This window comes from Gossypium arboreum, chromosome 1, assembly GCF_025698485.1.
Source record: "Gossypium arboreum isolate Shixiya-1 chromosome 1, ASM2569848v2, whole genome shotgun sequence".
NCBI classification, from domain to species: Eukaryota; Viridiplantae; Streptophyta; class Magnoliopsida; order Malvales; family Malvaceae; genus Gossypium; species Gossypium arboreum.
In genome coordinates, this window is record NC_069070.1 from 57,780,369 (window position 1) to 57,852,457 (window position 72,089).

Here is a 72,089-nt window from a genome sequence, read left to right on the forward strand (position 1 = left end):
AAAATCACAGAAACACAGAAAACCCAAAAATTGGGGCGTTACACATCAATCGGCTTCCTTAGAGTAATTCCTTACACCCTATTCTTTGTGCCCCCTTTTCTCCTCTTCTAGGGTGTATTTATATACTTTGGAATGCCTATGAGCCCTCAAAGTGGCCTTTTCCAAATTGGACTTAACTTGGGCTCAGTAGGGACAAGCCCGTGTACGATTACTTCAGGCCGTGTTCGAGCCTGTTAGAATGCAACAGGCGTGTACTATACCCGTGTGAGTCGTGCTTTGATTCTGCCAGATTGATACGGCCGTGTGGTCTGCCCGTGTGAGGAAGTCTAGGCCGTGTTAAGTCCGTACTTTCGCCCATTTTCTTTGTTTTTGGCCCGTTTCTCGTTCCTTTGGCTCTCCTATGCTCTCCTAAATATAAAATATGAAATTAAAACATTAGGAGCATCGAATTCACCAATTCTAATGAGAAATCATCCATAAAATGTATTAAACATGGGGTAAAAATATGTATAATTTACGGTTTATCAAATACCCCCACACTTAAGCATTTTCTTGTCCTCAAGCAAAATCCTCAACTCGTAATCAAAATAAATTCTCCTCAACTTATAATTCTTATCGATAATATCTCAAAATAATCCATAGGTAATCATACATTGAGAATTCAACTAAAAGGACATAAAAGTTTCCAACATTCCAAGTTGAGTATTTAATCATGCAAACATAGGTGTCTCTCCGCATCTAAGTAATTACCTTTGATTCAGAATATCACAGAGTTGCACATCCTCACTAAAGATTCACTCAAATCACTCGAGGTGTTTAAGGATAATAAATGAAGCACTCAATAGTCAATAATGAAAAGTCATTACCATAGGCTTACATGAAAATCAAATCTCCACCATTATAATTTAAGATGATACATCAATCAAAAGGTCTTTAGAGGGTTGTAGTGCGGCTTGGTTAGGGGGTGTGGTCACAAGCTGAAAGAAAAGGTTAGAATCGAGATTGAATTGAAAAATTGCCTAACTAGAAAAAGAGTTAATCTTCACTTGCATACAACAGAGCTTCTCTCAGAATATGAAATTACAGATATGTATACATAGTTTTTTTTTTAAGAACAACTTAAATATTCATAGACTAACTTATTACAAACAAGACATAGCTAAGCAATTTCCTCAACTCAAATCTCGACAAAAATAGGGATTAAATTAGGAGATTTCAACAATAATGGGTTAAAGGTTAATATTAAGGGTAATACAAGAAATAGCTTGTTAGGCTCAAGAAGGTTTACTAGGAGTTAATCGTGGAGGTAGGCTTTTCATGGCATGAGTGGGTTAATCCTAAGTGCCTTAATCATTTTGATATATCAAATCAAATGGTGTGGTCTCGTCATTCATAATCAAGCAAGTTCTAGAATAACAGTTCAATACTTACACACACAAAGCAATAATAAAAGTGAGCATGAAAGGATTAATAGATAATCAAAAGGCTCAAAAATCTCACAAAAATTATGGCTTTTTGATGTTTAGACTCGTGAATTCCAATTCAAAGTAATACCTAGACTTGGGGAAACAACTTATAATTTTAAATTCTTAAAAATCAACTTATCATGCTTGATTCTCTAATGTCTTAAAGTTTAAATAATCAATGCATAAATCCCTATGTTTTAATTCAAGATATATCAATCAAAATCATAAATTTATTAAAATTTATCCTAATTATGATTTGAGAGCTTTTCAAGAGAACAAGATGATTATTCAGGGATTTTTCTGATAACGAAATAAATACCCCCCACACTTTAGATGTACATTGCCCTCAATGTACAAAGATAGGTATTATAAAATAAAAAATAAGATAGGGAGAGAAGTGGAAACTTCCTGTATGATGAATTCCTCGAACTAGACTTTTGGAGAGTAATCGGTTCGAGAGTGGAGGAGGATACTTCTGCGGTCATAGAGGTTCATTAGCCCATAAGTCCTGCGCCAATAGAATATTATATCTAGTGGTAGCTATGGTCGTGGTCGAGCAGGACATGGCAGTCATGGAGAACCTTTCCCGGTGGAGTTTTAGTTCCTATGTGATGATGAGCTTAAGAGCTCTATATAACTGTGATAAAATCAAGAACTTTCTTAGGGGATATTAGGAAGAATAATTACTCGAAAAGAAATAACCAAATTTAAAAACTAAAAATAAATATTTCTAAAATCTAATAAAATAAAAAGTAGTTTCAATAAAAATTAAAAACATGAAATAAATAAATATTTCTAAACATCTTCATCGCTGGATGGTTCACGAGGTAGGACTGGTGATGAGATGTGGAGGTGATGACAAATCTGTTGTAAAGTAGCATCAATGTTGTCAAATCGGTGATACACTATTGCTCAAATCGGGTGAGGCACTCAGAGATGTCAGCATATGAAGTTGCCACATGAACTGGAAGAGAGGGTGGTGGTGGCTGAGTCAGTGGATCTTCATGTTGTAGGGGGACATCATCAGGAATGACCTCGTAGGCCTCCTCTTCTGTAGATTGGGAGAGACAGTGCTGGGGAGGGTAGGTTCCTCGGTAACTCTCGATCATCCTCATGCTAAGCATGCTCGACATGCCTTGTGGAGACATATGGCCGATGAGGGTGAGGAATGATTCTTGAGCTGCGGTGTCGAGGAGCCCAATGTGTCGTGCCAGCCTAGTCACGTAGGGTCCAATGGAGATGACCCCCTTCAGATGCCACTCCGTCTTATGCTGAATCGCAAGGGTGATGAAAGAGGCAAGGTCGATGACGTGCCTTTGCGACATGCACCATAAGAAGTAGACGTCGTGGGTGTTGACGATGCCAGTGCTCTCTCACCTCCCTGTAATCGTGTGATCTAAAATTGCATGTACGTACCTCAAGGATGGTGGGAGAACTGATGCCTTGAAGCGGCTGGGATTGTACGAGGTCATGCTAGGGGCCAAAGTGTGCCAACACTTCGAGAGAGAGAAATGTATGTGGCGACTGAGAGCTTGTAGTTCATTCTCCTCCTTGAACTCCTCCGTATATAAGCCTAATGCCGTACCAAACTCTGGGACGCTTAGCTAGTGGATTAATTCGCCTAGGTGAAATTGAACCGTGCTAGGATCATCGTACCTTGTCATTATGGTCTGAAGATGGAACGTTTAGTAGAGTTCCAGTGTGAGCTCGAGGTATGTCGACTGGATAATCCCGAAGAATAGCTCCCAAGGGTCGGTGGTTAGGAGAGCCCGAATTGCATCAACCATCTGAACTTGTTCTATGGTAGCCCAGTCGATGTAGTGGCCCACAATTAAGGGTCGGGCCCGAAGTATTTAGAATAGTTCTTTCTGGGGCCCTTCGCGGAACTGCAGGAGAGGGTGACGAATTTCTGCGGTTGGACCCGAGGAAGATGATGCTCCCTTCCTCTTCTTCGAGGCTGGTACGACAGTTTTCTTTCCTCTTGAAGATGATATGGTACCTATGATTAGAATCATCAAGTCATCTTGATGAGTGGTCAAAGTAGAAGGAATACAATTTTCAATTAAAAAGCCAAATTTCAGCCACAACCATACATAACTAATATAATAATTCCGTGACTTTATCATTGTATGTAGTAATGGCATGTGTAAGACAAAAGAATGAAGCTTTCCTAACAACATGAAATGTATGATAAATAATTGAAAAATGCAAATTACATGAGAGACATTGGCATGGAAATGTCATGAGGATGGGCATGGTAAAGTCATGGGTATGAAGTTTCCCTAATCACTTGGTTTTAATATGCATTGTATAATAACTAACCTAAGAATGCAAACTAAAGGATAACATAATGAGCAAAATGAAAAATAGTTCAAAAGCAATGAAGAACTAACCTAAGAATGCAAACTAAAGGATAAAATAATGAGCAAAATGAAAAATAGTTCAAAAGCAATGAAGATTATGCTAATAATAAGCATTAGTAATGAGTAAAATAGAAGTGAATGGAGTAAACAAACACTAAGGGGGAGAGATTGAGCGTAAAAAATGAAGTTGAAGGCGACGCACGGGTGTGGCAGGGGGGCCGTGTGGAGTTGCAGCGGCTAGGGTTAGGGTTTTTGAATGGAGAAGAAAGTGAATAGTGCAGGGTATTTATAGATTTTGGGGCACACAGCCATGTCACACGCTCGTGTCCCCCAACTTTAGCCCGTGTGTTTCGCCAATTTCAAATTTGGGCGCGTCTGACATTTAGTACATGCCCGTGTTCCTTGGGCGTGTGGGTTCACACGACCGTGTCTAGCTTCGTTCATTTCTCCCACTCCCGTGTGTGCAATCCCCATGCCCATGTCAATTTAATAGGTTTGACCACAGGTATTAGACACGAGCGTGTCGCACGCCCGTGCTAGTTTCTCTGTTTCAACCACTGGTCTTCCACACGAGCGTGTTGTATACCTGTATTATTTTGGCAAGCTTGACCACGGCCATATCGCACGGCCGTGGCGTTTAATCGTAGTCCGTGTTGGGGAAATCTTTTGCCCTGTTTTCACACGGCCTTACGCACGCCCGTGTACTTGGCCGTGTCTCTGTGAAAACAGCCGTATTCAAGATTTATATTAGTAAGTTAGGAGTTAAATACCAAAATTTAAAGAAATTAATATTGTTAGTGCTTGGGTTCCCTCCCGAGAAGCGCTTATTTGTAGTCTAAGCTTAACTTACCTCTTCAGTGAATGGTCATGGTGGTTTGAGGAGTTTATACTCCTCATTCCTGCTATCAATCTCATCAAAATAAGGTTTTAAGCGGGTGTCGTTTACCTTAAAAGTGCCGAACTTGGGATGACTCACCTCCACCGTAAAGAATGGAAAAATACTGAGTACCATAAAAGGGATTTCCTCATTTGGTGTGGTAGTGACAATGTGGGTATCTGCGGCTGTAATATCCTGATTTTAGGCCTAATCGAAATAGTGTTTCGTGACCACAAAATTCGAGATAGAAATAATTATTTTATGATTATTTTAAGGTCTATGATATGATTGCATGATTGTGTGAAAATTTCGTGAAGAAATTTTATGCATAAAGTGCTTAAATTGAAATTAGGGACTAAATCGAATAATTTGCAAAACTTGCATTCTAGAAGTTTCTAGTATGAAATTGTTTTGAAATATTAATTAGGAGGTCTTAAATAGAAATTTTACCAATTTATAAGTCTATGGACAAAAATTGGACATGGATGGAATTTTGGAAAGTTTAGTAGTAAGGGCATTTTGGTCATTTAGGGTAAAATGAATTAAAATACAAAATTAAAGCCAATTTTGCTCATCTTCAACCCCATGGCCGAATATAGCAAGGAGAAACTATGGATAGGGTTTTCAAGCTTCCAAGCTCGATTGTAAGTCCGTTCTAGCCTCGTTTTTAATGATTTTTACGTTTTTGGAGTCCCGATAGCTCGATTTAGCTTATGCTAGCAATAATTTAACCTAGGGTTTATATTTGGAAAAATACCCATAGGTGAAATTTGTGTATTTTGGTATTTTATGATAGAATATGAGGTTTTGAATTATGTTAGACAACTTGTGCTACCCGGTTTTAAGTGAAAACGAGCAAAAGGGCTTAATCGGTAAAAATACCTAATAGTCATAAGTACATGTTAGAGTGAGAATTTGATGTTGCCATAGAAGGGAAAAATGATCAGCATGTCATAAAACATAAGAAAATAGGCTGAAGTTTAATTTACGAGCTTTGGGGCAAAAGTGTAAATATGCAAAAGTTTAGGGGCAAAATTGTAATTTTTCCAAAATATGATTTTGGGTCAATTTGAATAATGTGAGTCCTAACTAGACTATATTTTAAATGATAGAGCAAGGAAAACTAAAATTCGGGCTAAAATGGGGAAAATACCAAGTTGTGGACGAAATGGTAAAAGTAGCCATTTTCGCATACGAGGTAAGTTCATATGTAAATGTTGGTAACATAGTTATTGTTTTAAATGTTTTAATGTTATTTAAATGATATGATAATTATTATGAAATATCATACTTGTGACAATTGTTTGATAATATGTCAAATTATGTGATATACTTGGAAAATGTGAAATACTACCGAGTATCGGTATCGACATTCCATAGAAGATGGTTGTGACATATGATTGGGAAAAATGTCCCGTTGAACCTTAGGAATGGATTAGGATACAAGTGACATGTCACTGGGATATTTGGGCATCCGAACTCGTTGAGTTGAGTCCGAGTTCACTTATGGATGCGAATGTCCGAACTCGTTGAGTTGAGTCCGAGTTTGTGAAATGTAACTAGGCATCCGAACTCGTTGAGTTGAGTCCGAGTTCACCTATGGATGCGAACGCCTGAGCTGGTTGAGTTGAGTCCGAGTTCGCTTATGGGCGGGTTACATGGTAGCTTGGCTACATATGTGGCACTTATGTGCAAACTTTCCATGTATCCGAATTATATTCCGATGTGTTCAACGGGTAAAGTTCTACTGAAATGGAGGAATAATCAAGATGAAAGGGACGTATTGGTAAGTGTTGTGAAATGGGTACTTTGAACAGGTATGTACTTAACCCTCGGGTTGAAAAATCGATATAACAACAATATGGTAAGATGATAAATGAAAATGTGATATGAATGTCTTGGTGATGATTATGCAAATGATGTTTTATGTTTGCTTATATGGTTATGTTACTTGCTATTTGCATGTGAACTTATTAAGCATTTATGCTTACTCCTCCTTTTCATTCCTTGTAGTTTTGACAAGCCACTTCGAAAATCGGGAACGGTCGGAGGCTCGCTCACACTATCCAGTATACCATCTTGGCATAATGGCTTGTATATTTTGAGTATGGCATGTATAGCATTATAATCATTTTGTATATATGGTCTTATAATATGGTTATTGAGTGGTATGAAAATGCTTGGTAATGAGTAGCCATTGGAATGGCTAATCATGATCATATTTGGTGTTATGTATGTCAAATTACTAGCTAATCCATGGAAACCATGAAATAGGTAAAATTTACCATAAGATAGATTCAGATAGCAGTAGTGACGTGAATTTATAAAATCACTAAAAATATTATAAATGGAATTAAATAATGAATAAGTTATGGAATCGAAGCTTGATGAGTCTATTTTCATATGGAAGAAGCGAAACAGGTATATGAGCTATATTTTATGAGATGTTTAATTTTTGTGAAACAGGGCCAGAGCGATTTCTAGATCCCCTGTTCTGAATTTGGAAATTCACCATAAATTTTACAAAGATAATTAGAAGTCATAATTTATATGTACAGATTCATTATTGAGTCTAGTTTTATTAGAGACAAATGACATAGTCATTGAAGATCTGTACAAGGAGATATCTGATTCGAAATACACAGAGGTCAGAGTAGTCGAACCCTGAAACAGGGGAGTCTTTAACTAATAAACTGTAATAATTGGCCTGACCAAAAATTCTAGGAAAAAAGTAGTAGATGGATATATGAGTCTAGTTTCAGGAAACATTTACAGAATTGGATTTCGAGTTTCGGAACTCGAGATATGATTTTTAAATGGATTATGATGCAATTAGCCAGCTTGTCTGGAAATATTAAAATGAATTGTATGAGCTGTTTAAGTAATGAATTAAGTCCGTTAACACCTCGTGTTCGACCCCGGCAACGGTCTCGGGTATGGGGCGTTACATTTAGTTGTATCAGAGCAGGTTTAGTCGGTTCTCGGACTAACTTAGCATGTATAAAAGTTTAGCTATACATGCCACTGATCTGTGATAGTGTGATGTCTTCCGACGCGTATGAGTACCGTCTTATTTAGACAGGGTACTCTCCAACCGAGCTGCGCCGACCATGTTCAATGTTATGTGAAGGTATTTGAGTAAAATTATGATTATGATAAGTCTCGATTTAGAAAAGTATGAATAAAAGTTTATGATACATATGTGATAAATATCCATACTTGCTTAATGCTCATATGATGTAGTGTATATGGCTTACTTGATAAGATGAACGGAATAAATAGAAAGTAGTAGAGGTATGAATAAAAGTCATAATATTATGATACGAGTGAAAATGTCCTTGTCTTGATTTGAACGTCGAATGTTGATAAATGTTAATGATATATAATTTTTATGAGATAAAGGATTATAATGAAATGAACTTATCTATGTTAAATTGTTGGACTGAATTATATGATTGTAATGATATGTACATGATGATGCACGAAATGAAAGTTGTGATTGTGATGCAAATATCTATGTTTGTTTGGTCTTATATGATGTCATGAGCATGAATTAATTTAATTAAATGAATGGATAAGTAAAGCTGTCTAGAAAACATAGAATGTATGCATAAGTATATTGTCTAAATGGGACAATAGGAAAATTGGTGTAAGCCAACATGAATGAATAACATGATTTTGATGGTGTTACTATGATGATGGAAGTTGTGTCATATGTGTATGTATAAGAAAGTCGAGTCAGAGGTCCTACAACCCCTCCCCCTTACCAAAGTGGTACTTATAATGGAATTTCATGAGATTTGTATTGAATAAGTTTCCGGTTGAGAACCCAAAGAGTACAGTGATAGAATAATTATAAGTATGATTAGAGATTGAAAATGAGCTGATAAGTAAAGTCAGAGCCAGTAAAGTATCGGATTGACATAAAAATTATTGGAGTTATGCACTGTCCTAGTTAGAAAAGGAATTCTCCTTGGTAAACCGAATTACTCAGGTGCAAGGTCGAGAAAAGTGTAAATCGAAATTTATTCAGAACTGGCCTTCTTTAGTGAATGGTTTAATATGAAATTTGTGATGGCAGAACTAGTTGGGGAAATGATAATTGAAATGTGAACTATCTGAGTGTGACAGTTATGACTGGACAGATTTAGCAGTCTCTTTTGAGATGTTCTATGTGTTTACCCGTTCTCAGAAATATTTCTATGGCTATTGATCTTCTGAAGAAATTCTTGTTATATGGGAATATCTTCTAATTCTAGTGTTGGATGAAAGCATTGGTAGTCTAACTGGTTTATAATTTATATTGCTCTATTTCATTGGGTATTCTATTTCATTTTGTCTAATAAGAATTGATGAAAGAATACGTATGATATTATGATTCTGTTTTTTTTCTACTTGATGCTTCATCTGATATATATGTATGGGAAGATATATTGATCTTGTTATATTTGATTTCAGTGGGATTAAATGATGTTTTCTTCTGGACTTTCTTTCTTTGAAGAATTATCGGGGTATTCCATATTTTCTCTATGAGTTTGGTTTTCGATTCACCGGCATAGTATCGTATCTTGGGTTTCTTTATCCTGGATCTCTTTATTCTGGATTTCTTTATTCCGGGTTTCTCTATCATGGATTTCTTTATTCGGTTTTCTTGTTATCTTTGTTCCATAATTTGTCAATTATGACTCATGTTCAAGTGGGTTCTTCACTCATGATAATCATGTCAAAATGACTATACTTCTAATTTGATCATGGTAATGTGGTGATTTTAGTATTGGGATTTTTCTAATTTCTATGTAAGGATTTGACATCAAGAAAGGCATAGGTGATAAAAGCGAGTTTCAATCGGTATGGTAAATTATTTATTTGAAAGATTTCATGTGACAATTATGTCGGATTATTTTCCCAAGTCGATAATAGAATTTCATTTTGTACGGATAAAAGAGTAAATAGTTTGAACGAGAAGTGTATATTTATTAGAAAGAGTTGGATATTAGTTTAAGTCACTACGAATGATAAGGTTTCCATCTTGTGAAAGCTAAAAGTTTATTACATGTTGACAGAGTTCGGATAGATGAGAATATTGGTAACCGAAGCGTCTGAACTAGACTAGTCTACATTGAGCAAAGACTTCCTGACTTTCAATAATGTATTGTTGTATGAATTGTGACGTGTTTCAAGACAAAGTGAGGTAATGTGATAGTTTAGAGCATCCGATGTTACATAAAATCGAGTTGTTAAAGGGGTTAAAGCTGAGCATTGGGATCTATCAAAATTATCCTTGTCAGTGTTAATATTGGGATGGAAATGAGAAGGATTATTCTTGAGGCCATATCAAAATTATTTCTATGGCGGAAAGAGGAAAATGTGATGTATCCTATTGTTAAATGTTTGGCGAGATCTATAAATCATATCTCAGATTGAATGAATTCCTACTCATCGATTCATGAAATTTCGTGTCTCTTTGATTGTTGGATTTCTTGGAATTCCAATCTCCATTAAATCAAGTTGAGATCCGGGTTTTATGTCATGATATCATGGGAAACTGAGAAGGGTTGAAAATTTAAGAACAGTTGAGAGTTGAGACTGTAAGCTTTTAGATCATATGAGAAATTGAAGAGATGTATTGGAGGTACAGTCTAAGTGCAAGTTCTTCAGCACCGAATATGATATTAAAAGTGAAGACCACTTTTCTGGTAAGATTTTCGGGGACGAAAATCCCTGAAGGGGGGAGAGTTGTAATATCCTGATTTTGGGCCTAATCAGAATAGTGGTTTTGTGACCGCAAAATCTGAGATAGAAATAATTATTTTATGATTATTTTAAGGTCTATGATATGATTGCATGATTGTGTGAAAATTTCGTGAAGAAATTTTATGCATGAAGTGCTTAAATTGAAATTAGGGACTAAATCAAATAATTTGCAAAACTTGCATTCTAGAAGTTTCTAGTATGAAATTGTTTTGAAATATTAATTAGGAGGTCTTAAATAGCAATTTTACCAATTTATAAGTCTATGGACAAAAATTGGACATGGATGGAATTTTGGAAAGTTTAGTAGTAAGGGCATTTTGGTCATTTAGGGTAAAATGAATTAAAATACAAAATTAAAAGCCAATTTTGCTCATCTTCAACCCCATGGCCGAATATAGCAAGGAGAAACCATGGCTAGGGTTTTCAAGCTTCCAAGCTCAATTGTAAGTCCGTTCTAGCCTCGCTTTTAATGATTTTTACGTTTTTGGAGTCCCTAGAGCTCGATTTAGCTTATGCTAGCAATAATTTAACCTAGGGTTTATATTTGGAAAAATACCCATAGGTGAAATTTGTGTATTTTGGTATTTTATGATAGAATATGAGGTTTTGAATTATGTTAGACAACTTGTGCTACTTGGTTTTAAGTGAAAACGAGCAAAAGGGCTTAATCGGTAAAAATACCTAATAGTCATAAGTACATGTTAGAGTGAGAATTTGATGTTGCCATAGAAGGGAAAAATGATCAGCATGTCATAAAACATAAGAAAATAGGCTGAAGTTTAATTTACGAGCTTTGGGGCAAAAGTGTAAATATGCAAAAGTTTAGGGGCAAAATTGTAATTTTTCCAAAATATGATTTTGGGTCAATTTGAATAATGTGAGTCCTAAATAGACTATATTTTAAATGATAGAGCAAGGAAAACTAAAATTCGGGCTAAAATGGGGAAAATACCAAGTTGTGGACGAAATGGTAAAAGTAGCCATTTTCGCATACGAGGTAAGTTCATATGTAAATTTGGTAATATAGTTATTGTTTTAAATGTTTTAATGTTATTTAAATGATATGATAATTATTATGAAATATCATACTTGTGACAATTGTTTGATAATATGTCAAATTATGTGATATACTTGGAAAATGTGAAATACTACCGAGTATCGGATCGACATTCCATAGAAGATGGTTGTGACATATGATTGGGAAAAATGTCCCGTTGAACCTTAGGAATGGATTAGGATACAAGTGACATGTCACTGGAATATTTGGGCATCCGAACTCGTTGAGTTGAGTCCGAGTTCACTTATGGATGCGAATGTCCGAACTCGTTGAGTTGAGTCCGAGTTTGTGAAATGTAACTAGGCATCCGAACTTGTTGAGTTGAGTCCGAGTTCACCTATGGATCCGAATGCTCTGGTTGAGTTGAGTCTTGGCTACGGGTTACATGGTAGCTTGGCTACATATGTGGCACTTATGTGCAAACTTTCCATGTATCCGAATTATATTCGATGTGTTCAACGGGTAAAGTTCTATTGAAATGGAGGAATAATCAAGATGAAAGGGACGTATTGGTAAGTGTTGTGAAATGGGTACTTTGAACAGTATGTACTTAACCCTCGGGTTGAAAAATCGATATAACAACAATATGGTAAGATGATAAATGAAAATGTGATATGAATGTCTTGGTGATGATTATGCAAATGATGTTTTATGTTTGCTTATATGGTTATGTTACTTGCTATTTGCATGTGAACTTATTAAGCATTTATGCTTACTCCCTCCTTTTCATTCCTTGTAGTTTTGACAAGCCAGCTCGAAAATCGGGAACGGTCGGAGGCTCGCTCACACTATCCGTATACCATCTTGGCATAATGGCTTGTATATTTTGAGTATGGCATGTATAGCATTATAATCATTTTGTATATATGGTCTTATAATATGGTTATTGAGTGGTATGAAAATGCTTGGTAATGAGTAGCCATTGGAATGGCTAATCATGATCATATTTGGTGTTATGTATGTCAAATTACTAGCTAATCCATGGAAACCATGAAATAGGTAAAATTTACCATAAAATAGATTCAGATAGCAGTAGTGACGTGAATTTATAAAATCACTAAAAATATTATAAATGGAATTAAATAATGAATAAGTTATGGAATTGAAGCTTGATGAGTCTCTTTTCATATGGAAGAAGCGAAACAGGTATATGAGCTATATTTTATGAGATGTTTAATTTTTGTGAAACAGGGCCAGAGCGATTTCTGGATCCCCTGTTCTGACTTTGGAAATTCACCATAAATTTTACAAAGATAATTAGAAGTCATACATTATATGTACAGATTCATTATTGAGTCTAGTTTTATTAGAGACAAATGGCATAGTCATTGAAGATCTGTACAAGGAGATATCTGATTCGAAATACACAGAGGTCAGAGTAGTTGAACCCTGAAACAGGGGAGTCTTTAACTAATAAACTGTACTAATTTGCCCTACGAAAAATTCTAGAAAAAAATTAGTAGATGGATATATGAGTCTAGTTTCAGGAAAAATTTACGGAATTCGATTTCGAGTTTCGGAACTCGAGATATGATTTTTAAATGGACTATGATGCAATTAGCCAGCTTGGCTGGAAATTTTAAAATGAATTGTATGAGCTGTTTAAGTAATGAATTAAGCCCGTTAACACCTCGTGTTCGACTACGGCAACGGTCTCGGGTACGGGGCATTACAGCGGCATCTAATACGACCTTACACAAACCTTAAGTTGATTTGGAGAGGTATCGGGCTTGTTTTGGCGTAGTTTCAGTTTGTCGGGTGTTATTGGTTTGTGCGTCTGCCATTCATCGATTTCCTCGATTTGTAGTCTTCGATCTTCATGAACAGGTCCTCTACTATTGCTTGAGACTGACTCGTGTGCTTGCTTCAGACTCATTTTCTGCAAAGTGGGTTGCGCCATATTGTTATGTTTAGTAGAATGGTTTAAATGATCACCTTCAATTCCTGATGTGTTGCCAGAATTGCGAGCTTGAAGGGTGATTGTTTCGTCTCCCGCTCGGAGTGTAACGCCCCGTGCTCGAGACCGTTGCCGGAGTCGAACACGAGGTGTTAACAGACTTATTTCATTGTAAAACACAGTTCATTTAAAATTTCCAGACAAGCTGGCTAACTGCATCACTGTCACCTTAAAAATCATAACCCGAGTTCCAAAACTCGAAAACTAGTTCCGTAAATTTTTTCTGAAACTAGACCCATAAGTCCATCTATAATTTGTTTTCTAGAATTTTTGATTGGGCCAATTAGTACAGTTTATTAGTTAAAGTCTCCCCTATTTCAGGGTTCAACTACTCTGACCTTCATGTATTACGACTTATATATCTCCCTGTACAGGGCTTCAATACTTATGCTGTTTGTTTATAAAAAAACTAGACTCAAAAAGGAATCTATACATATATGGCATGACTTCTAATTATCTCTGATTAATTTATAGTGAATTTCCAAAGCCAGATCAGGGGATCCAGAAATCACTCTGACCCTGTTCCATGAAAACTTAAATATCTCTTAAAATACGACTCATATGATTGTTTCGTTTCTTCCATATGAAAGTAGATTCATCAATGTTCGATTACATAATTTATTCACTATTTAATTCCATTCCTACTATTTTTAGTGATTTTTCAAATTTACATCACTGCTGCTGTCAGCATCTGCCATTAAGGTAGACTTTACCTATTTCATAGTTTCCATGATTCAACTAGCCCTTTAGCATATATAGCACAAAATATGATCATGATTAACCATTCCAATGGCCAATCATTTCCAAGCATATCCACACCTCTCAATAACCATATACATACAAAATGATTATAACACTATGCTCAAAATATATAAGCCATTTTCGCATGGCTATCCAAATATATACAACACCAAAGTACTTGACTAATAACACAAGGGCAGTCCTATAAATGCCATTAGCAGAGTTCAACTAAAAGAGTACCACAAGGGCTTTGATAGTGTGGATGACTTCGACTTGGACACTCCCAAGTCCGATAGCTGACGAACCAAAATCTATAAAACAAAGAATCAAAGAAACGGAATAAGCATTTAATGTTTAGTAAGTTTTGAGTAAGGAAATCATGCACAACTAAAATATAGCATTCATATGACTAAACGAATAATTTCATATACACATATTCTCACAATCATACCTACTTCACATTTCCAACCCTTATATTCGTACATAAGGAATCAACTTGACTAAAAGCCGGAAGCTTGTTAATCGATTGAGCGAACACTATTTAGAAGGAATCAATTATTCCAATGCATATACGAAACTTACCTCATCGTTGGGATTTTACGAGCGTATTAATTGAAATTATTACAGCAAGATCGCTCATTCCCAAACCCAAGTATCTTCGGGATTTAGCTGGATATAACCACTCGCACAAGGCCTTCGGGTCTTAGCCCGGATATGGTCACTAGCATAAATGCCTTCGGGACTTAGCTCGGATATAGTCGCTAGCACAAATGCCTTCGGGTCTTAGCCCGGATATAGCAACTCGCACAAATGCCTTCGGATCTTAGTCCGGATATAGTCACTAGCATAAAAGCCTTCGGGACTTAGCCCGGATATCATTCGAATAACCATGCACATATATCAATAAATCATGACACATCCATATTTCATTTTCATTACCAAAGCTCAAACACAAGACGCTTATCACACTTACTAATTTCGGCTCAATAGCCACATACAAAGAGCACGATTTTGATTGGCTTTATAACATGATCTCTATACACATTCGGCTACCCGTCATAGGTATAAACTAATCACCTCAATATATAATTCAAGTAGAATCATTATATCACCGTTTATTTGTCATACTTATATGTCATGACCTAATCGAATCATAATCTAAGTTCCATTACTCGAAAACTTACCTCGAATGTTGTCGAACGATTTCAACGTCTATTCGATCACCTTTTCCTTTCCTTTTTCGAATTTAGTTCCCCTTTGCTCTTGAGCTTAATTTAACAAATAAATTGATTTAATCATTTTGAACATCAAGGAGAAGTTCAAGGTACTTAGCCCATGTATATTAGGCATTAGAGTCATATATGTATGAAATCATGAATCAAATTCAACCTACTAGCCAATATTCTCCTTTAGCCGATTTTCTAAGTCAAGATAAAGCCATCAATATGCTTACCTATAGCCGAACATACAACATCAATCTATGTATTCATTCATGTGGCCGAATATGCATGTCTATGGTGAGGCCGATTGTACACTTAATACATTCTACAAATATGGTCACTTGTATTGACTAATTACCATTTTGTTTCAAGTTCAAAGTTTGGCTAAAACACATATATACACTAGTAATCAAATACTAACATTTGCACTTCACCTTAATAGCTAACTTAGCAACCCTTAATTTAACATATAATTATTCATAACAAAAATTAAAGCATCCTCTCCATTCCATCAATTCAAAACACATACATTACTCAATAGTATTCAAAGTCACATTCGGCCTTAGCACACAACTTCTCTACTTCATCTAACATGAACAACAACTATATTTCTCTTCTACTTCCTACCATGGCCGAATGCTTCATGAAGTTGCTAAGACCTACCTTTTTCAAATTCTCACACACACTCTATCATCTTCATACCTCATCAACACAACATCAAACACCAACCAAAAAGACAACACCCATGGTCGAGTATCATCTCCCTCACATAGCAAAGATTTAAACCATGGGCTAGGTAGAACTCAAGCTAACAACTAAAAATATACATGAATCTCATGGAGCAACATCAAACATACCTTAGCCTAGTTACATGCATGGCCGAACCTCTTCAACCTTTCTTCTTCCTTTCTCCTTAGAATTTTCGGCCAAAGATGTTAAAGGATGAACATTTTTTTTTCTTTTCTTTGTTTTCATCACCCTTCATCCCCTTATTTTATTACTAACTCTTTTATTTTATTCTTTCCACCATGAAACATTAACACACCATGCTTAAAATATGCTATGACCCATAGCATGGCCGGCCACTAGCTCAAATTTTGGGCAATTTGACATGCAAACCCATCATTTCTATAGCATGCATTAATAGGCCACTTTACATTTGCCTAGCACATTTCTAAATTTTCTCACATAAGTCCTATTTACTAAAATTCACCTACAATTAACAAAATTCAAATATGAAATTTTCACACATGCATATATACATATAATAAGCATCAAATATGACAGTTAATTATTTTTATGACTCGGTTTTGTGGTCCCGAAACCACTTCTCGACTAGGGTCACATTAGGGCTGTCACACGGAGTGTGAGTTCACCTGTGCCAACATCAATGATTGTGACAGCCCTAAATTGACCCTAGTCAGAAAGTGGTTTTGGGACCATAAAATCGAGTCACAAAAATAATTAACCGTCATATTTGATGCTTATTATGTGTATATATGCATGTGTGAAAATTTCATGTTTGAATTTAGTCAATTGCATGTGAATTTAGTTAATAGGACTTATGTGTGACACTTTTGAAATGTGATAGGTTAATCTATAAGGATCTATTAGTGCATGTTATGAAAATAATGGGTTTGCATGTCAAATTTCCACCTATGACAAGTAGTGGCCGGCCATGATGGGTTATATACATGCAATATGTATTAATTATTAGTTAGTAGCTTTATATTATATAACATAAATAAATAAATAAAAAGGAAAAAGTAATTGAAATAAGGAAATGAAAGGTGATGAAAACAAAGCTTGAGTTTCTTTCTTCTTGGTCGAATGTAAAGAGAAAGATGGGAGAAAGGCATTCGGTCATCTTAAGTGAGCATTAAGGTAAGAAGTTATGTTAATTCTTGAAATTTTGGTTAATCTTGAATGAGGTATCAAGTTATTTTAGTAACCCATGTTGAATTTTTGATTGTGGGAATGAGTAGGCCTTTCGGCTATGGTAATTAATAAGGGTGATGGTTGTTGTTTCATGATAAATTTAGATGAACAATGGTAGATGAGTGTTTGAACTATACAAACGAGCATATGTGAGCATTGGGTGCTAAGGGAAAATAATCGGCTACCTTATTATGTACCAAGACCGAATGTGAATTTGATTATGTTTGAGTAATTTATGTACTTAAAATTGATGTAGTATAAGTTACCATGTTCTTGCCGAATATGTAATTGATGAAGGAGGAGTTTGTTATTGAACATTAGGCTAAGTCCCTAGTGGATGGATGAATTGATAATAATTGTGTATAAAGATTTGCTTTACTATGTTTTTGTTAACAAGATGAGAAATGAGTTAAGATGGTCTTGTGATATGGTTGCTAAGTGGTATGGAAATGTTTGGTAATGACTAGCTATTGGAATGGCCAATCATGGTCCTATTGGTGCTACGTACGTCATGGCTAATCGGGATTTCCCTTGAAAATAATGTATGTCAATTTGCTAGTTGATTCATGGAAAATTATGAAATAGGTAAAATCTACCTTAAAATAGATGCTGACAGCAGCAGTTACGTAAGTTGGAAAAATCACTAAAAATAGTACGAATGTAATTAAATAATGAATAAATTATGTAATCGAACCTTGATGAGTCTGTTTTCATATGGAAGAAGAAAAATGACCATATGAGCCGTATTTTATGAGATGTTTAAGTTTTCGTGAAATAGGGCCAGAACGGTTACTGGATCCCCTGTTCTGACTTTGGAAATTTACCATAAATTAACCAAAAATAATTAGAAGTCATGCTTTATATGTACAGATTCATTTTTGAGTCCATTTTCATTAGAGACAAACTTCATAAGTATTTAAGCCCTGTACGGGGAGATATCTAAGTCGTAATGCATGAAGGTCAGAGTAGTCGAACCCTAAAACAGGGGAGACTTTAACTAATAAACTGTACTAATTGGCCCAACCAAAAATTATAGAAAAAAATTTGTAGATGGATATATGAGTCTAGTTTCAGGGAAAATTTACGGAATCAGTTTTCTAGTTTTGGAACTCGAGATATGATTTTTAAGGTGACAGTGACGCAGTTAGCCAGCTTGTCTGGAAATTTTAAAATGAACTGTGAAAATAAATGAATTAAGTTCGTTAACACCTCGTGTTCGACTCGCAACGGTCTCAAAAGGGGCGTTATAATTCAAATGGTTGTTTAAATAATATTCGGTTTATTAGTATATGTATAATTAGTTAAAGTGTAAACTTTGCATGTGTATTAAAGGTTTTTATGTGATATTCGGCATTGGGGAAATCTAAGCTTAAAAAGGTTTGAATGTTAATTGGGTTGTCTCTTTAATGGCCAAATGTGCTAAAAGCTAATGCATGATTTAGTTTAATCGATGTAATGATACAAATTATGATATTTACTTGTGGTTTTGAAGTATAGAAAATTTGTTAAGTTGATTAAGTGGTTGCCGAATGTGAAATTTAGGTAAGGAAATGTGTACAAATAATATTTGTATGGATAATTGGTTTAAAGGGGTTGGCATTATACATTGTTGATATGGTGCTATTAATGTAAAGCACTTTAGTATAGACGTATATACATATGGTCACTTAGAACGTATTGAGATGGCCGAATAAGGCTAACGATGAGTATGCTTTGATTTTCTATAATACTTAGTAATTTGTTTAAGGTGATTAAAGATGTGTACGATTATTTTATATTGAGCTAAAAGTAGTTATATGGCCTATTAAATTTCTTGTGGTATTCGGCCATAAGCAAGCACAATGGGATTTTAATAAGTTAAATTTGTTTTAGATTAAGCTCAAGAGCTTAAGGAGCCTAATTTGGATAAGGGAAAAGCTAAACTAACCAAATAGCCAATCCGTAGTCGTTCGACGACATTCGAGGTAAGTCTCTAAGTAATTAAACTTATTTTGAGTTTTGATTAATGGATACTATTATAGAAATGGCTAAATTGAAAAATATGACGTGGCCATGATATGTTCTAAGGCTGAATGGAAAATTTTACGTATTTGAATCAATTTACTAATGTGATTTTGTACCTAAGGCGAAATAAAATGACAAGGCGTAATATCTAGCTTAAGATCGAATGGCCAATGTGATGAATGTGAAAGTGTGTATATGTGATAAGGCCGAATGGCCAATGTGATATATGTGTAAGTGAATATGTGATAAGGCCGAATGACCAATTGTGAAAAGTGTGGAACATTAGATATTTAATGAGGCCAAAGTTAGTAAAAATATAAATATATATTAAATGAATTGTGCTGAGATTGCATCCGGGTTAGAGACCCGCTGGCTTCATCCTGGGATTGTATCCGGGTTTAAAGTCCCGCAGGCTTAATGCTGGTGAATTAAGTAAGATTATGATCTTGAATGTTCACAATGAGCTACCATCAAGTAAGTACTATACATTTAAGATGTTCAGATACATATTACCTCCTCATTTGTAAGTTTACCTCAAAGTGAATCACTAGCATTCAAGAAAAACGTATATGTGATTGATCATTATATTGCGAAAATGAGGATGACCTAATCAGTCTTGGTATGCTTGTATAATGTAGTATATACTAAGCTTTCATGTATGTACTCGTGTACATTTGGCCAATGATTCGGTGAATTATTAGTATTAAAGAACGATACATATGTGGGAATGATTATTATATCTTTGAATAAGGGAATAATCTATTCGGTCAATGGTTGTTAGTATGACAAAGTATTCGATTTAAATTTATCGTATGAGCTTTAAGTAAAGAAAAGTATGTGTTGAGATTTATATATGTAATTGTGCATATTCAGCCAAAAAGGCCTTATAAATTTGGAATAAATTGTATTCGGCTAGATGTACAAATGCAAGGGAAGGATTGTATTTTGTCAACCTACGTATATGTGATAAGGTTTATGTTTGGTTCTTTATGTACCCACAATCGTAATTCAATACATGCCACGTTGAAATACTCGAAAGTTTTGATGCGATTATGAAATAAGGAATTAAGTTTATATATATATATATATTCATGTATGTGCATGAAACGAGTACGTTTGAGCAAGTGATTATGATTATTGAAAGAGTATATGTTATGCTAAATGAGTAGTGACTCTATGAATCTATTCATGATAGATTATGATATTACTATGTGCTTCTAAATATGGAAACTAAACATGGTAAAAGTATTATGTTTTAGTTTGATTGATTGAATTAGAAGTAGATATGAGGTTTCTAGATGCGAAAGACTATGTGAATCAAATTTGGAAGAAATAGATAAACTATATATGCGTGCATGAGGTTTGAACTATTTGACGGAATGGTGAGATCTCTTGATATTGTTAAACGGGTTTCGCAAGGTCTAAGACGATGAGGCTTAGTAATGAAACAACAGCTTAAAGATGTTCAATACATTAAGTTGGCGGTATGTATCGGTACTGTATGTGATTTTCAATTCGGATTAGATCAAAAGTATACAAAGCGATGCATATGTGAATAAGTGTATGAATGCAAATGTGACCACAGTCCATGTGACTATGATACATTTGGCCAATGCGTTATGCCATAAGAATGTATTCGATTAAACTATAATAGAGGCATTTAGATTGGAGTGTATTTATGAGCTAAGTGTACCTTGTGAGAATACGAATATTTGACCATTTTGGTCATTATCATGAAATAATTTGTGGTAACTAAATGATGTGGTTATTGAAATTATAGTTCGTTATGGAGCTCTAGTTTGACTTCATTGATTAGAAAAAAATCAAGCGATAAATGATAATTGAATTTGATTCTGCAAAATTATCATTTTACTTAAGACTTACTAAGCTTATGTAAGCTTACTCCGTTTGTCTTTTGTCTTTGTTTTATAGATTGTGGACTCGATTACCAGCTCGGGATCGTCAAAGACTTCATCACACTATCTACTATTATGGAAACCTTGTGATTTGGATTTAGCTTATGGCATGTATAGGATATATTATACTAGAATGATATCATAACTATTGTTTATAAGCCATGCGAATATGACATCCTTTGGAAGCCTACTTTTATAAGTTATAAGTTTGATCTTTGTTTGTGTTTAGAATTTAATTAAATGAACAATCTTTACTCACGAAAAAGAAAAAAAAATGTTCAAAATTTTACTGTTTTGATCTGCTTCCAAATTTTCTGGTAACGCCTCGTCCTATTCCGGCGACAGTTACGGGATAGGGGTGTTACAATGATGGTTTTAGCAGTTGCTAAAAAGGGCCTTCCTAGAATTAAAGGAATGTTGCTATCCTCTTCTATGTCTAGAACAATAAAGTCAACGGGAAATATAAATTTATCGATTTTAACTAGCACATCTTCAATAATACCCCTAGGGAATCTTATAGTTTTATCTGCTAATTGAATGCTCATCCTAGTCTGTTTGGGTTTCCCGAGACCTAGTTTCTTAAACATTTTGTAAGACATGACATTGATACTAGCCCCTAGATCAACCAATGCATAATTAACGTCTAAACTACCAATTAAGCAAGGAATCGTAAAACTCCCTAGATCTTTTAGCTTGTTGGGTAGTTTATTTTGGAGAATGGTCAAGCAAACTGCGTTCAACTCCATATGCGACGCCTCATCCAACTTTCGCTTATTTGCTAAAAGCTCCTTTAAAAATTTCATTGCGTTTGGCATCTACGATAGAGCTTCAATAAACGGTAAGTTAATATGTAATTTTTTTAAGAGTTTATGGATTTTACCAAATTGTTCATCTGAGTGGTCTTTCATTGTCGCGTTGGGGTATGGCACATGAAGTTTATATTCTTCATTCACCGTTTTGTTATGACTTACCTTACTTTTACCTTTTCTTACCACAGTTTCTTGCATCAATTCTGGCTCAGGCGTAATGAATAATTCCTTATCTTGAGTACTAATTGCGTTGAGGTGTTCCCTTGGGTTAGGTTCAGTATTACTTGGTAAGATACCTTGTGATCATTCGGAGATTAGTTTGGATAGCTGGCCTATCTGAGTTTCGAGTCCTTAGATCAATGCTTGTTGATTTTTAAGTGTTGTCACGGTATTTTGGAAACGGGTTTCTGACACCGAGATGAATTTAGAGAGCATCTCCTCAAGGTTCGGTTTCTTCTCTTATTGATAAGGTGGGTGTTGAAAACCCTGAGGATTTTGTAGCTTTTGATTCCTTTAACCACCCCAGGAGAAATTTGTGTGGTTCCTCCAACCTGCATTATAAGTATTACTGTATGGGTTATTTTGAGATCTAAAGTTATTGTTACCCATATAGTTGACTTATTCCTCTTCGTTTGTAGGATTGAAGGATTGATATTCTGTATGCAAACCTCCTCCACTTGAGTCACACCTCATTACTAGATGTACCTACGTAGAACCAAGTAAACCATCAATCTTTTTATTGAGAAGTTCTACCTGATTTGACAGCATAGTAACTGAGTCAACGTTTTAAACGCCAGCTGCTTTTGTTAGCTTAGTCTTCATGACTTGCCACTGATAGTTATTCAGTGACATTTTTTCAATAAATTTATAAGCCTCTTCAGGTGTTTTGTTGTTGATGGTTCCTCCAGCAGCTGCATCAATCATCTATCTTGTCGAGGGATTCACACCATTGTAGAACGTTTGAACTTACAGCCATAGAGGTAACCCATGGTAAGGGCACCTTTGCAATAAATCCTTGTATCTCTCCCATGCATCATAAAGTGTTTCTAAGTCCATCTGCACAAAAGAAGAGATATCATTACGTAACTTAGCCGTTTTAGCCGGCAAAAAATATTTTAGTAAAAAAATTTTGGTCATTTGTTCCCAAGTACTAATTGATCCTCGTGATAACAAGTTCAACCACTGCTTAGCTTTGTTCCTCAATGAAAAGGGAAACAACCAAAAATGAATGGCATCATCAGAAACGCCATTGCTTTTAAATGTATCACATAGTTCCAAAAAGTTGGCTAAATGAGCGTTGGGATCCTCATCCTGCAAACCATCAAACTGAACAAATTACTGTATCATTTGAATAGTGTTAGGTTTTAATTCAAAAGTATTTACATTACAAACAGGTCTAACTATGCTCGATTCAGGCTCATTAAAGAGGGTTTAGCATAATCATACATAATGTGTGGAGCAGGATTTTGATTAACCGCAATTGCAGGAGGTAGCTGATTGCCTTGGTTTTCAGCCATCTAATCGGTTGGGGGTTGAGTATCATCTTCTTGCTCGTTCTCCGTGTATCTTAAGCTTCGCCTTATTTCTCTCTGGTTTCTACGTATTGTGTGATCCTTTGTCAAAAAGTAATGGTTCCGACAGGTTTCTTCTAGTCATAAACTATGAAAACCGTCCAAGAGAAGGAAAAAGTAAGTTAATAAATAATAATTAAATTAAATTAAATTGTAAGAAAAATAAATGGCTAAAGTAATAAAAATTAAGCGTTCCTAATATCTTAGTTCCCTGGCAGCAGAGCGAAAACATGATTGCGTTATTTTGTGATAGGTTTTACATATTTATAATTAATCATTCTTAAAACTAACTATTATCGTGATGTAGGCAAGTGTACCTATCGTTTAGCAAGACCGGATTGTCGAACCCAAAGGAACTAAAAGTACTAGTAATGAATGTCTTTTTATTATCTAGCCTAAGAATAATGGGGTTTTGTTTTTAACTAACTAATTATCTAAACTAAGAACTCACAGTAAATAGAATTGGGGAATTGCTTTTAGGAAAAATCGATTAAATGAAGACAATACCTAAGGAAAGATCTACCTAGACTTTACTTGTTATTCTGGCTCCGAATCGAACGATTTATTCATTCAACTTGTTTCGTAGAGATCCCTAAGTTATGTTATTATCCCTATTCAAGACCAATAACATCTAATCCCTAGATTGAATAATCAAGACTTTTCTCTAATTAACACTCTAGGGTTGCATTAACTCGATCTATGGATCCCCTTATTAGGTTTCACCCTAATTCGGTAAAATATTGTCACCCTATGTCTAGGCGCGCAATCAACTTCGCTTAATTATGATAAATGTACTCTTAACCAGAGTCTATTCCTCCCCTGAATAAGAGCTTATCTTGAATCAGTATCCTGGGATATCAAAACAAGAATTAAGAACACATAATTAAGAACAAGTTAAATATTTATCATACGATTCAGAAAATAATAACAAGATTCATCTTAGGTTTCATTCCCCTCAAGTATTTAGGGGATTTAGTTCATAACTAAATATGAGAACATCTCAGAAAAATAAAGAATACAAAATATAAAGAAAACCCAAAACTCTTGAAGGGAAATTGAGGAGAGATCTTCAGTCTTGATGATGAATCCGGCTTCTGAGATGGATCAATCGGCTTCCTTTGAGTAATTCCTTACTCCCTATTCTATGTATAGAACATCTTCAGTCTAGGCCGTGTTAAGTTCGTACTTTGGCCCATTTTCTTTGTTTTTAGCCCGTTTCTCATTCCTTTTTGCTCTCCTATGCTCTCCTAAGCATAGAACATGAAATTAAAGCATTAGGAGCATCGAATTCACCAATTCTAATGAGAAATCATCCATAAAATGCATTAAACATGGGGTAAAAATATGTATAATTTACGGTTTATTAGTGTTTAAGAAGGTGTTTGATCTTTTTGATTATAGGACTAATGAGGGTCCTGTTTGAATATAGGTTAGTGGTCGTGGACTTCGACGCATTCTCATAAGCAGGTGTGTGTAACACTATTTTTAGATGTAAAACTACAAAGGCTGAAAAGCCAAAAAGCCGAAAAGGTGAAAATTTAAAATATGGGTTGTCGACACCACATGGGCGTGTGGCCGCCCGTGTGGCTGGCCGTGTAACCAAACACCGCTGTGTGGTGAAAGAGAGGGCCATGAGTGCTTTCATGGGCCAAAATGACACAGGGCCATTTTGGGTCGAGCTCGGCCAAGTGGCCCAATGGGCCTACGGGCCCACACTAAAAGATTCACACAGAAGTGTGGCAACTGTTGGGCTAGGCTGTGTGAACCACACGACTAAGGCCATTTTTGGGTTATGTGGGCCATACGAACGTGTATGGGCCACATGGTCCATAATAGGGGCCGTGGGCTCATTATCATTGATTGACTGTTAAAGGTTGCACGGGTCGCCTAAGATGACTGTGGACCTACTATTGGGCCAGTAAGTGTACCCAGACCCTTATTTTTGTAAATGATTGATTTACCCTTATGTGATATATGACTGTGTGAGCATGCCATATTTACTGTACATTCATTTATATTATGTTTCATTGTATGGGGTGGGAGATACAATTTTGGAAGAAGTATACTGAATGGCTATAAGCCTATTACTGGTAGCTCTGTTGTAAATACTGTTTTAGTACCAAAATCGGTACGACTTGGTGTGTAGGTTTGGGTGGGCTGACTTTATCCCCACATGGTGTGTAGGGCTGGTATAGAGATGGTGTGTAGCTGATGGATTGGGTAGGATCCTTTGTTTGCATATTGTACTATGGGCTAAGGCCCAGACTGCCTCTGTTACTGAAATCGGCTCAGGCCTAGACTGATACTGTTAATGAAAAGGGGCTAAGGCCCTAACTGGAACTAACAGGCCTAAGCCCAGATTGCATCTACTCTGATTATTTGTTATTTTGGGATTTCACACATTGAGTTTTCGTAAACTCACCCATCTGTTATCTGCGAAGGAAATCCCTAGGCTTTGACGGATCGAGGTGACAGAGGAGTCGAAGGTGGCCACTCGACGTAGTTAATTTACTTAAAATTTTATATTTTAGATTTTATTTGATATTGAGTTTTCATATGTAATAAGGCCTTTTTAAAGTTTATTTTAATTTGGGAATTTAATTACCTTAATTTTACCTGTTAGTAATAAGACCAACATTTTCAAGAAGGCACAGATCAAAGTTTTTCTGAAACCATCATACTTACGCTATACGTTTTAAAAGGTTTCGCAACAAAAACTGTTTTAAATTTGAGAAACTAGTATAATTTATATTTTGCTTAAATAACTTGAGTTTTCACAAGGAACTAGTCATCTTAACCTTTTATTTAGAATCTAAAGAAGTTTTTATGAAAAACAGATTTTTTGTCAATTTGTGTTATGGAATAACACTCCAATGTCACATCACATATTTGACCATAACGTCTAGGCCGGGTTTGGGGTGTTACATTTAGTGGTATCAGAGTCAGGTTGCAAAACTTGACTGTGGATTTGGGTTTTTCAAAAACATGGAAGTTTTGATAAAATTGGTTCAAATGGTTTAAAATGATTGTTTGGAAATGTTTTACTGAAGGAGTGGTACACCTAGTCTCCGTGTCGATCCGGTAAGTCTTCTGATTGTTTATACTAAAATAATAATATAGAAATGTTATTACTAAAACTACTTAGGTAGTAAAATTGTATTGAAATACTTTAGTTAGAGTAAACTACGAATTGTAGTAAGACTGCGAACTGCGAAGACGAACTCTGAAATAATACTGTTCATAAAACATCTATAATAATCACTGAAATAATAACTGCCTGGCATAAAACTTTTAATACAGATAAAAGCGCGAATGGATAATGAGCACTAGAGGTACTCGTGGTAGAGGCTGCGACAGAGGCCGTAGTGGTGCTTGTGCTGGGTCTTCGTTTTTTGGACACCAGCCTAATGAGGACGTTAAAGAGGCACCAGCTTCACCTATGGTTGAGACAAAGTCTCAAAATTGAGCAGCTAGGGACGACCCACTGTCCCAAGCAATGTTAAGGATTCTGGAAAGGGTCGCTGGACCTAGTACTGGCAACATTGGTCGTGGGTCAATTACGAAACGACTCAGGTCTAATGGGGTTAAGATATTCAGGGGTATTAATGGAGTTTCCCCTAATGTGGCTGAGTATTAGATTGAGGCCATAGAAAGGATCATGGATGACCTTGACTGTACCTCTGATAAGAAGCTAAAAGGTGCAGCATTTCTATTGAGAGACGAAGCTTACCAGTGGTGGCTTACTGTCAAAGAGGACACTCAAGCCAATCGTTTGACCTGGGAATTTTTAAGGACTACTTTTCAAGCTAAATATGTGGGTGCCAGCTATGTGCCGTAGAAGGGAATTTTTAAACTTAACTCAGGGAGATAGGACAGTGGCTGCTATATGGCCGAATTTTTATGATTGAGCCGCTATGCACGTAGGATAGTGGCAACAGAATATGAGCATTGTGTTCAATTTGAGGATGACCTCAGGGATGGTCTAAGAGTTTTGATAGCTTCTCAGAGGGAGTGGGATTTCGTAGCACTGGTTGATAAGGCAAAAATTGATGGGGATGTGACGCGCACTAAGTGCCAGAATAGGGAGAAAGACAGAGGTAAGAGGGATGCTGGGCCCTCAAATTCTTTTCAGAAGCTTAAGAAAAAGCCTAGAACTAATAGACCAATCAGAGTTAGGGCCCCTGTTGCTGCTATTGCTGACCGCAATTCTGTACTGATTGTGGGAAACGCCATCAAGGCGAGTGTTGGAGGAAGTTGGGTGCATGTCTGAGGTGTGGATCATTGGAGCACCAGGTTAAGGATTGTCCGCGGAGGCCCAATCAGATGCAAGCTACTAGTATGGGTACGGATCAGACACAGAGAAGTGTTCAGTAGCCACCAAGAGGCTATGGTCAGTCCAGGGTTGGTAATGGTTTGGGGCGTGGTCGTGGAGCACCGGGCAGAAGTGCTGGTTATACTGAGGCGAGGCAGGCGGCACTAGTTTATGCTACACGTCGCTGAGAGGATGGGGATGCTCTAGATGTCATAACAGGTATGTTCTTTATCCATAAAGTACCTTATACTGCATCAAGAGATATAGGATCTTCCCATTATTATGTTGCTTGCACTATTACTAAGAAATTGGGGATTCCTGTTGAGAATACTTCGAGTGGAAGTACTATTCTAAGTCCATTGGGACAGTCTGTTCGGGTAAATAAGTTATTTAGGGATGTTCCCTTGGAGATATGAGGAGTTGTTTTTCTGGCCGATCTCACGGAGCTGCCTTTCGGGGAATTCGACTTAATATTGGGTATGGATTGGCTAGTTAAACATTGGGTAAGCTTGGATTGTGCCACCAAACGGGTTGTACTGAGAACTAAGTCAGATGAGGAGATGGTGGTAATTGGGGAACGACGAAACTATTTGAGTAACGTAATTTCTACATTAAGGGTCGAAAAGTTGGTTCGCAAGGGTTGTGACGCGTATTTAGCCTACATCAGTGTTTTAGAGTCCGAGGGTTCTTCGGTTAAAGATATCAGAACGGTTAAGGATTTTCCAGATTTTTTCCCGATGAACTACCTGGGTTACCTCCTAACCGTGAAGTTGAGTTTGGGATAGAGCTCCTGCCTGGTACAGCTCCGATGTCCATTACCCCTTATAGAATGGCACCGAAGGAGTTAGTGGAGTTTCAAGCTCAGATTCAAGAGTTACTGGATCGAGGGTTCATTAGCCCTAGTGTGTCTTCGTGGGGAGCACCGGTCTTATTTGTTAGAAAAAAGGATGGAACCATGCGTATGTGCATCGATTACCAGTAACTGAATAAATTGGCGATTAAGAATAAGTACCCTCTACCGAGGATTGATGATCTATTCAATCAACTGCAAGGAGTGTCAGTTTTCTTTACAATAAATCTTTGGTCGGGGTATCACCAACTAAGAGTTAAAGAGGCCGATGTGCACAAGACGACATTTAGGACTCGTTATGGTCATTACCAGTTACTGGTTATGTCTTTTAGACTGACAAATGCACTAGTAGCTTTTGTGGATCTGATGAACAGAGTGTTTCAACCCTATCTGGACCGGTTTGTTGTAGTGTTTATCGAAGACATATTGGTGTATTCGAGGACTGAAGATGAACATGATGAACATTTGAGGGTGGTTCTACAAATATTGAGAGAGAAACAATTGTATGCCAAGTTTAGTAAGTGTGAATTATGGTTACATGAGGTAACATTTCTGGTCCATGTGGTATTTTTTGAGGGGGTTAGGGTTGATCCTCGAAAAATTGAGGCGGTTTTGGATTGGAAGCAACCTAAGACTATGTCAGAAATTCGTAGTTTTTTAGGACTGCCTGGGTATTATCAAAGATTTGTAGAAGGGTTCTCTGTAGTTGCTGCGCCCTTAACTAAGCTGCTACGTAAGGGCGTACCTTTGAACTGGACTGGTGAGTAGTAAGAGAGCTTTGAGAAGCTCAAGAAAGTTTTAGCCCCTATCTTGATTCAGCCAGAGTCTAGGAAAGAATTTACTATTTACAGTGATGCATCACACGTTGGTTTGGGCTGTCTATTGATGCAAGAGGGTAAGGTGCTAGCATATGCATCACGCCAGCTTAAGACTCACGAGGTGAATTACCTAACACACGAATTAGAGTTGGCCGCTATGGTATTCGCATTAAAAATTTAGAGCATTACTTGTACGGTGAGAAGTGTATCATTTACACGGATCAGAAGAACCTTAAGTATCTCCTCACTCAGAAGGAGTTAAACCTTAGGTAGCGTAGATGGATTGAGTTGCTTAAGGATTATGACTGTTCAATTGAATACCACCCTTGTAAGGCCAATGTGGTGGCCGATGTGCTAAGCCGTAGGGCTATGACAGATCTAAGGCAATGTTTGCTCATCTCAGCTTATTTGATGATGGTTGTTTATCAGCAGAACTTCAGGTTAGACCGACATAAAGTGAGCAAATTAAGAGTAAGCAGTCAGAAGATGAGTCACTGGGTCCTCATTTCCGACAGATAGAGAGAGGAGAAACTTTAGATTTTGGACTGAATAGCGAAGGGGAACTTTGTTTCCATGGCAGAATTTGTGTACCTAAGGATACTGATTTAAGGTAGACCTTACTGCGAGAGTAGCATAGTAGCCCCTATGCTATGTACCCAGGTGGAATAAGATATACAAAGATCTTCGTGTGATATATTGGTGGTTGGGTCTTAAACGTGAGATTACCGACTTTGTGGGGAAATGTTTGACTTGCCAACAGGTTAAAGCAGAACATCAGTTGCCTTCTGGGTTACTTCAGCCTATTAAGATTCTGATGTGGAAGTGGGAAAGAGTAACTATGGACTTTGTAAGTGGGCTACCCCTAACACCTTCTAAGAAAGATTCAGTGTGGGTCATCTGGATCGGTTGACAAAAAATGCCCATTTCATACTGGTTCCCGTAGATTATTTATTACAGAAACTGGCTAAACTGTATGTATTTGAGATAGTGAGATTGCATGGGGTACCAATTTCCATAATAACTGTCAGAGATCCTCACTTCACTTCTCAGTTTTGGAAGAAGTTACATGATGCTCTGGGTACACGGTTGGACTTCAGTACTACGTTCCATCCTCAGACAGATGGTCAGTCAGAGAGGGTGATACAGATACTGGAGGACATGTTAAGGAGTTGTGTGATCGACTTCCGAGCCAGTTGGGAGGATTACTTTCCATTAGCAAAATTTGATTACAACAATAGCTACAAATCTAGCATACAGATGGCATCTTATGAAGCACTTTATGGTCGTAGGTGTCGCACTCCTACATGTTGGACTGAGTTGGGTGAGGGGCGAGTTTTGGGTCCTGAATTGATTTCTAATACCGAGGATAAAATGCGTTTGATTTGGGATCGACTGAAGGCTGCATCCGACAGATAGAAGTCGTATGCAGATTTAAAACGTAAGGAGATTGAGTATTCTTTGGGGGACATGGTATTTTTCAAAGTCTTGCCATGAAAGAAGGTACTGAGGTTTGGTCGGAAGGGCAAGCTAAACCCTAGATTCATTGGGCCTTGCCGTATATTGAAACGCGTAGGACTGGTTGCCTATCAACTTGAGCTACCTTTAGAGTTGGATCGGATCCATGATGTGTTTTACGTCTCTATGCTGAGGCGATATCGCTCTGATCCTACGCGTATCGTCTCGACTAAGGAGATTGAGGTTAGGTCAGATCTGACTTTCGAGGAGGAACTAGTTCAGATTACAGACTGTGATGTGAAAGTTCTGAGGAGAAAGACTGTGCCACTGGTTAAAGTGCTATGGCGTAATCATAGTTCTGAGGAAACCACGTGGAAACTTGAGGAGGCGATGGAACAATAATATCCTCATCTATTTTGATCAGGTAAATTTCGAGGCCAAAATTTTCTTTTAGGAGGTAGAGCTGTAAGGCCCCAAAAATCTAAGTATTTATTTTTGTGTGTTGTGATGCACAAATGCATGTCTGTTTCAGTGGTTAAGTGCTTTGAGGAGTATTGGAGAAGTCCTGAGTTCAAGTCGTGGCTTGTACTAAATTTTGTTTTTTGTTTGAAATAAACCTGTCTTTAGTCAGTAGAGCTCTTAAATAAAATTTGGTAAGGTATTTCAGAAAAGAGCCTGCAGGCCGAGGGGATAAATGACGTGTTGATGAGGCTAGAGGGTAGAGGTTCAAATCCATGTGGGGTGGTAGAGTGTTTTTATTTTTGCTGCAAGTGTGGTGGAGGTGTTTTAGGTTGGCCAAAACTCTAAGGAGTTTGAAAGAGATTCAAATTGGTAGGTTAAGAGATTGTAGGAGTGGATTATGGGAGGTTGAGAGGAGTGGTAGTAGTTGGCCGAATATGGAACTCCCCATTATGCAAATTCAGTCATAGGACCTCTTTTTCCATAGTGCCAAAATTGTGCTCTAATTGCTCTCCATTTAGATAACTTTTACCCTTTTTGTTCTTTTCTTCCTTTTGAATATTTTTGTTTGGTGGCCGAATAGTACTTTTTAGGGTTAACCTATTTTGGTTTTACTTTGCAACAGTGTGCTTGGTTGGTCATCTTTCTTCTCCTTCTCAATTCTTTCTCCTCTACTTTTGAATAGGTCGAATACTCCCTTGCCTCTGTAGCCGAACTTTGCTTTGATTCCATCAATCTCTTTCCCTCCTTCATTTGCCGACTCTCATCACTCCCTCGATTCTATTCTCATTACCCTTTCATTCAATCAGTTTTTGTTGGCTAAATACCGGTTGGTAAGTCTCTGCGTCTCTATTTTGTTCGGCTTTGCTCCTCTTTTTCTCTAATGCCGATTCTTATCTTTTTCATTTCTTGATTATGGTGTTCTTTCGGGTTTAAGTAATCCTCGAGGTGTAAAGGAGTTCTCTATCACTGCAGATACGATTGGAACCTTTTTTCTCGTTCTTGATCGAATGTAATATTATTCGTCGTGATGGATCCGAACTAAATTATGTTGGCTTGGGTTGGTATTGGTCGAATGCCTTTTTGTCACTTTGGGATTTGCATTTTCTATGGGCTAATATATGTGGACTCAAATTGAAAGTTTAAGCAACATGAGTAATGAATTCGTTTAGTATGCAGATAACCATCAAGGAGGTTGTTAGCAATCTTTATTAGCATTTTGGGTTGGCTAAAACTAGACTCATTCAATCAAGGCAAGTATTGATGTGTCTTTGTGATGAGTGTTTAAGAAGGTGTTTGATCTTGTTGATTATAGGACTAATCGAGGGTCTTGTTTGAATATAGGTTGGTGGTAGTGGAATTCGGCACGTTCTCATAAGCAGTTTTGTGTAACACTGTTTTTAGATGTAAAACGACAAAGGCTGAAAAGCTAAAAATCTGAAAAAGTGAAAAGTTGAAATGCGGGTTGTCGACAACACATTGGCGTGTGGCCACCCGTGTGGTAGGCTGTGTAGTCAACGAGAGGGCCATGAGCGCTTTCATGGGCCGAAATGACACAGGGCCATTTTGAGCCGAGTTGGGCCAAATGGGCCTAATGGGCTTGCGGGCCCACACGAAAAGATTCACACAGAAGTGTGGTAACTGTTGGGCTAGGCTGTGTGAACTATACAACTAAGGCAATTTTTGGGTTATGTGGGCCATACGAGCGTGTGGGTCACATAGGCCATAATATGGGCCGTGGGCCCATTACACTGATTGACTGTTAAACATTGCACGGGTCGCCCAAGACGACTGTAGACCTACTGTTGGGCCAGTAAGTGTGTCCGGAAACTTTTTTTTGTAAATGACTGATTTACCCCCTACGTGATATATGACTGTATGAGCATGCCATATTTACTGTACATTCATTTATATTATGTTGCATTGCATGGGGTGGGATATACGATTTTGGAGGAAATGTACTGAATGGATATAAGCCTATTATTGGCAACTCTGCTGCAAATACTGTTTTAGTACAGAAATCGATACGACTTGGTGTGTAGGGTTGGGTGGGTCAACTTTATCCCCACATGGTGTATAGGGCTGGTACGGAGATGGTGTGTAGCAAATGGATTGGGTAGGATCATTTGTTTGCATACTATACTGAAATGAGCTAAGGCCCAGACTGCCTCTGTTATTGAAATGGGCTTAGGTCCAGACTGATACTGTTAATGAAAAAGGGCTAAGGCCCTAACTGGAACTAACGGGCCTAGGCTCAGATTGCATCTACTCTGATTATTTGTTATTTTGGGATTTCACACGCTGATTTTTCGTAAACTCACCCATCTGTTATTTGCACAGGAAATCCCCAGGCTTAGACAGATCGAGGCGACGAAGGACTCGAAGGTGGCCACTCGACGTAGTTAATTTCCTTAAAATTCTATATTTTATATTTTTCTTGATATTGGATTTTCATTATGTAATAAGGCCTTTTTAAAGTTTATTTTAATTTGGGAATTTAATTACCCTTAATTTTACCTGTTAGTAATAGAACCCGTATTTTCAAGAAGGCACAAACCAAAGTTTTTCTGAAATCATCACGCTTACTCCATACTTTTTAAAAGCTTCCATAATAAACACTGTTTTAAATTTGAAAAACTAGTATAATTTATATTTTGCTTAAATAACTTAAGTTTTCACAAGGAACTAGTCATCCTAACCTTGTATTTACAATCTGAAGAAGTTTTTATGAAAAACGGATTTTTTGTCAATTTGTGTTAGGGAATAACACTCCAAGGTCACATCATAAATTCATCCATAACGTTTAGGCCGGGTTTGGGGTGTTACACTCAATTCTGATCATTCTATTTCTCAAAATTAAGGTGCAGGGGACACACGGCCTAACCACATGCCCATGTTACCCGGCCGTATGTCACACACGGTTTAGACACACGCTTGTGTGTCTGCCTATATGGACAAAATGAAACATTTCTAGCTTCATTTCTCACCCAAAATTTCACCCAAGACCTGCACTTGAAACACACATCCAATACCAACCATTCCAAGCATTCAAATTAAACAATTTCATCATTCATCATGGCATACCATTACATGCATATGTGTTTATAAACTTACCTTGGATTAACTTAGGCATTAACATCATTTGATCACATATACTTAGCATATGAATATATCATAATAACCTACTTAATCATACCAAAATAAGCCATTACTAGCCATTCCAATGGCTAGGTTACAAAACATCATTTCCATGCCACTAATGGCCAAGTTGTCTTATACATGTCATTATACCAAAATGATTTACTATGTATACCCAAAATAAGCTAGTCGATAGCGTGACAATGCTCCAATGATCTTTCAACCTTCATGAGCTTCTGAGCACTATAAAACAAGGAAATAAAATGGATTAAGCATTACATGCTTAGTAAGTTTGTATAACAGAAACTAAACTTACCAATCCCGTTATTTAAATCTAAGCATACAATATCATGTTTTTCATCCATTAGCAATATTGCCTAAACACATGCATTCAATCAAACATGTTAGTCACCAAAAATTCCTCATAACAATAAAGTAAACATAAATGAGCTCATCATGCAATATTTCTTTTCAAGTCATTATCATTTCATCTCACAATTATCATACCATGTCAAGAGTTTTATGTCCATTGAATCATTGAAATTCTGATGGACTCTCAGGTAGTACACTCGAGGTGTACGATTCAATAATCCATCAATTTCTTATTCAATGGTACCTATTAGGGCACTTAATCAAGGAGCACACCATAACACCCTTAACCCGTATCCGTCGCCGGATTAGGGTTACGAGACATTCCTGACCAAAGCACATCCCGGATCAATCATAGTTCACATGCTTTATAACTCCACCATTCGAATCATATATGTATGCTTCTCATTTATGGCATTTGAATAATCAAAGTATAAGATAACTTATTATTTTTCAAATTATATGCACATACTTCAAAACATGCAAACATATATCATTTCATTTCATATAGCTAATATGTACCAATATGTCTATTTCTTCTGTCAAATATTAACGTACCATTTCTTAACTCAGCACATGAGTATATTAAAATCAATCAATCATTTCACCAACTAATATTTAAACTCATATGCAACCTTAGTGTACTTAATTACCAAACCAAATTACATATATCTAACCTTTCATCTCACTTTTTATTCGGCTAGCTAATTAACCTATCTTATGACATTTGTTTACCTAACCACAACAAAGTATATCATGGGTATGTATATAAATATTCTACCTAGCATATGCCAAATATATCATCAACTTAACCTTCTTAGTTACCCAAATAAACTGACCAAAACATTCAAGTAGAATATTCATTATCTGCCTTAACCTTTCGTACCTAATCAGTCAACCACAACCCAATCAATTGAATACATATTCGGTCATTCATGACAACATTCAATACATAATATAATTATATAATTATGCTATATACCATAACACATACTTCTCATTACGAGTCCAAAGCCTTAGCCGAATATGCATATACACATTATTTATCATTTCTAAACCAAATTACCCATGCAAGCATGCCATTTCAAACTGACACAAAGACCACATTCCTTAATCAAATATTCATAGCCTAACTTAGTCCACACATGTACAATACCACAATTTTAACATTAACATTTAACTAAACACTTAATGACATGATTTAAACACCATTTCCGAATCATAAATACCTTATAACCATCACCTATATTTCATCATATGACCGAACACATAATTTACATTATAAACAATTTTTATATCAATTCATGTTTCAAATTATGCATCTCAATAATAAGTCATTAACAATCCGTAACCTAAATACATGCAACGCCAACATGTATCAAGCTTTCCAAATGAACTAATCATAAGCCATATATAATTGCTTCATGCCAAAAGATATATATATCAAGCATATCACACACTTATACTATAAAACATATTACCTGACATGAACTCATATCACAACCGAAAATGCATAAACATAAGCATCATTTCAATCTATTTTCGCATGGCTCATATAATTAAAATCTCAAAACCAACCAAAACAAATATTAAACTATACATGCCATATCTTCATAGTTTCAAACTTTTGCAATACCGAAATAGCGATCGATAGTGTGACAGATTTGCTTGGCGATCCCCGAGCTCGCAACTAGCTTACAAAATCTATAAATCAAAGAACAAACACACACAGTAAGCTTGAATAGCTTAGTAAGTCATAAGCAAATAAATCATTTCAATGACAAACATAATTCAATTAAACTAAGCCAATCAAGCAAATCTTAACCACATATACATTTATCATACTTGCAAATTCATATATCATCACCTGAATATTAACATTATAATGTCATTTGACAGAATATAAATAATCACATGCACATATAACTCACCTTTTTCATCATGCATAGTTTATATCATCATTTCAAGTGCTAAACTTACCTTATTTTCATGAAACTTTAACTTCGCACGTACTTGAACCATTCAGCTCAATTTCACATTCGTTCTTAACTTAATATTGCTCGTTGAACCATTCGAAATCAATAAGGATACTCGGATAGCCCGAAAAGCTCGTACAATGCCTACATCCCAAACGAGGTCTTACATGTAATCGACTATCGATGCCACTGTCCCAGACAGGGTCTTACACGAGCTCATATACGATGCCGATGTCCCAGACATGGTCTTACACGTAAATCACAAATTGAAATCCTATATCATGACATATGTATCCTAATTATTCCTAAGGTTCGTACGGGGCATTCGGACATCGTAACTTGATCGATTCATGCTCGTAACACATCATTCGATGCTAAATTCAATTCAACTAAGTAGTTATACATACATAGAATTCAATTCATCTATTTACAAAATCAATGCATTCAATTTAACAACATTTATTTAGTCATAAACTTACCTCAGACAAAGATAAACAAACCAGAACGACTATTCGACAACTTTAGATTTCCCCCGATCCAATTTCGATTTCCTTTTTTATTGATCTAAATTAATATAAATTAGACTTATTTAATCACACATGTATTCAAATTCACCCAAAAACACAAAAAATGGCAGTTTGCACTTTATCCCCTAATATTTTACATTTTTCACAATTTAGTCCCTATTTCAAAAAACACAAAATACACATAATTTCATTAAACTCTAGTATAGCCGAATTTTACTAAGGTTCATAGAGCCCATTTCTTTCAATTAATTTACATTTCGACCCTTCAATTTAGAAATTTCTCAATTTAATCCTTAATACACATTTTTACCAAAAATCACTTAATTAAACTTAATAATCTAACAACAAAAATTTATTTTTCATCATCAAACAACAAAAACAACAAGCTCTCATCAATTACAAATCACAAAATCATCATCGAATCTGAAAATCAAGGCATGGACTAGCTAACAGACGAAGCAACGATCTTAAAAATATAAAAATTATCAAAAACCGAGCTTAAAACTTACCTAAATCAAGCCCCAAATATGCGGAATGCTCAAACCTCAACTATGGTTTCTTTCTTTTAACTTTCGGCCACCAAGATGAATAAAAATGCATGAATTTTACTTAATGTTTTATTATATTATCATTAATTAACATATTTACCATATTAACCTTTATAAATTAATTATTAAACCAAATGTTACATGTCTAAATCGTCCAATCATAATTTCTATGGTAAAATTACAACATAAAGACATCATAAAATAAAAGCCACAGCAATAGGTACCTTTACATAAAGCATGCTAGTTTTGCATTTATGCAATTAAGTCCTTTTAATTAAATTGAGCACACAAATGCTAAAATTTTCACACGAAATTTTCACACATATAATTTAACATGCTGTAGACATCAAAAGTAATATTAAAATAGTTTTCTAACTCAGATTTGTGGTCCCAAAACCACTATTCTGAATAGGGTCGAAACTGAGCTGTTACACACATTCTCAAGCCACATATGTATAACAGGATTACCAGTCCAGGCTAAATCCTTTATATAACATATACTTAAAAGAGTTCAATTAGGATTACTAGTCCAGGCTAAACCCAAATCATAACGTATACTCGAGAGGTATTATATCCGAATTACCTGTCCGGGCTAAATTCTTTCTATAACAAGGTCAATAGGATTACTCGTCCGAGTTAAATCCCATCAGCAACAAATGCAGGACCTTATTCATTTTGGGAAAGCGCATATATTCATCAGAATTCAATATTCAATCAAGCATGTATCAAATTTCTCATTATAGCATTCAAGTAATGCACATCAATATAAGTCACATTCCGTACAACACAACATTCAATTAAACATATTTACATGCTCGATTAAGTTACACAAACTTACCCCGACACTTGTTCGCGTATAAAATCTACTAATCCGAAAGCTTTTATTTTCCTCGGTCTAACCTCGAATTTGTGTTGTTCGGATCTATATAAATAGCTTTAATCATCAATTTCACATATTTCATATTTATATGAATTCAATTTACATCCTAGGAAAAATTACCATTTTGCCCTAACTTTTCTAGAAATTCTAATTTCGTCCCTAGGCTCAAAAAATGAAACTTGTGCAATTTACTCCCTATTCCAAGCCTAACCAAAATTCCATTACAAAATTTACAGCACATGTATTCATAGAAATTCAGAATTTTTCTTAAATTTCACAAATTTACATTTTAGTCCCTAAATCATATTTTCATCAAAAATTACTTTGTAAAAGTTGTTTATCTATCAACAACCTTTCATTTTCTACCATAAATTTCTAATTTTTAGAATATACATCCATGACCCATTTTCCATACTTTGATAACGTTTCAAATTAATCCCCCAAATAGATAGTTTAAGCTATAAAAAATATCAAATTTACTAAAAATGGGATAAGGAAACTTACCCAATTAGGCCATGAAAGTTTCTTCTCTCTCTCTCTCCTAGGGTTTCCATATATTTAGGTTGAAGAAGATGAGAAAATAAGATGATATTTTCTTTTCATTTTTAATTATTTACTTATTTTTTAAATTCCAATTTAGTCCTTGCCCTTTTTCTAAATTTTCATGGATGAGTAACCAAAAATCTACATACTTTTCTTTAATGGTCTAATTACCATATAAGGACCTCTAGTTTTGAATTCCATAGCTATTTAATCCTTATAGCTACTAGAATTCAACTTTCGCATTTTATGTGATTCAGTCCTTCTCGTAATTAAACACTTAATCGATAAAATTTTCGTATCAAAATTTTCACACAACATGCCTATCATAATACGAACCATCTAATAAAATAAAATAAATTTTATTTTTGAGTTAGATTTTTGGTCCTGAAACCATTGTTAGATTTGTGGTCCTGAAACCATTGTTCCGATTTCACTGAAAAATGAGTTGTTACACCAATACTCCTATAAATAAAACCTTAGGGGTTTGATGTAACTAAGTCGTCTTAGGCGTATCCAGAAACCCTAGTAATTTAGGAGTAGGATTAGATTAAGTTTTCTTTTAGTTTTCATAACTCTTTTTTCTTTTATTTAATTGAACTATTTTAATTTATTTGCTTTCGCAAACAACAACATTCGTTATTCCAATTGAGAGATTATCTATTCTTCGACATCAAATTTAGGATGATTCTAATCTCTTTTCTCTTTCGATTGAATCGTGTTCTTTACATGTTCAATTCAATTGAGTTAGAGGTTATGAATACCATGAGTGGCTAAATCCCTTAGAGAAGACTAATGAGTGGAAGGGGACATGATTAACAGAGGATTTGGGGTTTCTCGATAAGATTAGTTGATTTAAATTACTGTTTTTAAACCCTAGGTTTGACAACCCTAGGTAGTAATCATAGGCTAGATGAGGTTAGGAGATAAGTTTTGCTGAGTAAATTATAGTTTATCCTGGTTGAGAAAGTGAGGCCGGTAGATAAGCGAGTATCAACTAATTGATTAATTAGTTAGAGGTTGGGAGGTAATAATTGGTTAATTGATAGCTAATCCACCCTAGAACCCTAATCCGAAGTTAACTACAACCCATAAAATGAGTTAATCTTCCTGATTGGTTTTATCTATTTAGTCATTAGTTAATTTTATTGTTCATTTATTTGAGTTATTTGATTGTTAATATTAATCCCTTTCATGATTTGTTGTAATATAGGATTTAATTATTACTATTTAGACTTATTATTGTAAAGAGATTTTCCTTATATTTATTTCATCCTCCCTTGGGTACAATCCTTGGAATAATTCTTGTGTTCTGTTTGACATATATACTAATCGCCAATTTATTTTCTTATATTTTGTGTGTGATATTTTTACTATAAACCATAACACATTTATAGGTGGTCAAGTTGTTGGTGTTGTTGCAAGGGAGGTTTCGACATTAAGTCTTGAAAATATCTTTACACTTAATAAGATAATTAGGAATGTTAAAACCTATAGATATGATATTTTAAAATTTTTTATTTACTTTTAATTTTTGGTTTAATTTCTTTTTAATTTTTTAGGTTGTTTATGACTCGAAGCTCTAACACCCTAATCGAGCCATATCCATATCCATAACAGATATTCAAGCACAATCATCAATTAATGAACACCAATTCACCCAAGGTAATTAACTTACCCGGGGGAAGTTTGTTATTTGAAGATCCACGAGAGAGATCAGCGAATATCCGGGAAGAAATCCTAATTTAGCAAAGGATGTTGTGCGAGTATGCCTTACCTACACTCGATACGGTGCTTAGTAGTGTAGATAGGCCAACAATTAACGCCAATAATTTTGAGATAAAGATGACCACAATTTAGATGATCCAGAATACATTATAATTCAAGGGAAACATGGCGGACCAACACTTCAAGTGGTTCTTACAACTCTGCGACACCTTCAAGTACAATGAGGTATCTAAAATGTTGTGTGTCTCCGGCTATTCCCATTCTCATTGTGAGATAACATGGCTAATTGGTTAGACTTGTTAAAACCGGGTTCCATTACAAAGTGCAATGATCTAGTGGGAACATTTCTTTATAAATTTTTCTCGATTAGTAAAACCATTCAGCTCAGGTAAGAAATTGCAATTTTAAACAATATGAAGGAAAATATCTATACGAAGCATGGGAACATTTCAATACAATGCTAAGAAAGTGTCTACACCATGGCTTGCAATTGTGGCTCCAAATCCAAATTTTTTATAATAGTGCTGACGATAACATTAGATCCAGCCTAGACGAAGCAACTGAAGGATCTCCATTTTCCACACTTTTGAACGAGCCTATAAAGTCATAGATGTCATGGCTATGAATTTGTATATATGACCCAATAAAATATTTGTGTACAAATCAAAGCCTCCAATGATAAAAGCTATAAACGAAGACAATGAAGATGATCGATACCAATGAATCTTAGAGAAGCTTAATCGTTTGGAGACAGTCGACAAGAGCGGAGCCATACTTTGAAAAGCAATCTAAGGAAGCGAGTTACGTAGGTAATAGGGGTCGAGATCCCTATTCAAATACCTACAATCTCTGTTGAAGGGATCATCCAAACCTTATATAGGGAGGAAACCAAGGAGGACCAATTCAAACTTAAACCCGACAAAACCTTCCTTACCAACCTCCATTATTACAACCAAGAACTGTGAGTAATGACCATGCTACATGTCATCAAAGATATGATCAACTAAAATGGGAGAGGCAAATGATGGAGACAGACATTCAACAAGTCCAAGCCAAATATGGATGACTCAAATCTGGATTGGACAACCTTTATGTCCAAATAAGCCAATTAATGACAATGTCTCAAAAGCAAAATGGTCAAATCATTCCCAATAACATGGAGAACAACCCTTAGAGAGATGGAAATGATCATGTAAAAGTGATCATTTTATGATCGAGAAATGAATTGCAAACACCTAGCAAGCCCATCCATGAAAAAGAGGAGGTTCCTGAAGAAGTTGACGAACCCATAGAGGAACCCAAGCACAATGAGCTTATCGAGGAGATAGCTGAATTTCTGTCTAATCCAATAATAAAAATTCAAGCACGAAAAAAGTACCATTCCCAACGAAACTAGAGGACAAGAAAAAGATGGACCAAGTAGATTTTATATATATTTTTAATTTATTTAAATCCCTCAATTTCAATTTGCCACTCTTGGAATTTATCGATAAAATTTTGAAATATGCCAAGTACCTAAGGGAAATGATGGCACGACATAAAAAAAGAAAAAAAAGGCAAGCAAATTGACATTGATGTCTTATGTAGCACGCTTATTGCTAAAAAGATACCCCCGAAGTTAAAAGTTATGGATAGTTTTACATTCCAATCAAGATAGGGGATCGACATTTTTGCAAATCCCTTTGCGATTTAGAGGCTAGCATAAACTTAATGCCCCTATTGATTTATCGAAAAATCGGACAGAGGGATTTTAAAAATACATCAATATTACTACAATTAGCCTAAAGATCCTTGGTACACCCAAAAGATGTAATCGGGGATGTATTGGTCGAGGTATAGGGATCCATAATCCTTGCCGTGTTTGTAGTCCATCACTTTGAGAAAGATCGAGAAATCCCCATTCTATTGGATAGGCCACATTTGACCACTTCCAAATCGACAATTATGAAAATCGATGGTGAGATAGAAATGTTCAAGTGTGTCCATGACTCCCAAAGTGAATGATTAGTTAGGGAGGTGTGGTATGTCTTATTCAATTTAACCCCTAATGGCCTATAATGGCTTCTATAACAGCTCGTTTTTCAGTGGCGTTGGAAACAATGATTTTGGGATCACAATTTTGATGAGTGAGTTTGTAAACATTAGTAATTAATTTTTAAGAGTTAAATATAGTATTATGGTGAATCTTGATTAGATAGATTGTATTAATTGGTTAGATAGTCGAAGTACAAGTGGTGTGTACCTAAATTGAGTGATTTTGAAAAATTAGGTATCAGGACCTTGTTTTCATAAACGAAGCTTGTAAATATTTTTATTAAATATTTAAAAAGCTATAATATAAGTGGATTGAAGTTTGGTCTAGAAATTTTGATGATTTGATAGTTAATTAAGGAAAAAGGTCTAAATCATAAAATCTGTAAAAGTTAATCGATGTTGATTTTAATTAGTTAAAGTTCTTAATTAATGCATGTTTAAGGATTTATGTGGAAAATAGCCACATTCTAACAAGCATGGATGGTTTATGCATGTTTTTGGTCTTGAAAACCGAAGTATTGATAGGAATACCGGGGGTTCGAATCCCTCTCCATCCGCGAAGTCATAAGTTCTCTCTTGCGTTATCTATAGATAAGAACGAATCGGATCGACTCGACTGATATGATAGATGGAATGGGTAGCTTGTGTTATGATGTAGACGTGTGTTATGATTTAAAGTAAGCAGGCGAAGAACTTTGATTATCATATAAAAGAGTTACGGAATTTCTAGAGATTCAGCCCCTAGAGACTAGCTAGCCTTCCTTGGCTTGGGTGGATTGCTTTGAATAGAAATGTTTCTCTGGTTCACTAAGGTAGTTCGACTAGTTGGAACGTAGCGAAGGTTCAGGTTCAGTTGCTTTTCCAGGGAAGGACGCTTAATTTTGATTAGTCGTCCTATCGTAACTAAATAAGTCGTAGATCCCGAGTGCCACCGATATAGCTTTTGGGGGGCTAGTAGAAGGGCTTGATCCCACACCGGTGAAAGGCAGACGTGGAACTCAAAATTTCGAGAGTTCTTTTTCAAGTATTTGCGTACAATAATTGATAAGGGCTAACGAGTTCTCACAGTTAGGCAAGTACTTTCACAGGTCCGATAGGAAAATAGAGCCGATATATCCGTTTATTTTGGTAGTTAATTAAAAACTAAAATAAGATAAACCATAAGAAATTAGTCATCTTCCTCATCTTTCTTTTCTTCCATCAAAACCACCATATCCAAACTTGGTAGTTTAAATTCAAGCTTTCTTTCTCATGCATGGTATGTAAATTGAACTCGTTTCTTGTAATTTTTATGTTTTTGAGATTGTTGCAACTAGGTCTAGCTAACCCATATCTTATTTTTCAAAATTGTTAAAGATTTATAAAGTTTCCATTAATTTTAATTGAATTTTTAGAATGTTTATGGTAGATTTTGAAGCTTAGAAATGAAATAGGACTAATTTGTTAAGTAAATTTTGTTAGTTTTGTGTATATGGACCAAATTGTAATAATATAAAATTTGTCATAAAATTTCTTAAAATTATGTTTTTAGAGGGCTGTACAGTGATGAAATTGTAATGGGATTGAAAATCAAAGCTTGATTTTGAAAGATATAATAGTTTTATTTTAAGGACTAAATTGAATAAAATGCAAAAATTTAGGTAAATTGTGAAAAACGAACAAAAGATATTATATTCATGCATTTAGATAATTTAAAGTGATAAAATAAGATAATGTAAAATAAATTATTATATAGATCAAGGACTGAATCGTATGAAGGAAAATTAGAAAAAATGAAAAATTACAGAATAGGCCGTATGAACCAACTCATTAGTTGAATATATTAGGTAAGTTAATAAGGTATAGAAATGTATATATATGTATTTGATTATTGTTGAATTGTGTAATTGTATTTGTTTATATTGTTTGACACTTGAAGTGCTATAAACTAATACCAATGTGAGAAATGACTTATTTGAAAGCTGATGAATATTTGTAAAACATGATTCATATGGATTCAAAATAAATGTGACTTGTTTACAACATTTGTACTGAGAACATGGAAGTGCCCCTGATTTATAAATTTTACGAGTCCTGGTTAAATGTCTGTTTGAATGTACTAAATGATTAGGCTACGAATGGCATGCCAATAGGGTTAGAATGCGCGCTTGCACAAATTTGCACTTTTTTGCTTATACTTTGCACTTCGGTGGCCCTATTTGCACTTTGGTTCCCCTGCTCACATTTCAAGATCCCTGTTTTCACTTCACTGCCCTTGATAGCACTACAGTTGTAACACCCCAAACCCACCTAAACGTTATGACCGGATCCGTCGCCACATCGATCGTTCAAAGCGTTCCGTTTTGCTTAGTTTGGAAAACTTAGTTGGGGTTGTAAAGATACTTTTAAAGCGAGTTAAGGTGAATAGAAGTCATGCACCGGTAGGAAACCGGGAAGAAGAGGAGGTGAGTCCGTCGACCGCTTAAGTACCAAGCTCCTTTGGATCCAATCCTGACATGCACACCACCATTGCCACACCCTAACGACTCGTGTAATTTTGAGAAAACCGTTTGGTTATGTCTATCTTAAGAAAATGATTAAGTTTGAAAACATTTGTTTAGCGGAAGTCTTACTTGTAAACGTGTTATTTTGAAATCTCTTAATGTTTTTGAAAACGCGTCCTAAAGCTAACCCATTTTCCTTAGTCATCATAGTTTTTTTCCATCATAGTAAAATAAAATAATAAAAGTAAAACAAAACCATAAAAATAATTAAAAGGCCTTATTACACTTAAAACCCAAAACCATAGATGAAATTAAAAGGACGTCCAGTTCACCAGAAATAAACCAGGTTTGTAGAAACATGTGGCCAGTCCAAATCCCTCACAGCTCCAAGCCCACTATGGTTGAGGATTACTGCGAGGTGAAAATAAGGGTGAGTTTTGGAAAACTCGATGTGTAATTCAACCCAACCATAGCCTAAATCGGTTCAAACCACGAGAGAGAATAAGTTGGCATCGGCCGAGCAGATATCGAATAAAGCCCGTAGGCCCGAGCAATCGAAAGAGATATATCATGCTTATGCGAAACCCAACCATATCCAACCATATACACCCCATACCATCCTTTCACTATGTGGGAGACTACTCGACCCACCCAACCGCTACGCCATAGAAATATGCAGCATGGTCGCCACATCTGAAAATGTGACAGAGTCACCAGATCTGAATATTTTGTGGCGGTGCCACGGAAACAGAATATCGTGGCGGGGCCACCGAGCAGAATAATTTGTGGCATAGCCACCGGGCGCTTCCTCCATAATATAACCCATGTCCCCATGCAACAAATATTCATTCATGGCATACATCATACTGATTTAATTCATCATGCTTTTGAGACAAAATTAACCTAGGGGTCTAAAGGTCATTTTGCACACATAGGGGTATAATGGTAATTTTGCATACATAGGGGTATTCTAGTAAATCTAACTATTTCTAAGGTTTTCATGCATATCGTAGCTATTACGTTTAGCCGAAACACTTACCGAAGCGTTCTTACGAATTGGGCCCGTTGGCCCATTAACCCGATTTTGGCCCATTAAGCCCAAAATATCAAAACGCATCAAATCGCAGCGTCTTTGCGGTTTATCACTTTCGATTACCGGTAATAATTACCCATACGTCTTACAAGCATTCGCTTTTCTGCAAGTGCCCAAAATACCGGCTTTTTGGCATTTCGACTTTTCGCTTTTGCCGATCTAGCCTATGAAAGGGTGTCGATTACACACTGTTTTGGGATTTCCTCGTGAGATCTACACACAAACTGCCTACAATTGAATCACTTAATATTACTCCCAATATCGAATAAAATTGAGTATATAGTCCCTTACCACATTCGGCCAAACATGCCTAAAACCCTTATTGCTCTTACCTTACTGCCGAAATATGGTTAACTCCAAAGATCCGATCGTTCCACCTGTCCAAGCCCTTGATCAACCGCCTCTAAATCACGCTATTACCAAAACAAAATAGTTATTACGACCCCTCAGGATTACAAGTCCAAATCGACAACCTCCCTAACTTTTAGGGATTTTGGCTTTTCCTAAAATATGTAAGAAGACTAAGTTTTGGAGAAGACTTACCACCGATTCCTTAGTGAATGATTCCAATGAGTTTCCCACTCGATCCCGATGTAGATCTAAGCCCTCAGATGATAACAAAAGTCGGGTTTTCAGTGACTTTAGTATTCGGCCAAGTCCCTTTTAATGTGGGGTTTTTCAGCTTTTTGCAACTTGTGTTTAGAAAGGTAAAACGAGAGGGTTTTGCTATGGTCTTATCGTCAAAACTTGAGGTTTTAGAGGGCTGGTGAATTGGCCACAAATGATGAAGAGAAGAGATGTGGTTTTGGTTAAAAGAAATCGGCACAAAAAGAATCAAGCTTTCGGGATTTCGGCTTTTGTATATAAAGCTTAAGAACAATGATAAGAACGTGCAGATGAATAGAATAATGGAAGGATTCGGCTATGGGGAAAGAGGAAGGAAGATAGATGGAGAGAAAAAAGAAAAGAAAATAAAGGAAGAGAAGGAAGAATGGTCAGAAAAGAAAAAAAATGGCACAACACTCCCAAATGCCGAATTTATACCTAGCTTTTGACCTAGCCGAAATTTACCCCCTAAAGAAACCCTTGGCTGGCCACGTCTTGCTCCTCAAGAGTCCAAAATTCGGCCAACACAGCTCACCCCAATCAGCTCCTAGATTTCCTCCCTTATCTCTATCTTTATGCAATCCCCTTACCCTCTTAAACTCTTCCTGACAGACTTTTATTTTAGTTCCACTACTTCCCTTTCTTGTACATAAAATTAATCACTTAATTTCTTTGTCATTGTGACTTGAACACAGGTCCTCCCCAAGCTTCCACACGCCACTACATCCTTCCCAAGGGCGTCACATGCCACTTACCACTTGCTTCCTTGTGATCCATTTTTCACAAATAATTCCTAAAAGCCCAATTTATCAGAACCCTTTTCTCTTATAGAATTAAATTTAATTAAAACTACCGGGTTTTATCCTAAGCTTGGGCCTTATAGAGGCCCACCAACATGATTAATCCTACACATAACAAACAGAACACAGAATTTTAAATTTTACAACTTTTACAGAATTCTCGAAAATTGGGGCGTTACAACTCTACCCTCCTTAAAGAAATTTCGTCCCCGAAATTTACCTAATCCGGACAGATGAGGGTATTGTTGTTGCATTGCCTCCTCTGGCTCCCAAGTAGCTTCTTCTCTGCCATGGTTACGCCAAAGCACTTTCACTAATGGTACCGATTTCCTCCTCGGAACCTTAACGTCTCGATCCAATATTTGTACAGTCTCCTCCTCAAAGGTCAAATCAGTTCGCACCTCAAATTCTACAACCGGCACGACATGAGTAGGGTCAGAACGATAATGCCTTAACATGGAGACGTGAAAGACATCGTGAATCCTGTCTAGCTCTGGAGGCAATTCCAACTGATAAGCCACTGGGCCTACTCGCTTCAAAATCCGATAAGGCCTAATAAACCGTGGACTCAACTTGCCCTTCTTACCAAACCTTAGTATCTTCTTCCAAGGTGAAACCTTCAAGAAGACCATATCGCCCACTGAGTATTCAATCTCCTTATGCTTCAGATCTGCATACGACTTTTGCCTATCAGACGCTTCCTTTAACTGATCTCTAATTAACCTGAACTTATCCTCAGTATCTGCCACCAACTCAGGTCCAAGAACTTGTCGCTCCCCCAGTTCAGTACAACAACTAGGTATTCGACACCTTCGCCCATACAGTGCTTCATAAGGTGCCATTCGAATACTCGACTGATAACTATTGTTGTATGCAAACTCTGCCAAAGGCAAGTAATCCTCCCAACTACCTCGGAAATCAATAACACATCCCCTCAACATGTCTTCCAGAATCTAAATAACTCTTTCCGACTGACCATCAGTTTGGGGATGGAATACTAAAGTTCAATCGTATTCCCAACGCCTCATGCAGCTTTTGCCAAAATCGAGATATGAATCTAGGATCCCGATCAGAGATAATTGAAACCGGAACTCCATGCAGACGCACAATCTCCGCCACATACAACTTGGCTAACTTCTGAAGAGAAAAGTCTATGCGAACAGGTATAAAATGAGCCGACTTGGTCAACCTATCCACAATCACCCATATCGAGTCTTTCTTCGATGGTGTCAAGGGTAGCCCACTCACAAAGTCCATGGTTACCCTCTCCCACTTCCAAAGTGGTATTTTTACTGGTTGCAATAATCCAGAAGGTAACTGATGCTCAGCTTTCACTTGCTGGCATGTCAGACATTTCCCCACAAATTCCGTTACCTCTCGCTTAAGTCTAGGCCACCAATACAGTTCTCGTAAGTCATGGTACAACTTATTCCCTCCAGGATGCATGGCACAAAGTCCCCCATGAGCTTCCTTCAAAATTGATTGTCTCAAGTCAGAGTCCTTCGGAACACAAATTCTTCCTCGAAAACACAGAACCCCTTCAGCATTTATCCCAAACTCAGAAGTTTCCCTTTCCTTAACTTGTTGAAAACGAGGGACCAAAGACTCATCTTTCAACTGCTTCTCTTTAATCTGATCCACCCAGGTTGGCCTTACTTGCAATTCAGCCAACAGACTTCCATTGTCAAACAGACTTAGATGAGCAAACATTGCTCTCAGATCAGATATAGCTCTACGACTTAGAGCATCGGCCACCACATTAGCCTTGCCTGGGTGATATTCGATTGAACAATCATAATCCTTAAGCAACTCGATCCATCTCCTTTGCCTAAGGTTCGGTTCATACGAGTCGACAAATACTTGAGACTCTTATGATTTGTGTATATAATACACCTTTCCCCATACAAGTAGTGTCTCCAGATTTTAATCGCAAAGATCACTGTTGCTAACTCCAAATCATGAGTAGGATAGTTCCCTTTGTGAGGTTTAAGTTGTCGAGACGCATAAGCAACCACCTTACCCTCTTGCATCAACACACAACCCAAACCTACGTGTGATGCATCACTGTACAGAGTAAAATCTTTTCTAGACTCTGGTTGAATTAACACAGGTGCTTCAGTCAGAACTTTCTTCAACCTTTCAAAAGCTTCTTGCTGCTTCTCCGTCCAAACAAACGATACTTCTTTCCTTATAAGTTTTGTGAGAGGTGCTGCCATCACAGAAAAACCTTCCACAAACCTTCTGTAGTAACCTACCAATCCTAGGAAACTTCGAATTTCTGAAACCGACCTAGGTGGCTTCCATTCCAAAATTGCTTCAATCTTTCGAGGATCCACTCTAATCCCTCTGCAGAGACCACATGCCCCAAAAGGTTACCTCCTCAACCGAACTCACACTTCTTGAACTTCGCATAAAGTTCTTTCTCCTTAACACTTGTAACACGGTGCGGAGATGCTCATCGGGTTTTGCTTCGGTCTCGAAATATACGAATATCGTCAATAAAGATGACCATGAACTGATCCGAAATGGTTGGAACACACGATTCATCAGATCCATAAACGCTGCAGGAGCGTTTGTTAGTCCAAATGGCATAACCAGAAACTCATAATGACCATAACGAGTCCTGAATGTTGTCTTATGAATATCTGCCTCCTTGACCCTTAACTGATGATATCCAGATCGAAGATCGATCTTGGAAAATACAGAAGCTCCTTTAAGCTGGTCGAACAGATCGTCAATCCTTGGTAGAGGGTACTTATTCTTACTCGTCAGTTTGTTCAACTGGCGATAGTCAATGCACATGTGCATTGTCCCATCCTTCTTCTTCACGAATAGCACCGGTGCTCCCTATGGAGACACACTTGGCCTAATAAAGCCCCTATCCAACAATTCTTGAATTTGCGCCTTTAACTCCACTAACTCCTTTGGTGCCATCATATATGGTGCAATGGACACTGGTGCTGTCCCAAGCAACAGGTCGATTCCAAATTTGACTTCCCGATTTGGAGGCAATCCCGGAAGCTCCTCCGGAAAGACATCTTGGAACTCTTTTACAGTTCTAACCTTATCCACTATCAGCCCCTCTACATCTGTTTGACTTACAAATGCCAAATAAGCCTCACACCCTTTCTGAATCCACTTTTCAGCCCTCAATGCCGATATCACATTAGATAAATAGTCCCTTCGCTCACCTATCACCATAACCTCATCCCCTTCCGTGGTCCTTAGCACCATTCACTTAGCAGCACAGTCCAGAGTTGCCTTATGCTTAACAAGCCAGTCCATTCCCAGAATGATGTCAAATTCTCCAAACGGCAACTCCATTAGATCGCCAGGAAAGATCCTACCTTGAGTTTCTAAGGGTACATCCTTATACAGCTTATCTACCCTAACCGATTGACCCAAGGGACTTAGCACAGATACCCCACTCACTATCTTCTCAGAATGCACTCCCAAAAACCCAGATATGGCACATGCAACATAAGAATGAGTAGATCCAATATCCACCAAGGCGTTATCGGCATATTAGAAACTAAGAACGTGCAGTTATGACATCAAAAGTCGTCGCCCTCCTCTCGACGACGAGCTGCATACACCAACGCTGGCTGTCGAGCCTCAGCATTTCCGTCTCCTCTGCCAGGCGCTCCTCGACCTCGACCATTTCCATTCCCATTTCTGCCCCTACCTTGTCCACGTCCTCTCGGTGGTTGTGGTCCACCTCTCATGGGTTGAACAACCCTCTGTACAGCAACTTGAGCCTAATCAGCTCTCTGTGGACAGTCCTTAACTCTATGCTCCATAGATCCGCATTGGAAACAAGCACCAGAACGTTTCCTACACTCACCCAGGTGTACCTTACCACAATCCCCACAGGTTGGCGGTCTAACCACATTCATCGGAACGACTCAAACTGGCTCCTCCACTCTCGCCCTTTTGGCATTCTTGTTTGCTCCACCCGAAGGTCCAGAATCCCTCCGGAAATGGTTCTGATCTTTCTCACGGTTCTTCCTCTCAGTACGCTTTCCCTCCTCAGTGATATTAGCTTTTTCCACCAGAACCGCGAAGTCACGCTCCCTCTGCGGCGCAATCAGCACCTTAAGGTCATCTCTGAGTCCATCCTCCAAGCGAACGCTACGCTCATACTCTGTAGCAACTATTCCCACAGCATACCTACTCAGCCTTAGAAATTCACCTCGTACTCAGCGACAGTTTTGCCTCCTTAGACCAGATTCAGGAATTCTTTCCTACGGGCGTCCACATAACTTGCCCCGACGTACTTTCCTTTAAAGGCTGTCTTAAACAGCTCCTAAGTAACCCTATCAGCTGGGGTTCCATCCCTCACGGTGAGCCACCACTGATAAGCCTCATCTCGTAGCAACGATACGGCCCCCTTCAACTTCTGCTCCACAGAACAGTCCAAGTCATCCATAATTCGTTCCGTGGCCTCCAACCAATATTCCACCACATTCGGGACTACACCAGATATGCCCCTAAAGATCTCCGCTCCATTAGCCCGGAGTCGTTCAGAAATCGACCCTCAAATTTCGTTGCCCAAACTTGCCCCGGCAACCCTTTCCAGAACTCGAAGCATTGCCTGCGACAGGGCGTCATCCCGGGCACCATGATCATGAGATTCCACTTCCGTTGCTGAAGGTACCGGTGCTTCTGCTGCTGGCATATGTCCTGAAGACGAAGATCCCGCTCGAGCTCTTCCTCGGCCTCGTCCACGGCCTCTACCTCGAGCTGCTCGCGTACTCATATCGTATAATCTGATTACGAATTTTATGCATTAATTTTAGGATTCCAGTGATTATTACAGATGTTTTATGATTCAAATAGTAATTCAGAGATGGTTTTCGTTGAATCAACGTCTAACTACAATTTCAGTCTTTTAGCAAACTTTTCTAGGGTTTCAGTAGCATCCTATCTAGAGTATTCTAGTAAAGTTTCAGTACAAACAAATAATTCAGAATATATTCAGAAAAATTCAGAATACTTACAGGCTTGGGCTAGAGATTCGGAATGCCACCTTCAGAAGTCCAGATTTAAAAACTGATTTTTTTTTTGAAAATCTTCGTTTTTGTAAACCCATTCCACAGCCGAGTTGTTGCAACTTGGCTCTGATACCACTAAATGTAACACCCCAAACCCGGCCTAGACGTTATGACCTGATCCAGTGCGCCACATCGATGCGTTCAAAACGTTCCGTTTTACTTAGTTTGGAAAACTTAGTTGTGGTTGTAAAAGATACTTTTTAAAACAGGTTAAGGTGAATAGAAGCTGTGCACCAGGTAGGAAACCAGGAAAAAGAGGAGGTGAGTCCGTCGGACTGCTTAAGTACCAAGCTCCCTTCGGATCCAATCCTAGACATGCACACCACCATTGCCACACCCTAACGACTCGTGTAATTTTGAGAAAACCGTTTGGTTATGTCTATCTTAAGAAAATGATTAAGTTTGAAAACATTTGTTTAGCGGAAGTCTTACTTGTAAACGTGTTATTTTGAAATCTCTTAATGTTTTTGAAAACGCGTCCTAAAGCTAACCCATTTTCCTTAGTCATCATAGTTTTTTTCCATCATAGTAAAATAAAATAATAAAAGTAAAACAAAACCATAAAAATAATTAAAAGGCCTTATTACACTTAAAACCCAAAACCATAGATGAAATTAAAAGGACGTCCAGTTCACCAGAAATAAACCAGGTTTGTAGAAACATGTGGCGAGTCCAAATCCCTCACGACTCCAAGCCCACTATGGTTGAGGATTACTGCGAGGTGAAAATAAGGGTGAGTTTTGGAAAACTCGATGTGTAATTCAACCCAACCATAGCCTAAATCAGTTCAAACCACAGAGACAGAATAAGTTGGCATCAGCCCAGAACAGATATCAGAATAAAGCCCGTAGGCCCAGAACAGACGAGAACAGATATATCATGCTTATGCAGAAACCCAACCATATCCAACCATATACACCCCCATACCATCCTTTCACTATGTGGGGAGACTACTCGACCCACCCAACCGCTACACGCCATAGAAATATGCAGCATGGCTGCCACATACAGAAAATGTGACAGAGTCACCAGATCTGAATATTTTGTGGCGGTGCCACCGAAACAGAATATCGTGGCGGGGCCACGAGCAGAATAATTTGTGGCATAGCCACCGGGCGCTTCCTCCATAATATAACCCATGTCCCCATGCAACAAATATTCATTCATGGCATACATCATACAGATTTAATTCATCATGCTTTTCAGACAAAATTAACCCTAGGGGGTCTAAAGGTCATTTTGCACACATAGGGGTATAATGGTAATTTTGCATACATAGGGGTATTCTAGTAAATCTAACTATTTCTAAGGTTTTCATGCATATCGTAGCTGTTACGTTTAGCCAGAAACACTTACCGAGCGGTTCTTACCGAATTGGGCCCGTTGGCCCATTAACCCAGTTTTGGCCCATTAAGCCCAAAATATCAAAACGCACGAAATCGCGCGTACTGCAGTTTTATCACTTTCGATTACCAGTAATAATTACCCATACGTCTTACAAGCATTCGCACACTCGCAAGTGCCCAAAATACCGGCTTTTCGGCATTTCGACTTTTCGGCTTTTGCCGATCTAGCCTATGAAAGGGTGTCAGTTACACACCTGTTTTTGGGATTTCCTCGACGAGATCTACACACAAACTGCCTACAATTGGATCACTTAATATTACTCCAAATATCGAATAAAATTGAGTATATAGTCCCTTACAACATTCGGCCAAACATGCCTAAAACCCTTATTGCTCTTACCTTACTGCCGAAATATGGCTAACTCCAAAGATCCGATCATTCCACCTGTCCAAGCCCTTGATCAACCGCCTCTAAATCATGCCATTACCAAAACAAAATAGTTATTACGACCCCTCAGGATTACAAGTCCAAATCGACAACCTCCCTAACTTTTAGGGATTTCGGCTTTTCCTAAAATATGTAAGAAGACTAAGTTTTGGAGAAGACTTACCACCGATTCCTTAGTGAATGATTCCAATGAGTTTCCCACTTGATCCTGATGTAGATCTAAGCCCTCAGATGATAACAAAAGTCGAGTTTTCAGTGACTTTAGTATTCGGCCAAGTCTCTTTTAATGTGGGGTTTTTCGGCTTTTTGCAACTTATGTTTAGAAAGGTAAAACGAGAGGGTTTTGCTATGGTCTTGTCGTCAAAACTTGAGGTTTTAGAAGGCTAGTGAATTGGCCACAAATGATGAAGAGAAGAGATGTGGTTTTGGTTAAAAGAAATCGGTACAAAAAGAATTAAGCTTTCGGGATTTTGGCTTTTGTATATAAAGCTTAAGAACAATGATAAGAACGTGGAGATGATTAGAATAATGGAAGGATTCCGCTATGGGGAAAGAAGAAGGAAGATAGATGGAGAGAAAAAAGAAAAGAAAAGAAAGGAAGAGAAGGAAGAATGGTCAGAAAAGAAAAAAAACGGCACAACACTCCCAAATGCCGAATTTATACCTAGCTTTTGACCTAGCCGAAATTTACCCCCCTAAAGAAACCCTTGGCCTCTTGCTCCTCAAGAGTGCAAAATTCGGCCAACACAGCTCACCCCAATTAGCTCCTAGATTTCCTCCCTTATCTCTATCCTTATTCAATCCCCTTACCCTCTTAAACTCTTCCTGACAGACTTTTATTTCGGTTCCACTACTTCCCTTTCTTTGTACATAAAATTAATCACTTAATTTGTTGTCATTGTGACTTGAACACAGGTCCTCCCCAAGCTTCCACATGCCACTACATCCTTCCCAGTGGCATCACATGCCACTTACCACTTGCTTCCTTGTGATCCATTTTCACAAATAATTCCTAAAAGCCCAATTTATCGAACCCTTTCTCTTATAGAATTAAATTTAATTAAAACTACGGGTTTTATCCTAAGCTTGGGCCTTCTAGAGGCCCACCAACATGATTAATCCTACACATAACAAACAGAACACAGAATTTTAAATTTTACAACTTTTACAGAATTCCCGAAAATTGGGGCGTTACAACAGTGCTCCTTGGTGTGGTGTATTTACCCGGGTATCCAAATTATTTTGCTACAGTTCATTTGTCTAACTGTTAAAGGGAAGTATATTGATTAACTTCTTGAGTTGCTTGGGAATGATATGTTTGTACGACTATTGAAATGTTAGCTGATGAAATTAATGAATGATAAGTATGTGTTTAAAAGTTGTTTGGAAACAATATCAAATGATTGGAAAATTTATAATTTATATGTATGAAACTCTCACTTTGTAAGTATGATATGTAGTGACAGAGGCCGTATGTTTAAAAGGAAAAGATATTTGATTATGTATGTGATGAGTTGAGAAGAATGTGTTTATGAATGGATATGATGAATTGATTAACTTGATTCATAGGCTTTATTGTTTTGACTGAATAATACTGTTAAGTATCTTATTGAATAGATTTTGGAAGATTATATGATTTAATTCGTGATATACTTACCTTGCTATTGTAAAATGTCTTGACAGGAAAGTAACTTAAACTAGTTAATTCAATTTACTTAGACGTGAATCTAAGGTAAGGCTATTGTTTATGTACCTATGAACTTACTAAGCATGTCAATACTTACCCCATTTTATTTTCCTATCTTTTGTAGTTGCATTTTCGGGGAACTTGGCTATTGAATCACTTCTAGAGCTCACACTATCCAACATCTCTTTTGGTAATCTTTGGTTCATCTTGGCTCAGTTATAAGTGGCATGTAATAGGTATAATGTATATATGTGCTTGATGTTGAGCTTGTGAAAATGCCATTTTGGTATGTTTATATTGTCTTGTATGAAAGTGAGGTTGACGATGTTAACTTTGGTAAGTTGAATCATACTTGTGCATATTGACTTGGCATCACTTGTAGTAGTTATTTTAGGTAATTTCCACACTTAACGAGTTTGTTTTCTAGCATTTTTATAATTAAGTATTACATTTTTTATAGTCAGTACCTAAGACTAAAAGTTAATAAAAATAAGTGTTTTTAACATATTTTTAAGTATTGATGACCTATTAGACTGACATAGGTCTTAGGTAGGTTTAATTTTGGGCATTTAAGTGTGTAAGAGACTTAATTTTAGGCTCAATTGAAGTAGAAACTTGGGATGGGTGATGCACAAGCTTCCCAGACTGTGAAAGCACAAAAAACATCCAAAGCCACAAAATGTCTTGCATGGCCCGACATGCAATGTGCGTGTTGTAGCTCTGTGGTAAGCCACATCAACCTGCATTGAGCCATAAAACCTGAATGTGGGCTACAAGCAAGGATGATGTGGACAACCATATTTTGGTAGATTCTCAAAGATTTTATTTCGTACTTGCACTTAAAGTATCGGGGGCATATTAGGGGTATATCAAGTATAAAAGGCACAACTTTTAGCTTATAAATAAGAAGCTTCTATTGTAACACCCCTAACTCATATCCGTCATCGGAATAGAGTTATGGAGCATTATCGGAGTTTACATTTTAAAACTATCAAAAATTTTAAAACATTTAATTCATATTATCAATCACAACAAAACCAATCAATAGCATACATATTGTCCCTTATACGAGCCTTCGAGGCCCTAAAAACACATTAGAAGCAAATCGGGACTAAATCAAAAACATATAGAAATTTTAGGGAAAAGATGAAAATTTACCAACTGCAGGGGTCACACAACTGTGTCCCAGCCTGTGTTCGTACCTATGTAACTCACTGACTTGGGTCACACGGCCAAACCGCATGCTCGTGTGCTAGGCCGTGTAAAACTTGACTTGTAACCCTTTGAAAACTACAGGGACACACGGTCGTGCTACCAAGCTGTGTGTCACACACAGCTGAGACACACGTCCGTGTCTCTACCCGTGTAGAGGAAAATAGGCTATTTTACAAGCCATTTTTCTCACCCTTTTCAACAAGTACCTATAATCCCTTTTGCACATATACATAAGCCCTCAAAAGGCACCAAAATCATGCATAACCAAACCAAACACATATGGTATAATAACATCCAACCAATATGCTCAAAGGCACCTCGAATAACAACATTAAAACATGTATAACCATGTATTCAATTTGGCCAAAATAATAGATTAACTTTTAACTAAGTTCGCATCATTACATGACATGTAAATCATTTACCAAAACATACCATTTGGTACCAACTGAACCACATAATCATTAGCATCAAATACATATATGCTTACTATGGCAAAACACCAATTCACAACAAGTTGTATGTCATATCTAATATGCACATTCAACTACTTTTCTATCATTCAGGCTACTTATATACACCTTATAATATATATAATTTTACCAACACAAGACCAAAATGCAAACTAACCGAATGGTCATTTCCACAACCAAAACACATAGACTAACATTAGCCAAAATACCTATACATGCCATTATAACCTTAACCAAGACATCAACATCTACCGATATAATCGCTGGATAGTGTGATAAATCTCTGAAGAGCTTCCAACCTGATCGAGCTTCTGATAGTCTAAAAAGTAAAGAAAAATAACTATGTAAGCATTGAATGGTTAGTAAGCTCGTATAAATTTTAATCATATCAACCATTTCAAATATGAAATTTATATAATTCAAGAATAATCATATACCAATACCACACGATTCTTGAAACAAATTCAACAATTCACAAATTGAATAATTCCACAGCATTACTTATACTTATCATCCCTAACAAAGTAGGATTTTATAAAAACTTTAAGTCTCTTTCAATTTTCTTCCTTTAGTTTGCATGTCATTACTTTCCATTACATTTACTTTCTTTAGCTTAATTAACATCATCAATTCAACTCATCATTCCCTTTTTCATCACTCATTTCATATGTATAATACACAAGACACAAGCATATCATCAACCATAGCCACAAGCTAGTGCATTTAAACATAGCTCTTTTAGAATTAATCACATGATAAACCATTTCATAACAATTTGCATAATTTAAACCTTACCATTTTTCATGAGTACAAGCATATTTTCATTTGAGCACTTACCATTTCAATACGACTTATAAGTAAACATAATACCATTCAACCAACAGATTGGAACTTGCCTAAGCATCAAACAACAACATATGTTAGCGTACTTGAACATATTTCATATAAATTAAACATTAATAACCTTATTTTCTCAACATGTCACACTTGAGTTCATTACTCGTCTCAACTTACATAATTATCATGTATCAACATATCAAAGATATTCATATATGTACATGTCATGATACATATCATTATCTTACCGTTTCATTACGTACATATATCATCCATTTCAGTATATCAATATATCATGTACCATTATTTCCATGTATTTCATGTATATACCTGTATTAGTTCGTATTGAACTCATATTGTCTTGTAACAACACATTTCCCGTTGAACCACTTAGAATAATATCAGATATACGGGAAATTCGCACACTATGTGCCAACACATGGTCAAAACCATCTCTATCTCATATCTCATATAGATGCTCACTCTCGAGCTATCACTGGGTCTGCTCACACAAGCTGATGGTCAAGATGTAACTACACGGTGCTACTGACACAAGCTAACGAGTAACCGCAACACATGCCGAAAAACTCAGCCACCGGTAGAATGGACGGGACTAGCACCCGAAACATGGTAACCCCTAATGACATGTCCTAAGGTTCAAACATGACTCGATAGTCATTGTGTGTTGTCGAATTTCCCTCGTTTCATTATAAGCCAAATTATATAATAAGATATATATATTCATTTTCAATAAAATTTCATATAATAACATTCAATTTAATCAACAATATACATAGAATAGTTTATATGAACTTACTTAGCTAAATTGCAAAAATACTAAAGTTCAGGGGCATTTTTGTAATTTTCCATTTTTCTCGATTTTCCATCCGATCTTGATCTAAATTAATAATTTCATTCAATATATTAATTTAGACAATAAAATAATTCATTTCACACAATTTGGTCATTTTTAACTTTTTTACAAAATTGCCCCTAAAGTTTTACTTTTATTCAATTTAGTCCCTAAACCTAAAACATGCAACTTAACCATTAAATAGCCCATTCATGCAACAATTTCACATTAAATCCTTGTACTTTTATTAATTGAACAAATTAGTCCGTAATCGAAAAATTCATCAAAATCACTTAACAAAATACTTACAAATATAAATCAACATTCTAAATTCATCATGCAACATCAAAAATCACAAGATTCATCGATGGAAACATTCAAAATCTTAAGCAATTTCAAAATCAAAAGAATGGGCTAGTTGGACCTAGTCATTTTTACAATTTAGTCATTTTTAATTAATTAACTATCGAAACGATAAAATTTTTCAACAAAAATTTAATACCACCTTAATTACACTCCGTAAATATTTATAAAAATATTTACAGCTCAGTTTATAGAAAATGAGGTCCTAATACCTCAATTTTTAAAACCACTTGACCTTAGAGTCATATCACTTGAACTTAATGAATCGCTTATAAAACAAAAATCATAATATCAAAAACCTTTTTAAAATCAAAATTAACTCGTAAATATTAAATATAATATTTACAAACTTACTTGTCGAATTTGGTGGCCCCGAAACCACTGTTTCCAACACCACTAAAAAATGGGCTATTACATCTATTCGCAAATTAAGGCATCAATCGATAATTCATCCATCAAACACTTCTCTAGTTCTTTAGTTTTAATTTTCTTTTATTCTTTCGGAGTTAGAAGATTCTACTCCGATGTGAAGACATTTGTGAGTAGAGATTGCTCTGGATTAGTGCTTCAATATATGCATTCATGAGCATTCTCTTATCTATTCTCTTTTCTTCTTTTATTTATCTTTCATGAAGATATTGAGGGATTAGGTAGATACATTGGCAATTGATATTGAGGGATTAGGTATATACATCACATGGGTTTCAAAAGAGAAAAAATGAGTGAACTAAGGAATTGTATGGTATAGTGAGTATAAGATTTTTGAGCTTGTAGAAAAATAAGGCAAATGCCAAATCAAGAAAATCTTGAATAAAAAAATATTATGAGCTCGAATGTTTGTACTCATGAATACTATATTAGGCCTTAGTAAATGGAGAGAAAAGGAAGGCAAGAGAAGTGGATATAAGGTGGTGAGATTATTTGAAATTAGGGGAGTATCGGGGACAATATACTGTGTCAAACTACTTTCATGGTTAGCCATTTTGTCGAGCCTATTCTTTGAATTCCAAACAACCTAAATCGTTGAACGTTACAAGCTGAAAAGTCCTATGTGACTTGGGTAATACTTGATATGGATGATGTTATGCTGAGTTTTGATGTTTTTATTACTTATATTCATTTGATCATAATTGTATATTTATATATATTGATAGAAACCTATATTTAATATTCTTTTATTTCTTTGGTTTGTAATTTAATGAACTAACTTTTCTAACTTTAGAAATTGAAAGTCAATTGTATATCATCCTAGAGTTATATGTTTATTTACATTATCTTGTTAAAATATTTCTATCCAATTTCTTGTATCAAGCTATCTCAAGTGCATTTTTGTTTCTTGCATTATTTTTCATTTTCAATTTAATTTATTTTCAGGTTTTATTTTATTTTTTGTTCAATTTTCTTGAGGGCAAGTAAAGACTTAAGGGTGGGGGTAATTCACCTAACGTTAAATGTAGTAGTGGTTTTGGGTTATTTCTGCACTTAAAGAACTTTTTTTCTAGCACTTTTAGTATTTATTATTACATTTTGAGTATTTAGTAGTTAGTATTAAAAGTTAGTAAAATTAAGTGTTTTTAACACATTTTGTGAGTGTGTGACCTATTAGGCTGACACGGACCTTAGGTCGTTCTAGTTTGTAATTAAGTGTGTAGAATGAAGAATTATAGGCCCAACTGAAGTAGGAACTTGGGACGAGTGATGCACAAGCTTCCTGAGCTGTCAAAGCATGAAATGAACCAAAGGAGGCACATTTTGCTTGTCGTGTCGCGTCATACAACTTGTATGGCACAACATAGCCCTGGCATGGTGCCCAAGTACTTCAAGGCTATTTTCGTTCGTACAGTCAACTTTATAGGAAGACCTAGGACATGCCGAAGACTTAATTTGGGTTGCCAACACTATTATAAATTGTATCTTCACAAGTTGGCATTACGGACCCATATGCATCTACCTTATTGAGAGGAAATGCTTGTGGATTTTTACTTGCGGATTGACTTGTCACTAATTGTAGTGGTAGTTTAGATACGTTTTGACATTTAATGAGCTTATTTTATAGCATTTTTAGTAATTATTATCACATTTCGATATTTAGTAGTTAGTTTTAAATAATTAATAAAATAAGTATTTTTAGACAAATTTAAGTGTTAGTGACCTATTAGGCTGAAATAGGTCTTAGGTAGTTTTAATAAGTAAATTTGAGTGTGTAGGATGCTTAATTTAGGGCCCAATGAATGTAAGAACTAGGGACGAGTGATGAATAAGCTTTCCGAGCTGGGAAAGCACAACAAGAACTTCCAAGCCTACAAAATGCATGTTGTTGCACCATAGCTTGTGTATGGCGGGACATAAGATCGACGTGGAGCACGAGTATTTTGAGGTTGTTTTCATCTGTGCAATCAACTTTATAGTAAGACTTAGGACATGCTGAAGACTTAATTGGGGTTGCTAACACTCCTATAAATAAAAACCTTAGAGTTTGATGTAACTAAGTCGTCTTAAACCCATCCAAACCCCCCTATAGTTTAGGAGTAGGATTTAGGTTTAGTTTTCCTTTATTTTTCTAAAACACTTTGTTCTTCTCTCTTAGAATTGATCTAAATCCAAAGTTTCTTTTATAAAATCAAAATTATTCAGTTTATTTTCTTTTGCAGGTAACAAGATTCGTTATCGCAATCGAGAGATTCATTATTGTACTCTTAATCGATACAAAATAAAGATTATTCTAAATCTCTTTTCTTTTTACATTTAATCCTGTCGTTTACATGTTTATATCAATTGAGTTTGAGATTATGAATACCATGAGTAGCTAATTCCCTTAAAGAAGATTAACGAGTGGATGGCGAAGTGATTAACGGATGATTAAGGGTTTGTTAATCGAATTAGTAGGTATGAATTACGCATTCTTAAATCCTAGGTTTGACAACCCTAGGAAGTAATCATAGGTTAAACGAGGTCAGGAGATAAATGAGTATCAACCAATTAATTAATCAGTTAGAGGCCGGGAGGTAATAATTGGTTAGTTACTAGCTAATTCACCCTAAAAACTAAATCCGAAGTTAATTACAACCTCTAAAATGTGTTAATCTTCCTAATTGATTTAATTGGTTTAGTCATTTGTGTTTTATTTCTATTTGTTTACTTTAATTATTTAATTTATGATATTTCTCTCTTTTATGTTTTTCATTATATAAAATTTAATTCTTACTATTTAGATTGATTATTGTAAATAGGTTTTCAATAGATTTAATTCATCCTTCCTTAGGTACGATTCTCAGAATACTTCACTGTGTTTTGTTGTAACACATTACTACATTACAATTTGACCAGTATACTTGCAGACGCCATTGATTTCATTTCTTTTTTTTTTTTTGCAATATTTTCCAATCAAACATTCAAAAATTTGGTGACGATCAAGTTGATGATGCAATTTCTAGGGAGGTTTCAACAGTAAATCTAGAAAATATCTTTACAATTAATAAGATAAATAGGAAAGTTAAAGACTATAGATACAATATTTTTATTTCTTTTATTGTTAGTTCTTGTTTATCTATTTTTATTTGTTTAATTTATTTTAAACTTGTTGGTTGTTTATGCCCTGAACCGGAAGCACCCCAATCAAATCATTTCTAGATTCTAAGTAGATAATTAGACGAAATCGTCAGTTGATGAATACCAATCCACCCATGGCAATTAATCTACCGTGGGAGAATCCATTATTTGATGATCCATAAGAGTGACAAGTGAATATCCAAGAAGAAGTCCCAATGGATCAAAGTGTAACCCCCCTTACCCATATCCGATGCCGAGACGGGGTTCGAGGCATTACTGGACTTAAAAAAAAACATTCATACAAAACTGGGCCATAAAATTTCATCCAATTAAAAACTTTTCAATCACATGCAAATTGTCCCTTATAAGGGCCTATGAGGCCCAACCATTGGGGGTGGTTCGGGACTAAATTGGGAAATTTTAGAACTTTAGGATAACTTAGAAAATTTTCTTGAACTGGAGAGTCACACGCCTGTGTGGCTTGGGACATGCCTGCATCCTCAGCTCGTGTAACTCTTTGGCTATGATGTCATCAACACAATTAGGGTCACACGGCCAGGGCACAAGCCCGTGTACTTAGCCCGTATGGCAAATTAAATTCCAAAAATTAAGTGCAGACTTCACACGACCTGAGCACACACCCATGTTCTAAGGCTGTGTCCTTCACATGATTGAGACACACGGCCATGTCGTTGCCCGTGTGTTTACTACTGGGCATTCTATTTTGCATAATTATGGTGCAAGGGGACACACGGCTGGATTACACGCCCATGGGGCAGACTGTGTGTCACACACGACCAAGACACATGCCGGTGTGTTTAATCGTGTGGACAATTTTTAGGCTATTTTCCAAGCCATTTACCACATTTAAACACACACATACTCAATCCTACTTCATAGCATGCAGCATGGCACATTTGGCCGCACAAGTATTCACCATCATGATTAATCTATGTCTTTATAATGTGGACATATCACATACTCCAACCATCATACTTCCATATGACATTCCACACCAATTTCATATTATATCATCTTTATAATTCCTCTTTTAAGTTACTCAATTACACCATAAATAAGGTCATACCTATTAGTCCTCATTCATTCATTTAATACATATGCCATTCATCTCACATATAATCCACAAGCAACCAAAACCACATCAAAACACATTTGCATGTATGCACCAATAATTAGGGTTACAACCCAATTAATCAATATGAGCCACCTTTCATGGCCATACACAAAATAATCATAATACATTCATAAGCCCACACATTAGGCTAATCAATATGACACATAACAAAAAGACCAAGTCCCTATACATGCCATACTCAAAATGATAAGGCTAGCTATACCCAAATTTTCAATTGATAGTGTGATTGAGTCTCCGACGTTCTCGATCCCCGAGCTAGCTTGGCGACGCTATAAGGAAAAGAAAGGAAATGGGGTAAGCATTAAAGCTTAGTAAGTTCATATGCAAATAAAAATGCAACTTAAACAAGCATTAATCATACATTTAGCATAATGAACATAACCTTGCATTTTATCAAATCTCTTAAACTTATTCTTCATATACATATACACATGTTCTTACCACAAGTTCATCATATCTCATGTCATTCTCATGAGTTCAATGTACATAAATGTGCCACTTGCACATGATAACTTACTTTCTCCTCTTTGACGTATTCATCAAGATTACTCATTGAACTTCCTTTAGAACTACCCGTTGAACACTCGGAATACTATCGGATACATCGAAATCTCGTACCTAAGTGCCTCATATGTAGCCAATGCTACCTTATATCACATATCACATGTTCCTAGCTTTCGAGCTACTCACGGGTCTGCTCATACAGACTTTCAGGTATCCGCAACACATGCCGGACTACCTTGCCCTTAATAGCATATACGAGACTAGTACCTGGACACCAAAACATGTGTCACATACATCATGAACTCAGACCACAACTCAATCGGCTCAGATATCACATATATCATGAACTTAGACCACAACTCAATGAGTTCAGATGACATAATTCCTAGTGACATGTCACTTGTATTCTAAACTATTCCTAAGGTTCAAACAGGATTTCCATGCTTATCGCATCACTGTCGGACTTGCTCCTAACGTCAATTTCAATATCATAGCACCAATCACATATTCATGATAAGATTTAAACAATTAAAACATGATGTAACAACATATGAAATATGTAAGTACTTATCATACATGCAATCTTAAAGCATTTAAAGTATGAAACATGTTGCATTATTTGCAAATGAACTTACCTCAGTACAAAATGATAGAAACGAGCCTAATCCTCGTAAACTTTATTTTTACCCCGATCAAGACCGAATCACATTTTTCTTGATCTATAATGCCAAATTTAACTTGTTGAATACATATATTGGTCAAATCGACCCATAACATATACTTTGGTAAAATTACCACTTATTTACAAATTGGTCCCTAGGCTCGTAAAATGAAATGCATGCATTTTCTTGGTTACCCAAGCCTAGCCGAACCTACACCATGTTCATATCAGCCCACATTTTCTTTTATTTCACACTTCTACTACTCATTTTTATACCTTTTACAAATAAGTACTTTTTAGGTGTTTTCACTAAAAATCACTTAGTAAAAATTGTTTATCACACATCAAACATTCATATTCCTCCATTAAACATAAAAATACAACCATGTCACACATGGGTCAATTTTCATACATGAACCCTAGCTCAAAGTAATGGTAGAAATAGCTAGATCGATTGATGACAACTTCAAAAATGTAAAGAACATTAAAAACGGGGCTTGGGCGCACTTACAATCAAGCTTGAAATGTTGAAAACCCTAGCTATGGAGGCTCCCCAAAATTTCGGCACCCTTAGAGAAGATGGACAACATTTTTGCTTGATTTTTCCCTTTTTATTCTTTTATTAACCAAATGACCAAAATGCCCTTAAGGCATTTCTTTCAAAATTTTCCTATTCATGCCCATTTTTGTCCAAAATTTTAGAACTTAGTCAAATTGCTATTTAAGGACCTCTAATTAATAATATAATGTAATTTCATGCTTGACGCTTCTAGAACACAAGTTTTACAACATATTCAATTTAGTCCCTAAAGTCGAATTGGACATCTTGGGAATAGAATTTCTTCATGAAAATTTCACACACATGCAATCATATCATAGATCATCAAATAATCATAAAATAATCATTTTTATTTCAAATTTATGGTCTCAAAATCACTATTCTGACTAGACCCTAATTCGGGATGTTACACAAAGGATGTTGCGGGAATATGCTGTAACACCTTATACTCGACCTGGTTGCCAAACCAAAATATGGCACGTCACACCACCGTGTCATGTCGCATACATCAAGTAGAAAGATCATTCTAAACAATACGTTCATCATTTTGTTATTCGCATAGGTCTTAAACCACTCAAACTTGAAAGTTATCATTGTTACATGCTAACCATACATGAATTAGTCATATAATAATACTTAAACATGCATAAAAGGTCCATTTAGTAAAATTTCCAAAAACATATTTGTAAGTATTGATACTGACACTAGGGTATCGATATTTTCTCTAAGTTGTACCAATACCACCTAGAAAAATGATACCAAACTTGCATTCTATTTCTCGATTAAAAACCAAAGTTTTGAAAACTATCGGTATCTATCATGAAATATCTATGCCTTAACCCCAATTATCGATACTTGAGTAAAGTTATTGATACCAAATCTCTATTCTGACTTTCTGCATATTTCAAAACATAGAGGTATCGATTTTAAAACCCGATTATTGATACCTTTACTCTAGACCTCAAAAATGCAACATACATAAGCAATTAATCCATTCCAATTTAGTTTCTAAACATCACGCATCAATTAATTCGACAAATAATCATTCAATGGCCTAATTAACATTTCCATATCACAAAATTGTGTTCGAGCAAGTAATGTCAACCCATCCTTATGTTCTTGAACCCAAACATAACAATAACATGTGATCTTTATAAACCGAACAAAAAAAATAGCAAAACATCTAAAATTTAACATGGCTATAAATGAGACTACCACATTGCCTATTTTCCCAAAGTTTAAATAAATACAGAACACCTACAAAATAACAAATAAACTTGCTTGGATCAACACTCGGAAACCACACTGCTCACACTGGCAAACTACTAATCTGTAATGGGTTGAAAGGAGTGGGTGAGCTTAATAAGCTCAGTGAATGCTCAAAATAACCACAATGCAAATCATCAATCATCAACGAAACAACCATATAAGATAACCTTAATAGTTCCAACTCTAGTGTCATATTATACTTACTCGTGCATTTTTACTAGTCCTTTTACATTGTAAACATATTCACTTTTAAGCAAATACATGTTATAGATAAATTGCATAGCAACCAGATACTCATTTAGGCATACATCACATCACACAAAACTAGATTTTAAGATAATTTGACACTTGAGCTATAAAACATAAGAGTGAGCTCTATCATTACTCATCGGATACACGGATCTTCAACACACCAAATATAGACTCATAGAGCCAAACATGTCCCAAAAGTGAAGCATAAAGCTAACACTTTCCTTATTTCCCCTCACATGTCCCGTTGAAAGCAGCTTAGCTTACATTCACTTATCCCTCCAACGTGTCCTAGGGCCTCAACGCCCAAAATCACTATACATATAGGTAAGTACTCACAACCCTATGACATGCCAACTATATCCAATAGTTTCAAGATCACAAGGCCAAAACATTCGAAATCCAACATATATCACTTACTGATTATCCATGCACTATCACTGCATATTTGCATCTTTAGAAAAACACCGTCACTAACATTTAACATAAACATATCATGTAGACATTTGAACTTTCACAACAGTTAACATAACCACATATCACATGTTATAGCATCTCATCTCAATTCACATATTCACAAACACATAAGCATATTGTTCTCAAGATAGCATAGGTATGAGAAAGCTTACACTTGGAATTTAGAGTAGGGGTTTAGGCTACTACCAAATTCCCAAATAACGTATTAAATCATGTCTACAAGGAATTATTCCAAACACTCACCACTTATGCTTTCACCTAAAAGTCAAAAGCTCAAACTAGTTTTTCCTTGCCTTTATCTCTACTCATATAACGTCCTATCGAGTCTATAACTTCAACACAACAATGGATTCAATAATTAGCTAAGAACTCACCAAAAGTAATCAAAATCATAAGCCTAAGCTATGTTCCCATGTAACCAAAGCTTATAATATAACAAAATTTAAATCTGAATATCTTGATATATATTTAATATTTTCACCTAAAACCAATTTCGTTCATCTTACCTACGACTAATTCCCAACCTTTAAACTACAATAAAATACTCAATTCATAGTATTAACTTTTTCGACATGTTTTATGTCTATTTTCCAAAAATTCATTAAAATGTTAGAAATATTTAACGAAACTTTAAATTAAGTTTAAAAACCATATAATCATGTTAAAATAAGTTGAAAACACTTTAAAACCAAATTTTAATGCAAAGTCCCGAAATCTACCATTAATGACCCAATTTTCAGCTTTTATTCAAAACATGATATTTAATGGCTAAAAATGTGACAGCCCAAAATTGACCCTAGTCGGGAAGTGGTTTCGGGACCGCTAAACCGAGTCACCGAAATGTTTGAACGTAATATTTATTGTCTAGAATATGTAATTATGAATGTGTGAAAATTTCAAGCTTCGATTTAGCCGATAGCATGTGAATTCAGTTAGTAGGACTTGTGTGACACTTTTGAAAAGTGATAGGCTAATCTATAAGGACCTAATAGTGCATGTAGTCAAAGGGGAGGACTTGCATGTCAAATTTCCCCCCCTAAATAGTAGTGGCCGGCCATGACAAGAGATTATGGGTAAAAACATGTCATAAAACATGTTGGGACAATGGTGTATGTAAGAAAAAAATAAAATAGTGAGCATGGGAATTTAATAATGAAAGGGAACAAAAAAAAAAAGAGAAAAAAATGGTCTCATGCATGCCCATTGCCGTGGGTGTGGAGAAAGAAAGAAGAATTTTGTTCATCATTTTCATTTCCTTTGGGCTAAAAATTCTAAGGAAGAAGGAAGGAATTCTTGTTTCATGTTGGTTTGGAAGAGGTTTAGGAGGAGGTTTGGCCATACTTGTACCTAGATTAAGGTAAGTTTGATGTTTTGCCATGAGATTCATGTATATTTTAGTTGCTAGCTTGATGTTCTTGTTAGCCCATGGTTCAAATCTTTGTTATGTCATGGGAATGAAATTCGCCAAAGTGAATATGGTGTTAATGCCATTGCATGCTAAATATCAAGCTTGATAATGATTCATGTGATGGTGGATTGAGGATTCTTAGATTTTCTTTTAGCATTTTTGAATGAGATACTAAGTTCTTTGTTTAACCATGACCAAATTGAAACGGTATGGTGTTGTGGTATTCGCCATGTTATATCCATAAGTATGATTCATGCATGTTGCATGGTAAGTAAGATTTAAGCTTTGGATATGTGTGTATATTTGGATATAAGCCACTTGAGAATTCGCCATTGCACCTACATGAATATATGTTTGCACATGATGAATTGGTATGACATGTATACTATTTTAAGGTGTCTATTTGCTTGTGATGTTGTTTGGTTATGAAATAAATGAGAGATGTGTATAGAACTACAATATGTAATGCGTTAATTAGGAAAATGTATGCTGTTTTTTGTGTAGTATTAAGTGTAAAATTGGCCTCCACATAGACATGCATATTCGCCAAAGGAAGTAGATTGGTGTGCATGTATTCGGTTAGAGGCAACCATATTGAAGCCTTATCTTGGCTTAGATTGTTGACCAAATGGGTAATAAGTGAGGATGGTTGCGAATATACAAACATACATATGCATGTGTAATTGAATTATGAATGTTTAGCAAGAGGGTTAAATTAGTTGATTTATTGATTAAGCTCAAGGAGTTAAAGAAGGAGAATCAAGCAAGGGAAAGACGAAGGTCATCGAGTAGCCGACTTGGACTGTTTTACCCAACACAAGGTAAGTCATTAAGCGTATATTTGGTGTTGATTTAAATGATCAATATATATATGCAAATGTGTTTAAATGAGTTGGTGTGTAAATGGAAATGTATGTGTATGGAATGATGCCATTGTTGAATGTATAAAGGCAGCAAAATACATAAGGTATTGGTCTCGGCACTAAGTGTGCGGGTATAAATGGACACGGTGACAAGATTGGCACTAAGTGTGCGGGTTTAAAATTGTACAGCACTAAGTGTGCGAGTTTGATTATATAGCACTAAGTGTGCGAGTTGAATACATATAGCACTAAGTGTGCGGATTCACTATATGCTCTTGCATTACAATTGGCACTGAGTGTGCGACATCATCGAGCTAATCCGGACAGCGGATCGGGTAAGTACCTCGAGCTCATGACGAATAGAAAATATGTTCATGCTCGGGGTTGAATTTGGTAAGCCTTAAATCTATGTGATGATTGAAATTGTATGATTGTGGTGGAAATGAGTTAGTGTGTGAAAATGCCTCAAATATCTTGTTGTGTAGAATATGAAATGTGGATGTATGACTTGGTATGAGATTGGACCGAAAGGTCCGAGGAATTATGGTATAGATTCGATATGGATGAGTACCTAGCCTCGTTTATTGTTTCATGTTGTAGTAACTTTATCGGTGGATTGATGAATGCTTATGACTTACTGAGTTGTAAACTCACTCGGTGTTTTCTTGTCACCCATTTTAGGTCTCTCGGACTCGTATTGTTTGCGTGATCGGGACCGTCGTTGAAGTCATCACACCGGCTGAAATCTTGTGGTATTGTTTTTGTTGTTGAAGAACATTTGGCATGTATAGGCTATTATATTTTGTCGAATTGTGGGTTGTAAACTTTA

The 72,089-nt window shown here is 36.3% G+C and overlaps 2 non-coding genes across 2 annotated transcripts; one reads left to right on the plus strand and one right to left on the minus strand.

Annotated features, from left to right (window-relative positions):
• The first annotated feature begins 23,084 nt into the window (after nt 1-23,084).
• On the plus strand, nt 23,085-23,191 carry LOC128282241 (small nucleolar RNA R71). Its single transcript, XR_008272451.1, has one exon. It is a non-coding gene; the product is annotated as a small nucleolar RNA R71 (small nucleolar RNA).
• An 18,462-nt stretch (nt 23,192-41,653) lies between these two features.
• On the minus strand, nt 41,654-41,759 carry LOC128282192 (small nucleolar RNA R71). Its single transcript, XR_008272418.1, has one exon. It is a non-coding gene; the product is annotated as a small nucleolar RNA R71 (small nucleolar RNA).
• Nucleotides 41,760-72,089: the final 30,330 nt, after the last annotated feature.